General features: G+C 51.0%; 1 protein-coding gene across 22 annotated transcripts; it reads left to right on the forward strand.

The window, feature by feature from the left end:
- The first annotated feature begins 2,157 nt into the window (after positions 1–2,157).
- Positions 2,158–34,665, forward strand: vps28 (VPS28 subunit of ESCRT-I). Of its 22 annotated transcripts, XM_078207284.1 has the most exons (13): positions 2,229–2,447; positions 5,503–5,963; positions 6,163–6,227; positions 8,473–8,731; positions 12,647–12,724; positions 20,088–20,116; positions 22,219–22,256; positions 24,353–24,442; positions 27,034–27,139; positions 27,406–27,507; positions 27,620–27,673; positions 31,354–31,445; positions 34,306–34,665. In XM_078207284.1, the coding sequence occupies exons 5-13, from the start codon at positions 12,688–12,690 to the stop codon at positions 34,424–34,426; spliced, it is 669 nt and encodes a 222-aa protein (XP_078063410.1). In that variant the 5' UTR covers positions 2,229–2,447; positions 5,503–5,963; positions 6,163–6,227; positions 8,473–8,731; positions 12,647–12,687; the 3' UTR covers positions 34,427–34,665. The 22 variants fall into 22 exon arrangements, with proteins under 22 accessions (XP_078063402.1, XP_078063405.1, XP_078063407.1 ...); XM_078207293.1 differs by having other exon boundaries at positions 2,225–2,513; positions 5,503–6,238; positions 8,546–9,373; XM_078207286.1 differs by lacking the exon at positions 8,473–8,731 and having other exon boundaries at positions 6,163–6,322.
- The last annotated feature ends 28,199 nt before the right edge of the window (positions 34,666–62,864 follow it).

The following is a 62,864-nucleotide window of genomic DNA, read 5'->3' on the forward strand; positions in this document are numbered from 1 at the left end:
GGAGATGGGGGAGGGGGGGGGATTGGGAGATGGGGGGAGGGGGGGATTGGAGATGGGGGGGGGGATTGGGAGATGGGGGGAGGGGGGATTGGGAGATGGCAGGGGGGATTGGGAGATGGGGGGGGATTGGGAGATGGGGGGAGGGGGGATTGGGAGATCGGGGATTGGGAGATGGGGGAGGGGGGGATTGGGAGATGGGGGGATTGGGAGATGGGGAGGGGGAATTGGGAGATGGGGGATTGGGAGATGGGGAAGGGGGGATTGGGAGATGGGGGGAGGGGGGGATTGGGAGATGGGGAGGGGGGATGAGGGGGGTGGGAGATGGGGGATTGGGAGATGGGGGGAGGGGGGGATTGGGAGATGGGGGGAGGGGGGGATTGGGAGATGGGGAGGGGGATTGGAGATGGGGGCTTGGGAGATGGGGGTAGGGGGGGATTGGGAGATGGGGGAGGGGGGGATTGGGAGATGGGGGATGGAGATGGGAGGTGATTGGAGATGGGGGAGGGGGGATTGGGAGATGGGGGAAGGGGGGATTGGGAGATGGGGAGGGGGGATTGGGAGATGGGGGGAGGGGGGATTGGGAGATGGGGGGAGGGGGGATGGGAGATGGGGGAATTGGGAGATGGGGGATTGGGAGATGGGGGGAGGGGGGGATTGGGAGATGGGGGGATTGGGAGATGGGGGAGGGGGGATTGGGAGATGGGGGAGGGGGGATTGGGAGATGGGGGAGGGGGGGATTGGGAGATGGGGGGAGGGGGGGATTGGGAGATGGGGGGATGGGAGATGGGGGAGGGGGGATTGGGGGAGGGGGGATTGGGGGAGGGGGGATTGGAGATTGGGAGATGGGGGGATTGGGAGATGGGGGAGGGGGGGATTGGGGGGGAGGGGGGGATTGGGAGATGGGGGGAGGGGGGATTGGGAGATGGGGGATGGGAGGGGGGATTGGGAGATGGGGGGAGGGGGGATTGGGAGATGGGGGATTGGGAAATGGGGGGAGGGGGGGATTGGAGATGGGGGGAGGGGGGATTGGGAGATGGGGGGAGGGGGGGATTGGGAGATGGGGGGAGGGGGGGATTGGGAGATGGGGGGAGGGGGGGATTGGGAGATGGGGGAGGGGGGGATTGGGAGATGGGGGGAGGGGGGATTGGGAGATGGGGGGAGGGGGGGATTGGGAGATGGGGGAGGGGGGATTGGGAGATGGGGGGAGGGGGGGATTGGGAGATGGGGGAGGGGGGGATTGGGAGATGGGGGGAGGGGGGGATTGGGAGATGGGGGGGGGGGATTGGGAGATGGGGGGATTGGGAGATGGGGATGGGAGGGGGGAATTGGGAGATGGGATTGGGAGATGGGGGGAGGGGGGGATTGGGAAATGGGGGGAGGGGGGATTGGGAGATGGGGGGGGATTGGGGGGGATTGGGGAGGGGGGATTGGGGGAGGGAGGGGATTGGGGGAGATAGGGGGTTGGGGGGAGATCAGGGGTGGGGGAGATCAGGGGTGGGGCAGGGGTGGGGCGGAGGTGGGGGGGAGGGGTTGGGGGGAGGGGGGGTGGGGGGGGGGAGAGGGGGGGTGGGGGGGGAGGGGGGAGGGGGGGGGAGGGGGAGGTGGGGGGGGAGGGGGGGAGAGATCGGGGGTGGGGGGCGGGGGGGAGATGGGGGCGGGGGGAGATGGGGGGTGGGGGGAGAGGGAGATGGTGGGGAGATCGGGGTGGGGGGCGGGGGGAGATCGGGGCGGGGGGGAGATCGGGGTGGGGGGCGGGGGGAGATCGGGGTGGGGGCGGGGGGGGAGATCGGGGTGGGGGGCGGGGGGAGATGGGGGGTGGAGGGGGGAGATGGGGGGTGGAGGGGGGAGATGGGGGGTGGAGGGGGGAGATGGGGGGTGGAGGGGGGAGATGGGGGGTGGAGGGGGGAGATGGGGGGTGGAGGGGGGAGATGGGGGGTGGGAGGGGGAGATGGGGGGTGGAGGGGGGAGATGGGGGTGGAGGGGGGAGATGGGGGGTGGAGGGGGGAGATGGGGGGTGGAGGGGGAGATGGGGGGTGGAGGGGGAGATGGGGGGTGGAGGGGAGGGTGGGATTGGGGGCGGGGGGGGATTGGGGGGAGGGGCACTGACGCACTCAGGGCGATTGGGGCTGTTCGCGCGGGAGGCGGTTGCGCTGCTGCATTGTGGGATTGCGGTGCTGTGAGACACCGGCCGCGCGGGGGCGCTGTACCGGGAGGAGCGGAGAGCGGGTGAGACACGGAGAGCGGGGACGGGGAGCCGGAGAGGGCGAGTTGGGGGAGAGTCCGCTGGGAGTCCGCGGCCGAGCGCCTCCTGTGATCCAGCCTCTGCTTTTACAGTTTTGCTGCGGCCGGAGAGCGCGGATTTAGGCCCAGAGTCACCGGGAGACACAGAGGGAGCCCGCACTGTCAGAGGGTCAGTACTGAGGGAGTGCCGCACTGTCAGAGGGTCAGTGCTGAGGGAGTGTCGCACTGTCAGAGGGTCAGTGCTGAGGGAGTGCCGCACTGTCAGAGGGTCAGTACTGAGGGAGCCCCGCACTGTCACAGGGTCAGTACTGAGGGAGTGTCGCACTGTCAGAGGGTCAGTGCTGAGGGAGTGCCGCACTGTCAGAGAGTCAGTGCTGAGGGAGTGCCGCACTGTCAGAGGGTCAGTGCTGAGGGAGCCCCGCACTGTCAGAGGGTCAGTACTGAGGGAGTGCCGCACTGTCAGAGGGTCAGTGCTGAGGGAGTGCCGCACTGTCAGAGGGTCAGTACTGAGGGAGCCCCGCACTGTCACAGGGTCAGTACTGAGGGAGTGTCGCACTGTCAGAGGGTCAGTACTGAGGGAGTGCTGCACTGTCAGTGGGTCAGTGCTGAGGGGGTGCCGCACTGTCAGAGGGTCAGTACTGAGGGAGTGCCGCACTGTCAGAGAGTCAGTGCTGAGGGAGTGCCGCACTGTCAGAGGGTCAGTGCTGAGGGAGTGCCGCACTGTCAGAGGGTCAGTACTGAGGGAGTGCCGCACTGTCAGAGGGTCAGTGCTGAGGGAGTGCCGCACTGTCAGAGAGTCAGTGCTGAGGGAGTGCCGCACTGTCAGAGGGTCAGTGCTGAGGGAGTGCCGCACTGTCAGAGGGTCAGTGCTGAGGGAGTGCCGCACTGTCAGAGGGTCAGTGCTGAGGGAGTGCCGCACTGTCAGAGGGTCAGTACTGAGGGAGTGCCGCACTGTCAGAGGGTCAGTACTGAGGGAGTGTCGCACTGTCAGAGGGTCAGTACTGAGGGAGTGCTGCACTGTCAGTGGGTCAGTGCTGAGGGGGTGCCGCACTGTCAGAGGGTCAGTACTGAGGGAGTGTCGCACTGTCAGAGGGTCAGTGCTGAGGGAGTGCCGCACTGTCAGAGGGTCAGTGCTGAGGGAGTGCCGCACTGTCAGAGGGTCAGTACTGAGGGAGTGCTGCAGTGTCAGAGGGTCAGTACTGAGGGAGTGCCGCACTGTCAGTGGGTCAGTGCTGAGGGAGTGCCGCACTGTCAGTGGGTCAGTGCTGAGGGAGTGCCGCACTGTCAGAGGGTCAGTACTGAGGGAGTGCCGCACTGTCAGAGGGTCAGTACTGAGGGAGTGCCGCACTGTCACAGGGTCAGTACTGAGGGAGTGCCGCACTGTCACAGGGTCAGTACTGAGGGAGTGCCGCACTGTCACAGGGTCAGTACTGAGGGAGTGCCGCACTGTCAGAGGGTCAGTACTGAGGGAGTGCTGCACTGTCAGAGGGTCAGTGCTGAGGGAGGGTCAGTACTGAGGGAGTGCTGCACTGTCACAGGGTCAGTACTGAGGGAGTGCCGCACTGTCACAGGGTCAGTACTGAGGGAGTGCCGCACTGTCACAGGGTCAGTACTGAGGGAGTGCCGCACTGTCAGAGGGTCAGTACTGAGGGAGTGCTGCACTGTCAGAGGGTCAGTGCTGAGGGAGGGTCAGTACTGAGGGAGTGCTGCACTGTCACAGGGTCAGTACTGAGGGAGTGCCGCACTGTCACAGGGTCAGTACTGAGGGAGTGCCGCACTGTCAGAGGGTCAGTACTGAGGGAGTGCCGCACTGTCAGAGGGTCAGTACTGAGGGAGTGCTGCACTGTCACAGGGTCAGTACTGAGGGAGTGCCGCACTGTCACAGGGTCAGTACTGAGGGAGTGCCGCACTGTCAGAGGGTCAGTACTGAGGGAGTGCCGCACTGTCACAGGGTCAGTACTGAGGGAGTGCCGCACTGTCACAGGGTCAGTACTGAGGGAGTGCCGCACTGTCAGAGGGTCAGTACTGAGGGAGTGCTGCACTGTCAGAGGGTCAGTACTGAGGGAGTGCTGCACTGTCAGAGGGTCAGTGCTGAGGGAGTGCCGCACTGTCAGAGGGTCAGTGCTGAGGGAGTGCTGCACTGTCAGAGGGTCAGTGCTGAGGGAGTGCTGCACTGTCAGAGGGTCAGTGCTGAGGGAGGGTCAGTACTGAGGGAGTGCTGCACTGTCAGAGGGTCAGTACTGAGGGAGTGCCGCACTGTCAGAGGGTCAGTACTGAGGGAGTGCCGCACTGTCAGAGGGTCAGTACTGAGGGAGTGCCGCACTGTCAGAGGGTCAGTACTGAGGGAGTGCCGCACTGTCAGAGGGTCAGTGCTGAGGGAGTGTCGCACTGTCAGAGGGTGAGTGCTGAGGGAGTGCCGCACTGTCAGAGGGTCAGTGCTGAGGGAGTGCCGCACTGTCAGAGGGTCAGCGCTGAGGGAATGCCGCACTGTCAGAGGGTCAGTACTGAGGGAGTGCTGCACTGTCAGAGGGTCAGTACTGAGGGAGTGTCGCACTGTCAGAGGGTCAGTACTGAGGGAGTGCCGCACTGTCAGAGGGTCAGTACTGAGGGAGTGCTGCACTGTCAGAGGGTCAGTGCTGAGGGAGTGCTGCACTGTCAGAGGGTCAGTGCTGAGGGAGTGCCGCACTGTCAGAGGGTCAGTACTGAGGGAGTGCCACACTGTCAGAGGGTCAGTACTGAGGGAGTACCACACTGTCAGAGGGTCAGTACTGAGGGAGTGCCACACTGTCAGAGGGTCAGTGCTGAGGGAGTGCCGCACTGTCAGAGGGTCAGTGCTGAGGGAGTGCCACACTGTCAGAGGGTCAGTGCTGAGGGAGTGTCGCACTGTCAGAGGGTGAGTGCTGAGGGAGTGCCGCACTGTCAGAGGGTCAGTACTGAGGGAGTGCCACACTTTCAGAGGGTCAGTACTGAGGGAGTGCCGCACTGTCAGAGGGTCAGTGCTGAGGGAGTGTCGCACTGTCAGAGGGTGAGTGCTGAGGGAGTGCCGCACTGTCAGAGGGTCAGTACTGAGGGAGTGCCGCACTTTCAGAGGGTCAGTACTGAGGGAGTGCCGCACTGTCAGAGGGTCAGTGCTGAGGGAGTGTCGCACTGTCAGAGGGTCAGTGCTGAGGGAGTGTCGCACTGTCAGAGGGTGAGTGCTGAGGGAGTGCTGCACTGTCAGAGGGTCAGTACTGAGGGAGCCCCGCACTGTCAGAGGGTCAGTACTGAGGGAGTGCCGCACTGTCAGAGGGTCAGTACTGAGGGAGTGCCGCACTGTCAGAGGGTCAGTACTGAGGGAGTGCCGCACTGTCAGAGGGTCAGTACTGAGGGAGTGCCGCACTGTCAGAGGGTCAGTACTGAGGGAGTGCCACACTGTCAGAGGGTCAGTACTGAGGGAGTGCCGCACTGTCAGAGGGTCAGTGCTGAGGGAGTGCCGCACTGTCAGAGGGTCAGTACTGAGGGAGTGCCGCACTGTCAGAGGGTCAGTACTGAGGGAGTGCCACACTGTCAGAGGGTCAGTACTGAGGGAGTGTCGCACTGTCAGAGGGTCAGTACTGAGGGAGTGTCGCACTGTCAGAGGGTCAGTACTGAGGGAGTGCCACACTGTCAGAGGGTCAGTGCTGAGGGAGTGTCGCACTGTCAGAGGGTGAGTGCTGAGGGAGTGCCGCACTGTCAGAGGGTCAGTACTGAGGGAGTGCCACACTGTCAGAGGGTCAGTGCTGAGGGAGTGTCGCACTGTCAGAGGGTGAGTGCTGAGGGAGTGCTGCACTGTCAGAGGGACAGTGCTGAGGGAGTGCCGCACTGTCAGAGGGACAGTGCTGAGGGAGTGCCTCACTGGCAGAGGGTCAGTGCTGAGGGAGTGCCTCACTGGCAGAGGGTCAGTACTGAGGGAGTGCCGCACTGTCAGAGGGACAGTGCTGAGGGAGTGCCGCACTGTCAGAGGGTCAGTGCTGAGGGAGTGCCGCACTGTCAGAGGGTCAGCGCTGAGGGAATGCCGCACTGTCAGAGGGTCAGTACTGAGGGAGTGCCGCACTGTCAGAGGGTCAGTGCTGAGGGAGTGCTGCACTGTCAGAGGGTCAGTGCTGAGGGAGTGCCGCACTGTCAGAGGGTCAGTACTGAGGGAGTGCCGCACTGTCAGAGGGTCAGTGCTGAGGGAGTGCCACACTGTCAGAGGGTCAGTGCTGAGGGAGTGTCGCACTGTCAGAGGGTGAGTGCTGAGGGAGTGCCGCACTGTCAGAGGGTCAGTGCTGAGGGAGTGTCGCACTGTCAGAGGGTCAGTGCTGAGGGAGTGCCGCACTGTCAGAGGGTCAGTGCTGAGGGAGTGCCGCACTGTCAGAGGGTCAGTACTGAGGGAGTGCTGCACTGTCAGAGGGTCAGTACTGAGGGAGTGCTGCACTGTCAGAGGGTCAGTACTGAGGGAGTGCTGCACTGTCAGAGGGTCAGTGCTGAGGGAGTGCCGCACTGTCAGAGGGTCAGTGCTGAGGGAGTGCCGCACTGTCAGAGGGTCAGTGCTGAGGGAGTGCCACACTGTCAGAGGGTCAGTGCTGAGGGAGTGTCGCACTGTCAGAGGGTCAGTACTGAGGGAGTGCCGCACTGTCAGAGGGTCAGTGCTGAGGGAGTGCCGCACTGTCAGAGGGTCAGTGCTGAGGGAGTGCCACACTGTCAGAGGGTCAGTGCTGAGGGAGTGTCGCACTGTCAGAGGGTGAGTGCTGAGGGAGTGCCGCACTGTCAGAGGGTCAGTACTGAGGGAGTGCCACACTTTCAGAGGGTCAGTACTGAGGGAGTGCCGCACTGTCAGAGGGTCAGTGCTGAGGGAGTGTCGCACTGTCAGAGGGTGAGTGCTGAGGGAGTGCCGCACTGTCAGAGGGTCAGTGCTGAGGGAGTGCCGCACTGTCAGAGGGTCAGCGCTGAGGGAATGCCGCACTGTCAGAGCGTCAGTACTGAGGGAGTGCTGCACTGTCAGAGGGTCAGTACTGAGGGAGTGTCGCACTGTCAGAGGGTCAGTACTGAGGGAGTGCCGCACTGTCAGAGGGTCAGTACTGAGGGAGTGCTGCACTGTCAGAGGGTCAGTGCTGAGGGAGTGCTGCACTGTCAGAGGGTCAGTGCTGAGGGAGTGCCGCACTGTCAGAGGGTCAGTACTGAGGGAGTGCCACACTGTCAGAGGGTCAGTACTGAGGGAGTGCCACACTGTCAGAGGGTCAGTGCTGAGGGAGTGCCACACTGTCAGAGGGTCAGTGCTGAGGGAGTGCCGCACTGTCAGAGGGTCAGTGCTGAGAGAGTGCCACACTGTCAGAGGGTCAGTGCTGAGGGAGTGTCGCACTGTCAGAGGGTGAGTGCTGAGGGAGTGCCGCACTGTCAGAGGGTCAGTACTGAGGGAGTGCCACACTTTCAGAGGGTCAGTACTGAGGGAGTGCCGCACTGTCAGAGGGTCAGTGCTGAGGGAGTGTCGCACTGTCAGAGGGTGAGTGCTGAGGGAGTGCCGCACTGTCAGAGGGTCAGTACTGAGGGAGTGCCACACTTTCAGAGGGTCAGTACTGAGGGAGTGCCGCACTGTCAGAGGGTCAGTGCTGAGGGAGTGTCGCACTGTCAGAGGGTCAGTGCTGAGGGAGTGTCGCACTGTCAGAGGGTGAGTGCTGAGGGAGTGCTGCACTGTCAGAGGGTCAGTACTGAGGGAGCCCCGCACTGTCAGAGGGTCAGTACTGAGGGAGTGCCGCACTGTCAGAGGGTCAGTACTGAGGGAGTGCCGCACTGTCAGAGGGTCAGTACTGAGGGAGTGCCGCACTGTCAGAGGGTCAGTACTGAGGGAGTGCCGCACTGTCAGAGGGTCAGTACTGAGGGAGTGCCACACTGTCAGAGGGTCAGTACTGAGGGAGTGCCGCACTGTCAGAGGGTCAGTGCTGAGGGAGTGCCGCACTGTCAGAGGGTCAGTACTGAGGGAGTGCCACACTGTCAGAGGGTCAGTGCTGAGGGAGTGTCGCACTGTCAGAGGGTCAGTGCTGAGGGAGTGTCGCACTGTCAGAGGGTGAGTGCTGAGGGAGTGCTGCACTGTCAGAGGGACAGTGCTGAGGGAGTGCCGCACTGTCAGAGGGACAGTGCTGAGGGAGTGCCTCACTGGCAGAGGGTCAGTGCTGAGGGAGTGCCTCACTGGCAGAGGGTCAGTACTGAGGGAGTGCCGCACTGTCAGAGGGACAGTGCTGAGGGAGTGCCGCACTGTCAGAGGGTCAGTGCTGAGGGAGTGCCGCACTGTCAGAGGGTCAGCGCTGAGGGAATGCCGCACTGTCAGAGGGTCAGTACTGAGGGAGTGCCGCACTGTCAGAGGGTCAGTGCTGAGGGAGTGCCGCACTGTCAGAGGGTCAGTGCTGAGGGAGCGCCGCACTGTCAGAGGGTCAGTACTGAGGGAGTGCCGCACTGTCAGAGGGACAGTGCTGAGGGAGTGCCGCACTGTCAGAGGGTCAGTACTGAGGGAGTGCCGCACTGTCAGAGGGTCAGTGCTGAGGGAGTGCCGCACTGTCAGAGGGTCAGTGCTGAGGGAGTGCCGCACTGTCAGAGGGTCAGCGCTGAGGGAATGCCGCACTGTCAGAGGGTCAGTACTGAGGGAGTGCCGCACTGTCAGAGGGTCAGTGCTGAGGGAGTGCCGCACTGTCAGAGGGTCAGTGCTGAGGGAGTGCCGCACTGTCAGAGGGTCAGTACTGAGGGAGTGCCGCACTGTCAGAGGGTCAGTGCTGAGGGAGTGCCGCACTGTCAGAGGGTCAGTGCTGAGGGAGTGCCGCACTGTCAGAGGGTCAGCACTGGAATAAAGGAAATCCAAAGATGTTTTTCAAATATATAACAAACAAGAGAATCACTGGGGAAAGAGTAGTTCCAATCAGGAATAGGTCATGTGTGTGTCGACCTGGAAGAGGTGTGTGCGGTCCTCAATGAATACTTTGTGTCAGTCTTCACAATGGAAAAGGACAATGCAGGTGTAGACCTCCGGGTGGGGGACATTGAAATATTAGAGGAAATTAACACAGGGAGAGGAGGTACTCGGAGGTTTTATAGTCTTAAATCTGGATAATGCCCAGGCGAGATCTATCCCAGGCTGTTGAGGGAGGTAGAAATCATAGAAATCATAGAAACCCTACAGTGCAGAAGGAGGCCATTCGGCCCATCGAGTCTGCACCGACCACAATCCCACCCAGGCCCTACCCCCACATATTTACCCGCCATTCCCACTAACCTATGCATCACAGGACTCTAAGGGGCAATTTTTAACCTGGCCAATCAACCTAACCCGCACATCTTTAGACTGTGGGAGGAAACCGGAGCACCCGGAGGAAACCCACGCAGACACGAGGAGAATGTGCAAACTCCACACAGACAGTGACCCGAGCCGGGAATCGAACCCGGGACCCTGGAGCTGTGAAGCAGCAGTGCTAACCACTGTGCTACCGTGCCGCCCCAAAAGAAGGAGATATCAGGGGCATTGGGTGTAATTTTCACAGCCTCACTGGCCACCCTGGAGGACAGCTAATATTGACCCATTATTGAAATAGGGAGGTAAGGATAGACCAGAAAATTATAGGCCAGTCAGTCTCACCTCAATGATGGGAAGTTACTGGAAAGGATTCTGAGGGACACAATATATCTGCACTTGGATAGACATGGATTAATAAGAGACAGTTGGCATGGATTTGTTCAGGGAAGGTTGTATTTGGCAAATTTAATCAAATGTTTTGAGGAGGTAACCAGGAGTGTTGATTAGGGTAATACATTTGATGTGGTCTATTTGGATTTTAGCAACACTTTTGATAAGGTCCCTCATGGCAGACTGGTCAAGAAAGTAAGGGCCCATGGGATCCAAGGCAAAGTGCACATTGCTTCCTGCCTCTCAGCCAATTTTGGATCTAGAGGGTGATAGTAGAGGGATGTTGCAGTAACTGTAAGTCTATTTTCAATGGGGTTCCACAGGGGCGGCACGGTAGCACAGTGATTAGCACTGCTGCTTCACAGCTCCAGGGACCTGGGTTCGATTCCCGGCTTGGGTCTCTGTGTGGAGTTTGCACATTCTCCTCGTGTCTGCATGGGTTTCCTCCGGGTGCTCCGGTTTCTTCCCACAGTCCAAAGATGTGCGGGTTAGGTTGATTGGCCATGCTGAAAAATTGCCCCTTAGTGTCCTGAGATGCATAGGTTAGAGGGATTAGTGGGTAAAATATGTAGGGATATGGGGATAGGGCCTGGGTGGGAATGTGGTTGGTGCAGACCTGATGGGCCGAATGGCCTCTTTCTATACTGTAGCATTTCTATGGTTCGGTACTGGGGTCCTTGCTATATGCTGGTGTACATTAATGTAAAGTGAGGAGGATAGCCATAGACTGCAGGATTTTATTTTATTTATTATTGTCACATGTATTAACATACAGTGAAAAGTATTGTTTCTTGCGCGGCATTCAGACAAAACATTTACCTGAAGGAAGAAGGTGGAAGAGAGAATGTCTGGGGTGCATGGGGTCCTTAATTATGCTGGCTGCTTTGCCAAGGCAGCAAGAAGTGTAGACAGAGTCAATGGATGGGAGTCTCGTTTGCGTGATGGACTGGGCTATGTTCACGACCTTTTGTAATTCCTTGTGGTCTTGGGCAGAACAGGAGCCATACCAAGCTGTGATACAACCAGAAAGAATGCTTTCTATGGTGCATCTGTAAAAGTTGGTGAGAGTCGTAGCTGACATGTCAAATTTCCTTAGTCTTCTGAGAAAGTAGAGGCATTGGTGGGCTTTCTTAACTGTAGTGTTGGCATGGGGGACCAGGACAGGTTGTTGGTGATCTGGACACCTAAAAACTTGAAGCTCTCGACCCTTTCTACTACATCCCCATCAATGGACTTTTGGTTAGGTGGGCAAAGCAGTGACAAATAGAATTCAACCTGGGAAAGTGAGGGAGGGCTACCAAGGCAATGAATGGTAGGACCCTGGATAGTACTGAAGATCATAAGGACCTTGGAGTGCATATCCACAGATCCCTGAAGGTGGCAGAGCAGATAGATAAGGTGCTTAAGAAGGCATATGGGATACTTGCTTTTATTATCCAAGATATAGAATACAAGAGCAGTGAGGTCATCCTGGAGCTGGGTAAGCCAGCTAGAACTGTGCAGGTCTGGTCACCACATTAGCAAGGATGTGATTGTTCTGGAGAGATTGCAGAGGAGATTTACCAGGATGCTGCCTGGGATGGAGGGTTTGAGCAATGAGGAAAGACTGAATAGGCTAAGACTGTTTTTCTTAGAGCAGTGAAGGTTGAGAGGGGGCCTGATAGAGGTGTATAAGATTATGAGAGCATACATTGGTAGATAGGAAGGAACTTTCTCCATTAGTAAAGGGGTCATTAATCCGGAGCTGTAGATTTAATGTAAGTGGGCGGCACGGTGGCACAGTGGTTAGCACTGCTACCTCACATCGCCAGGGACCCGGGGCAGCACGGTGGCACAGTGGTTAGCACTGCTACCTCACATCGCCAGGGACCCGGGGCAGCACGGTGGCACAGTGGTTAGCACTGCTACCTCACATCGCTAGGGACCCGGGGCAGCACGGTGGCACAGTGGTTAGCACTGCTACCTCACACCGCCAGGGACCCGGGGCAGCACGGTGGCACAGCGGTTAGCACTGCTACCTCACACCGCCAGGGACCCGGGGCAGCACGGTGGCACAGCGGTTAGCACTGCTACCTCACACCGCCAGGGACCCGGGGCAGCACGGTGGCACAGCGGTTAGCACTGCTACCTCACACCGCCAGGGACCCGGGGCAGCACGGTGGCACAGTGGTTAGCACTGCTACCTCACACTGCTAGGGACCCTGTCCGATTCCCGGCTTGGGTGACTGTGGAGTTTGCACATTCTCCCCGTGTCTGTGTGGGTTTCCTCCGGGTGCTCCGATTTCCTCCCACAGTCCAAAGATGTGCGGGTTAGGGGGAATGGCCATGCTAAATGTGCAGGGTTACAGGGATAGGGTGGGGGATTGGGTCAGATGCTCTTTCTGAGAGTCGGTGCAGACTCGATGGGCTGAATGTCCTCTTTCTGCACTGTAAGGATTCTATGGAGGGGAGTTGAGGAGAAATCTCTTCACCCAGATGGTGGTGGGTGTCTGGAACTCTCTGCGTGAAAGGCAGTTGAGTCAGAAATTCTCATAATGTTTCAGAAATATTTAGATATTCACTTGCACTGCTGTAACCTGCAAGGCTATGGGCCCAGCGCTGGTAAATGGGATTCATGTAGTCAGATGTATGTTAGCCAGTGTTGACACAATGGGCCGAATGTCCTGTTTGTAAACATCTATGAATCAAAGGTGGGTAGGGTTTTATCTGTGGGCTCTGATATTTGCCTTTCTGTTGCAGGTTAACAGTGTTTCACAGGCAGACAATATTCTTCAATCAAAATGTTTCAAGGCATTGCAGCAATTCCTGCTGTTGGGGGTGAGGCTTCAAACCAATCATTGTTGTGTCTCTGGGATATGGTCAGCAACAGAAACTCTTCACTAGGACCAGCTGTGTTTAAAAAGTTACCTCTATATGGGCACAAATGGAGGGAAGACAACATGGTTTTTAATTCATTCACCCGAGATGAGTATCACTGGCTCGGTCAGCCTTTATTGAGCATCCCTAATTGCCCCTTCAAAAGGTGCTGGTGAGCTGCTGCCTTGAGCCACTGCAATCCCTGAGGTGTAGGTACACCCACAGTGCGGTTAGGGAGGGAGTTCCAGGATTTTGACCCAGTGACAGTGAAGGAACGGCAGATATATTTCCAAGTCAGGATAGTGAGTGACTCGGAGGGGAATCTCCAGGTGGGGGTGTTCCCAGGTATCTGCTGCTCTTGTCCTTCTAGATGGAAGTGGTCGTGAGTTTGGAAGGTGCTGCCTAAGGAGCCTTGGTGAGTTGCTGCTGTGCATCTTGTAGATGGTACACACGGCTGTCACTTGTGTCGGTGGTGGAGGGAGTGGATGTTTGTGGATGGTGGATGAGGTAACAATCAAATAGACGACTATGTTATGACACCTCTTGAATGTTGGAGCTGCAGCCATCCAGGCAAGGGGGGACTATTCCATCACACTGCTGACTTGTGCCTTGTAGATGGTGGACAGGATTTGAGGAGTCAGGAGGTGAGTTACTCACTGCAGGATTCCCAGTTTCTGACCTGCTTTAGTAGTCACAGTGTTTATATAGCTGGTCCAGTTCAGTTTCTGACGAATGCTAAACCCCAGGATATTGATAATGGGGACTCAGTGATGGGAATGCCATTGAATGTCAAGGAACGATGGTTAGCTCCTCTCTTGTTGAGATGGCCATTGCCTGGCATTTATGTGGTCATAGAGGTTTACAGCATGCAAACAGGCCCTTCAGCCCAACTTGTCCATGCCACCCCTTTTTTTTAAAACCCCTAAACTAATCCCAATTGCCTGCATTTGGCCCATATCCCTCTATACCCATCGTACCCATGTAACTATCTAAATGCTTTTTAAAAGATAAAATTGTACCCGCCTCTACTACTACCTCTGGCAGCTCGTTCCAAACACTCACCACCCTCTGTGTGAAAAAATTACCCCTCTGGACACTTTTGTATCTCTCCCCTCTCACCTTAAACCTATGCCCTCTAGTTTTAGACTCCTCTACCTTTGGGAAAAGATGTTGACTATCTACCTTGTCTATGCCCCTCATTATTTTATAGACCTCTATAAGGTCACCCCTCAGCCTCCAACGCTCCAGAGAAAAAAGTCCCAGTCTATTCAGCCTCTGTGGTAAGCTAATGGTAAGATACTTGGTGGTGTGGATGAACAGAGATCTCGATGTCCATGTGCATAGATCCCTGAAAGTTGGCACCCAGGTTGATAGGGTTGTTAAGAAGGTGTACGGAGTGTTAGCTTTTATTGGTAGAGGGATTGAGTTTCGGAGCCAGGTGGTCATGTTGCAGCTGTACAAAACTCTGGTGCGGCCGCACTTGGAGTACTGTGTACAGTTCTGGTCACCGCATTATAGGAAGGATGTGGAAGCATTGGAAAGGGTGCAGAGGAGATTTACCAGGATATTGCCTGGTATGGTGGGAAGGTCTTATGAGGAAAGTTCCACTGGAGCAAGCTGAGAGGGAGTGATTGGAGGCAGCAGTGCTGGTGAGAGATTAATTGAATTGTTTATTTATTTAATTAGTCAGCTAGTGTGTGGTTTTTTTTGCCTTTACTTTTGCAGTAGAATTTTAAGTTTAAAGTGAAAACTGGAAGTGGGCTGCTAAGGAGTCTGGGAAGGGTTTTTTAAGCGCGTGAAGTATAAAAGGTAGGCTGCAGTACACAGCGGGCAGCGTCGGGAGCGGGCTGTGGAGTGAGATAAGGCTTTGGCTCACAGGGCTTAGGCAGAAAGGGCGAGCAGAGATGAGTTTAAATTCATTTCTGCACTTTCTACCTGGTACTGGCAAGGTATCTAGAGGGGATGGGTGTGCAGGCAGTGCTATGTTCCTCTTGCACTATGTTTGAGGTGAGGGACAATGACAGTGTCCCTGCTGATTACACCTGTGGGAAGTGCACCCATCTGCAGCTCCTCCAGAACCGTGTTAGGGAACTGGAGCTGGAGTTGGATGAACTTAGGATCATTAGGGACGCAGAGGTGGCCATAGACAGAAGCTTTAGAACATAGAAAGCCACAGCACAAACAGGCCCTTCGGCCCACAAGTTGCGCCGATCACATCCCCACCTCTAGGCCTATCTATAGCCCTCAATCCCATTAAATCCCATGTACTCATCCAGAAGTCTCTTAAAAGACCCCAACGAGTTTGCCTCCACCACCACCGACGTCAGCCGATTCCACTCACCCACCACCCTCTGAGTGAAAAACTTACCCCTGACATCTCCTCTGTACCTACCCCCCAGCACCTTAAACCTGTGTCCTCTCGTAGCAACCATTTCAGCCCTTGGAAATAGCCTCTGAGAGTCTACCCTATCCAGACCTCTCAACATCTTGTAAACCTCTATCAGGTCACCTCTCATCCTTCGTCTCTCCAGGGAGAAGAGACCAAGCTCCCTCAACCTATCCTCATAAGGCATGCCCCCCAATCCAGGCAACATCCTTGTAAATCTCCTCTGCACCCTTTCAATGGCTTCAACATCTTTCCTGTAATGAGGTGACCAGAACTGCGCGCAGTACTCCAAGTGGGGTCTAACCAGGGTCCTATAAAGCTGCAGCATTATCTCCCGACTCCTAAACTCAATCCCTCGATTAATGAAGGCCAGTACGCCGTACGCCTTCTTGACCGCATCCTCCACCTGCGAGGCCGATTTAAGAGTAACTGTATTTAGGAATACAGTTACTCCGAGGAATGAAAACAGATGGGTGATGGTGAGAGGGGCTGGGAGGAAGCAGTCCGTGCAGGGATCCCCGGTGGTCGTTCCCCTTAGCAACAATTATTCCGCTTTGGATACGGTTGAGGGGGATGACATACCAGTGGTGAGCCGCAGTGAGAGGATCTCCAGCACTGTGTCCGTCTCTGTGGCTCGGGAGGGTAAGGGGCAGAGCGGGAGGGAAATAGTTATTGGGGACTCGTTAGTTAGAGGGATAGATAGGAGGTTCTGTGGCAGCAAAAGAGACTCACGGATGGTATGTTGCCTACCGGATGCCAAGGTCCGCGACGTCTCAGACCGTGTTTTCCGGATTCTGAAGGGGGAGGGGAAACAGTCACAAGTCGTGGTACACATTGGTACCAATGACATAGGTAAGCGAAGGGACGGGGATTTAAAGCAGGAATTTCTGGAGCTGGGAGCTGAGAGCCAAGACAAAACATGTGGTCATCTCTGGTACGTTGCCGGTGCCACGTGATAGCGAGTTGAGGAACAGGGAGAGAGTGCAGTTAAACATGTGGTTGCAGGGATGGTGTAGGAGGGAGGGTTTCAGATACGTGGATAATTGGAACACATTCTGGGGAAGGTGGGACCTGTACAAACAGGACGGGGTGCACCTGAACCAGAGGGGCACCAATATCCTGGGGGGGAAATTTGTTACGGCTCTTCAGGGGGGTTTAAACTAATTTGTCAGGGGAGTGGGAAAAGGAGTTGTAGTCCAGAAGTCAGTGAGGGTGGTGAGGTATTGGGGAAGGAATCAGGGTCAAGGGTGGGTACCGGTAGACAGGAAGGTGGGTTGAAGTGTGCCTACTTCAATGCAAGGAGCATCCGGAACAAGATAGATGAACTTGGGGCATGGATTGGTACTTGGGACTACGATGTTGTGGCCATTACGGAGACGTGGGTAGAACAAGGACAGGAATGGTTGTTGGACGTTCCGGGGTATAGATGTTTCACTAAGTGTAGGGAAGCTGGTAAAAGAGGTGGAGGAGTGGCATTGTTAATCAAGGATAGTTTAACGGCTGCGGAAAGGCACTTCGAGGGGGATCTGCACACTGAGGTAATATGGGCTCAGGTTAGAAATAGGAAAGGAGCGGTCACGTTGTTAGGAGTTTTCTATAGGCCCCCAAATAGTAATAGAGATGTGGAGGAAGAAATTGCTAAGCAGATTATGGATATGTGTGGGGGTCACAGGGTAGTTGTCATGGGGGACTTTAACCTTCCAAATATTAATTGGAGCCTTTGTAGGTCAAATAGTTCGGATGGGGCAGTTTTTGTGCAGTGTGTGCAGGAGGGTTTCCTGACACAATATGTGGATAGGCCGACAAGAGGTGAGGCCACATTGGATTTGGTACTGGGAAATGAACCGGGCCAAGTGTTAGATTTGGTTGTGGGAGAGCACTTTGGAGATAGTGACCACAATTCGGTGTCTTTTGTTATTGCAATGGAGAGGGATAGGACCGTACGGCAGGGCAAGGTTTACAATTGGGGGAGAGGTAATTATGATGCGATTAGGCAAGAATTAGGGGGCATAAGTTGGGAACAGAAACTGTCAGAGAAAGGAACTAATGAAAAGTGGAACTTTTTCAAGGAACAAATACTGGATGTCCTTCATAGGTATGTCCCTGTCAGGCAGGGAGGAAATGGCCGAGTGAGGGAACCATGGTTCACGAAAGAGGTGGAATGTCTTGTGAAAAGGAAGAGGGAAGCTTATGTAGGGATGAGGAAACAAGGTTCAGATGGCTCGATTGAGGGTTACAAGTTAGCAAGGAATGAGCTGAAAAAGGGGCTTAGGAGAGCTAGGAGGGGACACGAGAAGTCCTTGGCGGGTCGGATCAAGGAAAACCCCAAGGCTTTTTACTCTTATGTGAGGAATAAAAGAATGACCAGGGTGAGGTTAGGGCCGGTCAAGGACAGTAGTGGGAACTTGTGTATGGAGTCAGTAAAGATAGGCGAGGTGATGAATGAATACTTTTCTTCAGTGTTCACCAAGGAGAGGGGCCATGTTTTTGAGGAAGAGGTGTTACAGGCTAATAGGCTGGAGGAAATAGATGTTCGGAGGGAGGATGTCCTGGCAGTTTTGAATAAACGGAAGGTCGATAAGTCCCCTGGGCCTGATGAAATGTATCCTAGGATTCTTTGGGAGGCAAGGGATGAGATTGCAGAGCCTTTGGCTTTGATCTTTGGGTCCTCGCTGTCCACGGGGATGGTGCCAGAGGACTGGAGAATGGTGAATGTTGTTCCTCTGTTTAAGAAAGGGAATAGAAATGACCCTGGTAATTATAGACCGGTTAGTCTTACTTCGGTGGTTGGTAAATTGATGGAAAAGGTCCTTAGAGATGGGATTTACGACCATTTAGAAAGATGCGGATTAATCCGGGATAGTCAGCACGGATTCATGAAGGGCAAGTCGTGCCTCACAAATTTGTTAGAATTTTTTGAGGAGGTAACTAAGTGTGTTGATGAAGATAGGGCAGTTGACGTCATATACATGGATTTTAGTAAGGCGTTTGATAAGGTCCCCCATGGTCGGCTTATGATGAAAGTGAGGAGGTGTGGGATAGAGGGAAAGTTGGCCGATTGGATAGGTAACTGGCTCTCTGATCGAAGACAGAGGGTGGTGGTCGATGGAAAATGTTCGGATTGGAGGCAGGTTGCTAGCGGAGTGCCGCAGGGATCAGTGCTTGGTCCTCTGCTCTTTGTGATTTTTATTAATGACTTAGAGGAGGGGGCTGAAGGGTGGATCAGTAAATTTGCTGATGACACCAAGATTGGTGGAGTAGTGGATGAGGTGGAGGGCTGTTGTAGGCAGCAAAGAGACATAGATAGGATGCAAAGCTGGGCTGAAAAATGGCAAATGGAGTTTAACCCTGATAAATGTGAGGTGATTCATTTTGGTAGGACTAATTTAAATGTGGATTACAGGGTCAAAGGTAGGGTTCTGAAGACTGTGGAGGAACAGAGAGATCTTGGGGTTCATATCCACAGATCTCTAAAGGTTGCCACTCAAGTGGATAGAGCTGTGAAGAAGGCCTATAGTGTGTTAGCTTTTATTAACAGGGGGTTGGAGTTTAAGAGCCGTGGGGTTATGCTGCAACTGTACAGGACCTTGGTGAGACCACATTTGGAATATTGTGTGCAGTTCTGTTCACCTCACTATAAGAAGGATGTGGAAGCGCTGGAAAGAGTGCAGAGGAGATTTACCAGGATGCTGCCTGGTTTGGAGGGTAGGTCTTATGAGGAAAGGTTGAGGGAGCTAGGGCTGTTCTCTCTGGAGCGGAGGAGGCTGAGGGGAGACTTAATAGAGGTTTATAAAATGATGAAGGGGATAGATCGAGTGAACGTTCAAAGACTATTTCCTCGGGTGGATGGAGCTATTACAAGGGGGCATAACTATAGGGTTCGTGGTGGGAGATACAGGAAGGATATCAGAGGTAGGTTCTTTACGCAGAGAGTGGTTGGGGTGTGGAATGGACTGCCTGCAGTGATAGTGGAGTCAGACACTTTAGGAACATTTAAGCAGTTATTGGATAGGCACATGGAGCACACCAGGATGATAGGGAGTGGGATAGCTTGATCTTGGTTTCAGATAAAGCTCGGCACAACATCGTGGGCCGAAGGGCCTGTTCTGTGCTGTACTGTTCCATGTTCTATGTTCTATGAAAGGCTGAGGGACGTGAGCTTGTTTTCGTTACAGAGAAGAAGGTTAAGAGGTGACTTAATAGAGGGATACAAGATGATCAGAGGATTAGATAGGGTGGATAGTGAGAGCCTTTTTCCTCGGATGGTGATAGCTAGCACGAGGGGACATAGCTTTAAACTGAGGGGTAATAGATATAGGACAGATGTCCGAGGTAGGTTCTTCACTCAGAGAGTAGTAAGGGCGTGGAATGCCCTGCCTGCAGCAGTAGTGGACTCGCCAACATTAAGGGCATTTAAATGGTTATTGGATAAACATATGGATGATATTGGAATAGTGTAGGTTAGATGGGCTTTAGATTGGTTTCACTGGTCGGCGCAACATCGAGGGCTGAAGGGCCTGCGCTGTAATGTTCTATGTTCTCCTTATAACTCAATCCCTCAAGTCCCGGTAGCATCCTAGTAAAACTTTTCTGTACTCTTTCTAGTTTAATAATATCCTTTCTATAATAGGGTGACCAGAATTGCACACAGTATTCCAAGTGATGCCTTACCAATGTCTTGTACAACTTCAACAAGACGTCCCAACTCCTGTATTCAGTGTGGTGTGAATGTTATTTGCCATTTGTCAGCCCAAGCCTGGATATTGTCCAGATCTTGCTGCATTTGGACACGGGTTGCTTCAGTATGTGAAGCGATTGAATGTTGTGTAATGATCAGCTTTTCCCTTTGAGGATGTGCTGTTGATCACTCGTTCCCAGAGATCTCTCCAGCAGCTAGTTGAGAATTTAATCTCCGGTTCTGTTCTTGTGTAATTCCAGGTCAAGGGAACAAACCGGAACTGTACGAGGTGAGAAATCATTGCCAGGGCTGTGACTGAGAAGCATCTTGATCTGGTGGGAGGGATGGATATTGGTTGTAGGGGAGGGTAGAGTGTCTGCATGTGGGGGAGGGGGCACGGTGATGGGGGAGGGGGTGCGGGGAGGGGCACGGCATCAGGGGAGGGGGCATGGGGAGGGGGCATGTGGAGGAGGCGCGGTATTGGGGGAGGGGGCGTGGCATCGGGACGGGGTGGCAGGGTCAGGATGTTGGATAGGAGCAGATCGGAGCAAAGATGTTGTCTGGGGGTTACAAGGAGAATGGAGCTGGTGGGGTGGGGCGGGGCTAACAAGCGGACGAATGCTGCTGGGGGAGAGGGGTGAGGGGCAGTCTCTGTTAGGAGGGTGAAGTGTTGTGCTAATGGAGCATGAAGCATGCTGAGGGGCTTCTGTCTCTGCCCCGCGCCCCGATTGACCCCACGCCCGGATTGGCTCCGATTGGCCCCGCGCTCCGATTGGCCCTGATTGACCCCGCGCTCCGATTGGCCCTGCGCTCCGATTGGCCCCGCGCTCCGATTGGCCCCGCGCTCCGATTGGCCCCGCGCTCCGATTGGCCCCGCGCTCCGATTGGCCCCGCGCTCCGATTGGCCCCGCGCTCCGATTGGCCCCGCGCTCCGATTGGCCCCGCGCTCCGATTGGCCCCGCGCTCCGATTGGCCCCGCGCTCCGATTGGCCCCGCGCTCCGATTGGCCCCGCGCTCCGATTGGCCCCGCGCTCCGATTGGCCCCGCGCTCCGATTGGCCCCGCGCTCCGATTGGCCCCGCGCTCCGATTGGCCCCGCGCTCCGATTGGCCCCGCGCTCCGATTGGCCCCGCGCTCCGATTGGCCCCGCGCTCCGATTGGCCCCGCGCTCCGATTGGCCCCGCGCTCCGATTGGCCCCGCGCTCCGATTGGCCCCGCGCTCCGATTGGCCCCGCGCTCCGATTGGCCCCGCGCTCCGATTGGCCCCGCGCTCCGATTGGCCCCGCGCTCCGATTGGCCCCGCGCTCCGATTGGCCCCGCGCTCCGATTGGCCCCGCGCTCCGATTGGCCCCGCGCTCCGATTGGCCCCGCGCTCCGATTGGCCCCGCGCTCCGATTGGCCCCGCGCTCCGATTGGCCCCGCGCTCCGATTGGCCCCGCGCTCCGATTGGCCCCGCGCTCCGATTGGCCCCGCGCTCCGATTGGCCCCGCGCTCCGATTGGCCCCGCGCTCCGATTGGCCCCGCGCTCCGATTGGCCCCGCGCTCCGATTGGCCCCGCGCTCCGATTGGCCCCGCGCTCCGATTGGCCCCGCGCTCCGATTGGCCCCGCGCTCCGATTGGCCCCGCGCTCCGATTGGCCCCGCGCTCCGATTGGCCCCGCGCTCCGATTGGCCCCGCGCTCCGATTGGCCCCGCGCTCCGATTGGCCCCGCGCTCCGATTGGCCCCGCGCTCCGATTGGCCCCGCGCTCCGATTGGCCCCGCGCTCCGATTGGCCCCGCGCTCCGATTGGCCCCGCGCTCCGATTGGCCCCGCGCTCCGATTGGCCCCGCGCTCCGATTGGCCCCGCGCTCCGATTGGCCCCGCGCTCCGATTGGCCCCGCGCTCCGATTGGCCCCGCGCTCCGATTGGCCCCGCGCTCCGATTGGCCCCGCGCTCCGATTGGCCCCGCGCTCCGATTGGCCCCGCGCTCCGATTGGCCCCGCGCTCCGATTGGCCCCGCGCTCCGATTGGCCCCGCGCTCCGATTGGCCCCGCGCTCCGATTGGCCCCGCGCTCCGATTGGCCCTGATTGACCCCGCGCTCTGATTGGCCCCATGCTCCGATTGGCCCCATGCTCCGATTGGCCCCATGCTCCGATTGACCCTGATTGACCCCGCGCTCCGATTGGCCCCGCGCTCCGATTGGCCCCGTGCTCCGATTGACCCCATGCTCCGCTTGGCTCCGATTGGCCCCGCGCTCCGATTGACCCTATGCTCTGCTTGGCTCTGATTGGCCCCGTGCCTCGATTGGCCCCACAGCCCAATTGGCCCCGCACCCTGATTGGCTCCGCGCCCGCGTCGGTTTCGGTGTTCGTCGATTCATCCAGATTGAATTCTAATTCTATTTATTTCAGGAAGTGAAGTTATACAAAAACGCCAGGGAAAGGGAAAAGTGAGTAATGTTGTTTTTGACATGGTTGATGATTACACAGGGCAACCGCACAGAGCAGGGTAAGTGGAAAGTGAGGTGGGTGCTAAAGGGAAGAGGGCAAAGTGTGCTAAATAGAGTGATGAAATCCTACTCTAATTATATGGGGCATTGCTGAGAGCACACCTGGATAGTTTAGAGTGAACACAGTAAGAGTTTTAACAACACCATGTTAAAGTCCAACAGGTTTATTTGGTAGCAAACACCATTAGCTTACAGAGCGCTGCTCCTTCGTCAGATGGAGTGGAAATAGTTTAGAGTGAAACAGAGACAATTCTCAGAGGAGTGTTCAGAACTGATACTGAGAAGCTGGAGAATCCAGAGCTCAGGGTCATAGGTGAGGGAGGGACAATGTGTCAGAAAGTCACCCACCAGAGAAGGGAGCAGGGTTAACCTTGTCTTTCACTTCCATTTCCTAGTCAGAGTCTCCTGCAGACAACAACAGGATCAACTCCACAGAGAATGAACAGAATGTGCAAAATCACATACACATGTGATTGTGGGCGGCACGGTAGCACAGTGGTTAGCACTGCTGCTTCACAGCTCCAGGGACCTGGATTCGATTCCCGGCTTGGGTCACTGTGTGTGCGGTGTTTGCACATTCTCCTCGTGTCTGCGTGGGTTTCCTCCGGGTTACTCCAGTTTCCTCCCACAGTCCAAAGGTGTGCGGGTTAGGTGGATTGGCCATGCTAAAATTGCCCCTTAGTGTCCTGAGAAGCGTAGGTTAGAGGGGTTAGCGGGTAATATGTGTAGGGATATGGGAGTAGGGCCTGGGTCGGATTGTGGTTGGTGCAGACTTGATGGGCCGAATGGCCTCTTTCTGCACTGTAGGGTTTCTATGATATTTCTATGACATGCTAGTCAGGATCACATATACAGGATGGGCGTGTACCAGACAGGATCATAGAAACATAGCAAATGGAAGCAGCAGAAAGCCATTCGGCCCTTCGAGCCTGCTCCGACATTCAATCAGATCATGGCTGATCTCTCCCTGGTCACAAATCCACCTCCCCACCTGTTCCCCATATCCTCTTATCCCTTTTTTTTTATCAGAAATATATCTGTCTCCTTCCTGAAACCATTCAATGATTCAGACTCCACCGCGCGATGGGGCAGCGAGTTCCACAAATTCACCCCCCTCTGCGAGAAGTAGTTCCTCCTCATCTCAGTGTTAAATCTACCGCCTCTCAGCCTATACCCTGTGACCTCTTGTTGCAGATTGTCCCACAAGGGGAAACATTGGGTCGACATTTACTTTATCAATCCCTTTTAAAATGTTATATCCCTCGATCAGACCCTCTCTCATCCTTCTAAACTCCAGCGAGTATAAACCCAAACTGTTTAATCTCTCCTCATACGTCAACCCTTTCACCCCCGGAATCAATCTGGTGAAACTCCTCTGAGCTGCCTCCAATGCCACCGCATCCTCCCTCAAATAAGGAGACCAAAACTGGACACAATCCTCCAGATGTGGTCTCACCAACATCCTATACCATTGCAACAGCAATTCTATACTTTTATACTCCAGTCCCTTTGCAATAAATGCCAACATTTATTAATTCCACAGATTCACCACCCTCTGGGTGAAGAAATTTCTCCTCACCTCAGTCCTAAAAGGTTTACCCCTTATCCTCAGACTATGACCCCTAGCTCTGGACTCCCCCCACCATTGGGAACATTCTTTCTGAATCACATGTAAAGGATGGGTGTATGCCATAGAGACAGGGTCACATATATAGGATAGGTGTATACCAGACAGCATCACATACAGAATAGGTGTATACCAGACAGGCTAACCTACTGAGTATGTAACAGATTGACCCATACATACAGATGTGTGTATACCAGAGATGGTCACATATACAAGATGGGTGTGTACCATTGAGGCAGGGTCACGTATGCAGAATGGGTGTGTATCATTGAGACAGGGTCACATATACAGGATGGGTGTGTACCATTGAGACAGGGTCACATATACAGGATGGGTGTGTACCATTGAGACAGGGTCACATATACAGGATGGGTGTGTACCCTGTGTTAACACTGTGCATCTATCCTAGATTTGATAACATGGCTGAGCTGTTTGCGGTGGTGAAGACACTTCAGGCGCTGGAGAAAACCTACATAAAGGATTGTGTCACTCCCACTGAGTGAGTATCACACTGTTGTACACTGTGGGGAAGGGGGATCCGGCCCATGGGAGAACATAGAACAGTACAGCACAGAACAGGCCCTTCGGCCCACGATGTTGTGCCGACCTTCATCTGAAACCAAGATCAAGCTATCCCACTCCCTACCATCCTGGTGTGCTCCATGTGCCTATCCAATAACCGCTTAAATGTTCCTAAAGTGTCTGACTCCACTATCACTGCAGGCAGTCCATTCCACATCCCAACCACTCTCTGCGTGAAGAACCTACCTCTGATATCCTTCCTATATCTCCCACCATGAACCCTATAGTTATGCCCCCTTGTAATAGCTCCATCCACCCGAGGAAATAGTCTTTGAACGTTCACTCGATCTATCCCCTTCATCATTTTATAAACCTCTATTAAGTCTCCCCTCAATCTCCTCCGCTCCAGAGAGAACAGCCCCAGCTCCCTCAACCTTTCCTCATAAGACCGACACTCCAAACCAGGCAGCATCCTGGTAAATCTCCTCTGCACTCTCTCCAGCGCTTCCACATCCTTCTTATAGTGAGGTGACCAGAACTGCACGCAATATTCCAAATGCGGTCTCACCAAGGTCCTGTACAGTTGCAGCATAACCCCACGGCTCTTAAACTCCAACCCCCTGTTAATAAAAGCTAACACACTATATGCCTTCTTCACAGCTCTATCCACTTGAGTGGCAACCTTTAGAGATCTGTGGATATGGACCCCAAGATCTCTCTGTTCCTCCACAGTCTTCAGAACCCTACCTTTGACCCTGTAATCCACATTTAAATTTGTCCTACCAAAATGAATCACCTCACATTTATCAGGGTTAAACTCCATTTGCCATTTTTCAGCCCAGCTTTGCATCCTATCTATGTCTCTTTGCAGCCTACAACAGCCCTCCACCTCATCCACTACTCCACCAATCTTGGTGTCATCAGCAAATTTACTGATCCACCCTTCAGCCCCCTCCTCTAAGTCATTAATAAAAATCACAAAGAGCAGAGGACCAAGCACCGATCCCTGCGGCACTCCGCTAGCAACCTGCCTCCAGTCCGAAAATTTTCCATCCACCACCACCCTCTGTCTTCGATCAGATAGCCAGTTACCTATCCAATCGGCCAACTTTCCCTCTATCCCACACCTCCTCACTTTCATCATAAGCCGACCATGGGGGACCTTATCAAACGCCTTACTAAAATCCATGTATATGACATCAACCGCCCTACCTTCATCAACACACTTAGTTACCTCCTCAAAAAATTCTATCAAATTTGTGAGGCACGATTTGCCCTTCACAAATCTGTGCTATCCCGGATTAATCCGCATCTTTCTAAATGGTCGTAAATCCCATCCCTAAGGACCTTTTCCATCAATTTACCAACCACCGAAGTCAGACTAACCGGTCTATAATTACCAGGGTCATTTCTATTCCCTTTCTTAAACAGAGGAACAACATTCACCATTCTCCAGTCCTCTGGCACCATCCCCGTGGACAGTGAGGACCCAAAGATCAAAGCCAAAGGCTCTGCAATCTCATCCCTCGCCTCCCAAAGAATCCTAGGATACATTTCATCAGGCCCAGGGGACTTATCGACCTTCAGTTTATTCAAAACTGCCAATACATCCTCCCTCCGAACATCTATTTCCTCCAGCCTATTAGCCTGTAACACCTACTCTTCCTGAAAAACATGGCCCCTCTCCTTGGTGAACACTGAAGAAAAGTATTCATTCATCACCTCGCCTATCTCTACTGATTCCATACACAAGTTCCCACCACTGTCCTTGACCGGCCCTGACCTCACCCTGGTCATTCTTTTATTCCTCACATCAGAGTAAAAAGCCTTGGGGTTTTCCTTGATCCGACCCGCCAAGGACTTCTCATGTCCCCTCCTAGCTCTCCTCAGCCCCTTTTTCAGCTCATTCCTTGCTAACTTGTAACCCTCAATCGAGCCATCTGAACCTTGTTTCCTCATCCCTACATAAGCTTCCCTCTTCCTTTTCGCAAGACATTCCACCTCTTTTGTGAACCACGGTTCCCTCACTCGGCCATTTCCTCCCTGCCTGACAGGGACATACCTATCAAGGACACCCAGTATTTGTTCCTTGAAAAAGTTCCACTTTTCATCAGTGCCTTTCCCTGACAGTTTCTGTTCCCATCTTATGCCCCCTAATTCTTGCCTAATCGCATCATAATTACCTCTCCCCCAATTGTAAGCCTTGCCCTGCCGTCCGGCCCTATCCCTCTCCATTGCAATAACAAAAGACACCGAATTGTGGTCACTATCTCCAAAGTTCTCTCCCACAACCAAATCTAGAAGGGTGGCGGGAGGCTGGGGCAGGCAAAGTCAATTGGGAGCGGGGAAGAGATTGGCGTTTGGGAGTTTGGCTGAGCTGGGGTAATGCAGGTATTGTCTGCTCGAAGTCGATTGGTTACAAGTCAAACAGAACTGAATGTGATGGGAAGCGTTTCTCAACAATTGTAGAGTGAGTGGGAGCAGAGAGGAGGCACAAAGAGAACTGGAGTGAGAGGGAGAAAGGGCTGAGGGTGTTCTGAACTCTCCTAACTGACTTTTCCATTCCAGGTACACGGCTGCTTGCTCCCGCCTGCTAGTTCAATACAAAGCAGCATTTAAACAGGTTCAGGGGTCAGATATCACCACCATCGATGAGTTCTGTAGAAAGTACAGGGTAAGTAACAGTGTGAGGAGAGAATGTCGGAGCGGGGCCGAGCAGGGGTGGGGGGGGGGAGCGCGGCCGGGCGGGAGGGGGGGGGCAGGGCTGAGGGGGAGCGGGGCCGGAGGGGGAAGGGTGGGGCCGGGCGAGAGTAGCGGAACAAGAGGCTGGATTAGCAGACTGCGAGCGACTGCTCCTGATTGGCAGATGGGGTTTGGCTGGGTGGATTCTGTGCATCGAGGGTCAAGGTCCGGTTTAAATTTTTTGATCATCTTTTCCAGCTGGATTGTCCATTGGCAATGGAGAGGATTAAGGAGGATCGTCCAATCACAATCAAGGATGACAAGGGCAATCTGAATCGCTGTATTGCAGATATTGTGTCGGTGAGGCTGACCAGGGCCAGAGGTCATTCCAGCACAGAGCTGACCATTAACTCACTGTCCACCGCGCGCTCTCTGTCTCTCTGACTCTGTGCTTTTCTCTCTCTCTCCATAGCTTTTCATTACTGTCATGGATAAACTGCGTCTGGAAATCCGAGCCATGGATGAGGTAAGGAGATGTTGTTGCTGAACAAGGTATGCTGGGAGATTAGTGGATGTGTTCTGAACAAATATTCATGAGGAAATGAAGCCAGGACGCCAGCGACATGTATTTTCTTTTTCCTGCCAGAGCACGGATGACTGCTGCAGTCTTGTTTCTGTGTCACACGTTCTGACACATTCAGCACAAGTCCACCCACCAAGTTTTGCAGCTGGCTTTTTATCCCAGATACTTCTGTATTCATGGGAGGGGGAAACCCATGAAACACAGCTGGGGTATAACTTAGAGGATATAATTCCTGCTGAGATGAAAATCGGCTTCCATTATCTCCACAGGGGATGGCAGTTAACTTTTGCATGGATTCTTCCTTTGAAATGTCAGTCTGAGAAAGGGTGTGACATTCCATTGTCTCTTTCTTAGTGTCACCCATACTGGAACCTCTCAGACAGTCGCTGAATTTATATTCTCCCAATTTACATCCTCAGCTATCTTTGGCTTGTACATCTTATTTAAAAGTTCAACATTTCCATGCATAATTTGGGGTTTTGCTCCATAATCGTGACAATAGGTAATAATGAAACCAAATGAGAGCAGTCCCAGCCAGCCAACAGCAGGGTGACAGGACGAGAATACATGATCATCTGTGGAGAATCACCTCAGCTGAATAAAGCTGTAAGAACCTGATGGAATCTTGTGTTTTACATAAGTGTGGAATGTAAAAGTGGGGAGATAATAGTGACTATATAAACCTTCAGTTTGAAGACTCTGAAGTATTGCACTTCATATGTGGGAAGGGTGTTAGAGTCATAGAGGTTTACAGCATGGAAACAGGCCCTTCGGCCCAACTTGTCCATGCCGCCCTTTTTTTTTAAACCCCTAAGCTAGTCCCAATTGCCCCCATTTGGTCCATATCCCTCTATACCCATCGTACCCATGTAACTATCTAAATGCTTTTTAAAAGATAAAATTGTACCCGCCTCTACTACTACCTCTGGCAACTTGTTCCAGGCACTCACCACCCTCTGTGTGAAAAAATTGCCCCTCTGGACCCTTTTGTATCTCTCCCTTCTCACTTTAAACCTATGCCCTCTAGTTTTAGACTCCCCTACCTTTGGGAAAAGATATTGACTATCTACCTTGTCTATGCCCCTCATTATTTTATGAACCTCTATAAGGTCACCCCTCAGCCTCCTACGCTCCAGAGAAAGAAGTCCCAGTCTATTCAGCCTCTCCTTATAACTCAATCCATCAAGTCCCGGTAGCATCCTAGTAAATCTTTTCTGCACTCTTTCTAGTTTAATAATATCCTTTCTATAATAGGGTGACCAGAACTGTGCATAGTATTCCAAGTGTGGCCTTACCAATGTCTTGTACAACTTCAGCAAGACGTTCCAACTCCTGTATTCAATGTTCTGATGTTGAGTCAGCAGAGAGAATTCGGTACAATACGTTCATAAGAAATAAGTTTTAAGTTTATTTATTAGTGTCACAAGTAGGCTTACATTAACACTGCAATGAAGTCACTGTGAAAATTCGCTAGTCGCCACACTCCGGTGTCTGGGTACACTGAGGGAGAATTTAGCATGGCTAATTCACCTAACCAGCACGTCTTTCAGACTGTGGGAGAAAACCCACAGACACGGGGAGAATGTGCAAACTCTGCACTGTCGGTGACCCAAGCCAGGAATCGAACCTGGGTCCCTGGCACTGTGAGGCAGCAGTGCTAACCACTATGTCACCGTGCCCCCGGGAATCAAACCCGGGTCCCTGGCACTGTGAGGCAGCAGTGCTAACCACTATGTCACCGTGCCCCCGGGAATCAAACCTGGGTCCCTGGCACTGTGAGGCAGCAGTGCTAACCACTATGTCACCGTGCCCCCGGGAATCGAACCTGGGTCCCTGGCACTGTGAGGCAGCAGTGCTAACCACTATGTCACCGTGCCCCCGGGAATCGAACCTGGGTCCCTGGCACTGTGAGGCAGCAGTGCTAACCACTATGTCACTGTGCCGCCCGGCTCCCTGGCACTGAGGCAGCAGTGCTAACCACTATGTCACTGTGCCGCCCGGCTCCCTGGCACTGTGAGGCAGCAGTGCTAACCACTATGTCACTGTGCCGCCCGGCTCCCTGGCACTGTGAGGCAGCAGTGCTAACCACTATGTCACTGTGCCGCCCGGCTCCCTGGCACTGTGAGGCAGCAGTGCTAACCACTATGTCACTGTGCCGCCTCGGTGGAACAGGATTTATGATAGATTTCCAAATAGGGGGGAGGAAATGGAAGAGAGCTTTTGTAGGCAAATTGTGGAAACTTGCCAGACAAATAGGGTTGTGATAGTTGGGGATTTCAATTACCCGAGACTGGGAAAAGCTTCGACTGTGGGGCATGGAAGGGGGAAACTTCCTGCAGTGTCTGCTGGAGAACTTTCTGGAACAGTACATTTCCAGTCGTACCAGGGAGGAAACTGCTGGATCTCAGGCAGGCCAAGTGGCGAACGCCAGAGTGGGGGGAGCAGTTGAGAAATAGTGATCATAATATAATAAGGTTCAATATTAAGTTGAAAACATTACATTGAACTTCCATTCCTGTTCCTCTTGAAGTCGTGTTTTTGTAATAACTGTGATATCAAGTTGCCAATTTCTGTCTGTGCCCTCAGCTTATCTGCTTTATTTGTTTTACTCTCTCCCTGGAAGAGATTCCCTTGCCCACTGCCAAACAGGTTTTTTTCTAACCTTTGTTTCCTCAGACTCATCCAATAATTTTCTGTCTTCCATTTTCGTTTCTGATTTTATCCCAACTGAATCTACCCTTGGGTCCCCATCACCCTGCCAAGTTATTTTAAACCCTCCCCACCAGCACAAACAAAAGGTCCCGCAAGGAACTCAGTCCTGGCTCTGCTTCTCCATCTGAACCTTGTAACTAAAATCCCTCATCCCTGGAACCATTCTGGTCAATCTCCTCCGCACCCTCTCAATGTCCCTCACGTCCTTTCGAATGTGTGGTGACCAGAACTCTAGTTGAGGCCTAACCAGAACTTTATAAAGATTCATAAAATTTCCTATAGATTCATGGTCACTATTACTGAGACTAGCTTTTGATTCCAGTTTATTGAATTTAAGTTCCACCAGCTGCCATGATGGGATTTGAACCCATGACCCAAGAGCATTAGCCAGGGTCCCTGGATTACCAGTAACATTACCGCTGCCACCCCTAGTGGAGCTCCCGTGCATTGATGGTAACACGAATAACCCCATGCTGAAATGAGGCTGTGTTCTCTGAAGGCCACAAGATCCGACCGTTATCAAACAATTAATGCTTCAAGTGGGTCAGAGTGGCATTACAGTTTGGCCTGGGAATTTTACACACTAAGTGGCACGTTTAGGCTATGACTTTTCAGACAGGTTTTTAACTTTAATGGAATGGTAGACTGTGTGGACGGGCCGGTGAATGTTCCCTTTGTGTGTTTGTGCTGCTGCTCCATGTGACTGACTGTCACCGCATGGTGATTGTCAAATAAGGAGAGAGTAATTCCGAATCATGGCCATGCAATGGAATAGCGGATTTCACGTGTCTCCATGTGATAGGACAGCAACAATGAGTTGAGAAGATGTAATCCTGATTCCATTCACTGCTCACTCTTTGCCTGACCTGTGACCAGCACAGCATTCTTCCTAAACTGTACTACTTCCTCAGATCCAGCCTGATCTGCGGGAACTGATGGAGACGATGAATCGGATGAGTAATCTGCCAGTGGACTTTGAAGGAAAGGACAGAGTGGATCAGTGGTGAGTTTTCATGGAGTGAATTGCTGGTTAGTGATCGTTAATTCCAATGCCTCACTGAGAGACTGAGGAGGGAGATGGGGTGAAAGGGATAGACTCAGGATAGGAACAGCGCATGCTTTAGCAAAAGGAGTAAGTGAGACAGAGATTATTGTAGGAATTTAAATAATTGAAGTAGAAGAAGATGCAGGGGAGAGAGCGGGGCAGTGGGATTAGTTTGGGGATTGATACAGGGCTATGGGGAGAGAGCGGGGCAGTGGGATGAGTTCGGGATTGATACAGGGCTATGGGGAGAGAGCGGGGCAGTGGGATTAGTTTGGGGATTGACACAGGGCTATGGGGAGAGAGCGGGGCAGTGGGATTAGTTTGGGATCGATACAGGGCTATGGGGAGAGAGTGGAGCAGTGGGATTAGTTTGGGGATTGACACAGGGCTATGGGGAGAGAGCGGGGCAGTGGGATTAGTTTGGGGATTGATACAGGGCTATGGGGAGAGCGCGGGGCAGTGGGATTAGTTTGGGATTGACACAGGGCTATGGGGAGAGAGCGGGGCAGTGGGATTAGTTTGGGGATTGACACAGGGCTATGGGGAGAGAGCGGGGCTGTGGGATTAGTTTGGGATTGATACAGGGCTATGGGGAGAGTGGAGCAGTGGAATTAGTCTGGAATTGATACAGGGCTATGGGGAGAGAGCGGGGCAGTGGGATTAGTTTGGGATTGATACAGGGCTAAGGGGAGAGAGTGGGGCAGTGGGATTAGTTTGGGGATTGATACAGGGCTATGGGGAGAGAGCGGGGCAGTGGGATTAGTTTGGGGATTGACACAGGGCTATGGGGAGAGAGCGGGGCAGTGGGATTAGTTTGGGATTGATACAGGGCTATGGGGAGAGAGTGGAGCAGTGGGATTAGTTTGGGTTTTGACACAGGGCTATGGGGAGAGAGCGGGGCAGTGGGATTAGTTTGGGGATTGATACAGGGCTATGGGGAGAGAGCGGGGCAGTGGGATTAGTTTGGGATTGATACAGGGCTACGGTGAGAGAGCGGGGCAGTGGGATTAGTTTGGGGATTGACACAGGGCTATGGGGAGAGAGCGGGGCAGTGGGATTAGTTTGGGATTGATACAGGGCTATGGGGAGAGAGCGGGGCAGAGGGATTAGTTTGGGGATTGATACAGGGCTATGGGGAGAGAGTGGAGCAGTGGGATTAGTTTGGGGATTGACACAGGGCTATGGGGAGAGAGCGGGGCAGTGGGATTAGTTTGGGGATTGATACAGGGCTATGGGGAGAGAGCGGGGCAGTGGGATTAGTTTGGGATTGATACAGGGCTATGGGGAGAGAGCGGGGCAGTGGGATTAGTTTGGGGATTGACACAGGGCTATGGGGAGAGAGCGGGGCAGTGGGATTAGTTTGGGATTGATACAGGGCTATGGGGAGAGAGCGGAGCAGTGGGATTAGTTTGGGATTGACACAGGGCTATGGGGAGAGAGCGGGGCAGTGGGATTAGTTTGGGGATTGACACAGGGCTATGGGGAGAGTGGAGCAGTGGAATTAGTCTGGAATTGATACAGGGCTATGGGGAGAGAGCGGGGCAGTGGGATTAGTTTGGGATTGATACAGGGTTAAGGGGAGAGAGTGGGGCAGTGGGATTAGTTTGGGGATTGATGCAGGGCTAAGGGGAGAGAGCAGGGCAGTGGGATTAGTTTGGGATTGATACAGGGCTATGGGGAGAGAGCGGGGCAGTGGGATTAGTTTGGAATTGATACAGGGCTAAGGGGAGAGAGTGGGGCCGTGGGATTAGTTTGGGGTTGATACAGGGCTATGGGGAGAGAGCGGGGCAGTGGGATTAGTTTGGGGATTGATACAGGGCTATGGGGAGAGAGCGGGGCAGTGGGATTAGTTTGGGGATTGATACTGGGCTATGGGGAGAGAGCGGGGCAGTGGGATTAGTTTGGGATTGATACAGGGCTAAGGGGAGAGAGCGGGGCAGTGGGATTAGTTTGGGATTGATACAGGGCTAAGGGGAGAGAGCGGGACAGTGGGATTAGTTTGGGGATTGATACAGGGCTATGGGGAGAGAGCGGGGCAGTGGGATTAGTTTGGGGATTGATACAGGGCTATGGGGAGAGAGCGGGGCAGTGGGATTAGTTTGGGATTGATACAGGGCTAAGGGGAGAGAGCGGGGCAGTGGGATTAGTTTGGGATTGATACAGGGCTATGGGGAGAGAGCGGGGCAGTGGGATTAGTTTGGGGATTGATCCAGGGCTATGGGGAGAGAGCGGGGCCGTGGGATTAGTTTAGGGGATTGATACAGGGCTATGGGGAGAGAGCGGGGCAGTGGGATTAGTTTGGGGATTGATACAGGGCTATGGGGAGAGAGCGGGGCAGTGGGATTAGTTTGGGATTGATACAGGGCTCTGGGGAGAGAGTGGAGCAGTGGGATTAGTTTGGGATTGATCCAGGGCTCTGGGGAGAGAGTGGAGCAGTGGGATTAGTTTGGGATTGATACAGGGCTCTGGGGAGAGAGTGGAGCAGTGGGATTAGTTTGGGATTAATACAGGGCTGTGGGGAGAGAGCGGGGCAGTGGGATTAGTTTAGGATTGATACAGGGCTATGGGGAGAAAGCGGGGCAGTGGGATTAGTTTGGGGATTGATACAGGGCTATGGGGAGAGCGGGGCAGTGGGATTAGTTTGGGGATTGATACAGGACTGGGGCAGAGCAGGATTGTGAGGGTGGAGTGAGCTGTATGGTGGGGAACCCTTAGTTTGAATGAGCCCTGACTCACTCATTATAGAGAGACAAAGACGTGATTTCCCTGTGTTTGGATGCAATGACCTGGTTTATCCCAGTGTTGTGATGTTTTGCAGGTTGCAGAAGCTCAGTGGAATGTCAGCCTCAGATGAATTGGATGATAACCAAGTGCGTCAGATGCTGTTTGACTTGGAGTCTGCCTATAACTCGTTCAACAGGTTTCTGCACTCCTCGTAGAGGCCTTCTCGTGTGGTACAGTCCTGGTGATGGTCTCAGTGGGTTCCTCCTTCACTCTGACAGTTTCCACGAATCCTCCAGCCATGTGATGGTCTTTTTGAACTGTTGAATGGATTTCCCCCACAAACTCTTCCTTCTGTCTGTGTTCCCTATCTTTTGTGGGGAATGCAAATGTCCCAGTTCCTGTATCTGTGTCGATATAGTGTCTGCTGTCTGAATAAAATGTTAGCTAAATGTCATTGTGTATTTTCAGTTTTGCCCCACACGCTGAAAGCAGCTGCTGTTTAGTAAATGTCTGTGTGGTGTATTTACTGTCAGGTGATCCAACTGAAATTAGTCTGTGGTTGAATGACGTTGCAATGACAACATCTTTGGCTATTGTTGCTTAAGCACTCTGAGTTGCTGAATAAATTGTGCAGGATATTTAAAAATTCCATCCGGGATATCTCTGCAATGCCTCAGGACAATTAAGACAAGCGGAATTGTGTTTAAAGTTTATTCCACCCAATATATGTGAATAACTGTGAACGGGGAAACCTCGCCTTCTGATTTCAGCCAGGTCATGTCCAAGTCATTCCCAGTGGAAGTCTCTCTTGCCCAAAGAGGGCAATGGCCTTGTGTCTGATCATTTCCCAGGGCCTTAGTGTCTGTTTTTCGTTCGTTCATGCTGAGCTGCCTTCTTGAGCTGCTGCAGTCCCTGAGGTGTAGGTACACCCACAGTGCTGTTAGGGAGGGAGTTCCAGGATTTTGTCACAGCGACACTGAAAGAATAGTGATATGATAGGTTCTTTACTCAGAGAGTAGTAAGGGCGTGGAATGCCCTGCCTGCAGCAGTAGTGGACTTGTCAACATTAAGAGCATTTAAATGGTTATTGGATAAACGTATGGATGATATTGGAATAGTGTAGATTAGATGGGCTTTAGATTGGTTCCACTGGTCGGCGCAACATCGAGGGCCGAAGGGCCTGTACTGCACTGTAATGTTCTATGTTCTATGTTTCCAAGTCAGGATGGTGAGTAGTTTGTAAGAGAACTTGCAGGTGACGGCATTTCCATGTCTCTGCTGCTCTTGTCACTCCAGATAGTCACGGTCACTGGTTTGAAGGATCATGTGAAGGAGCCTTGGTGAGTTAGAACATCGAAAAAATACAGCACAAACAGGCCCTTCAGCCCACAAGTTGTACCGGTCATGTCTCTACCTACCTAGGCTTATATATAGGCTTACCTATAACCCTCAATCCTATTAAGTCCCATGTAGTCATCCAGGAGTCTCTTAAAAGACCCTATTGAGTTTGCCTCCACCACCACTGACGGCAGCCGATTCTGCCTCCACCACCCTCGGAGTGAAAAACTTACCCCTGACATCTCCTCTGTACCTACCCCCCAGCACCTTAAACCTGTGTCCTCTCGTAGCAGCCGTTTCAGCCCTGGGAAAAAGCCTCCGAGAATCCACCCGATCTATACCTCTCAACATCTTGTACACCTCCATCAGGTCACCTCATCCTTCGTCTCTCCAAGGAGAAAAGACCGAGCTCCCTCAGTCTATCCTCATAAGGCATGCCAACCAATCCAAGCAACATCCTTGTAAATCTTCTCTGCACCCTTTCAATCATTTCCACATCCCTCCTGTAATGAGGCGACCAGAACTGAGCACAGTACTCCAAGTGGGGTCTGACGAGGGTCTTGTATAGCTGCATCATTATCTCCCAACTCCTAAACTCAATCCCTCGATTGATGAAGGCCAGCACACCATACGCCTTCTTAACCACCTCTTCTACCTGCGAGGCCGATTTAAGAGTCCTATGGACCCGGACCCCAAGGTCCTTCTGATCCTCTACACTGCTAAGAGTCTTACCCTTGATATTATACTCGTTCATCCCATTTGACCTGCCAAAATGGATCACTATGCATTTATCCGGGTTGAAGTCCATCTGCCACTTCCCCGCCCAGTCTTGCATCCTATCTATGTCACGCTGCAGCTTCTGACATCCCTCCAACCTATCCACAACACCACCAACCTTCATGTCGTCGGCAAACATACCAACCCATCCCTCCACTTCCTCATCCAGGTCATTTATGAAAATGACAAACAGCAAGGGTCCCAGAACAGATCCCTGGGGCACTACATTCAGAAAAAGACCCATCTACAACCACTCTCTGCCTTCTGCAGGCAAGCCAGTTCTGAATCCACAAGGCTACAGCCCCTTGGATCCCATGCCCTCTCACTTTCTCGAGAAGTCTTGCATGGGGGACCTTATCGAACACCTTGCTGAAGTCCATGTAAACCACATCTACCGCTTTTCCTTCGTCAATGTGTTTAGTCACATTTTCAAAGAACTCCACCAGGCTCGTAAGGCACGATCTGCCTTTGACAAAGCCGTGCTGACTACTTTTGAGCAGACTTAACTTCTCTAAATGTTGATAAATGCTGTCCCTCAGGATCTTCTCCATCAATTTACCAACCACTGAGGTTAGACTCACCGGTCGGTAATTTCCTGGGCTATCCCTATTCCCTTTCTTGAATATAGGAACCACATCCGCAATCCTCCAATCCTCCGGAACCTCTCCCGTCTCCATCAACGATGCAAAGATCATCGCCAGAGGCTCTGCAATCTCTTCCCTCGCCTCCCACAGTAACCTGGGGTACATCCCATCCGGTCCCGGCGACTTATCTATCTTGATGCTATTCAAAATTTCCAACACATCCTCTTTCTTAATGTCCACATACTCAATCTTTTCAGTCCGCCTCAATCCTGTAGTACACCACCCAGGTATTTTTCCACCGTGAATACCGAGGTAAAATATTCATTAAGCACCTCTGCTATTTCTCCCGGTTCTGTACAGACTTTCTCACCTTCACCTTTTATAGGTCCTATTCCTTCACATCTCATCCTTTTACTCTTCACATATTTATAGAACGCCTTAGGGTTCTCCTTAATCTTACCTGCCAAGGCGTTCTCGTGACCCCTTCTGGCTCTCCTAATTTCTTAAGTCCCTTCCTACAAGCCGTATACTCATCTGGATCCCTATCATCGCCTAGCTTTCTGAACCTTTTGTACGCTTTCCTTTTCTTTTTGACTAGGTTCAGTGCAGCTTTCATGCACCACGGTTCCCGTAACCGACCAACACCTCCCTGTCTCATCGGAATGTTGTCATGCAGAACTCCAGACAAATATTCCTTGAAAATCTGCCACCTTATTTCAGTACTTTTCCTCGAGAATGCCTCCTTCCAATTTACGCCTCTAATCGCCTGCCTGATGGCTTCATATTTCCCCTTACTCCAGATAAACACTTTCCTAGCTTGCCTGATCCTATCTCTTTCCAATGCTAGCGTAAAGGAGAAAGAGTTATGATCACTATCCCCAAGATGCTCCCCCACTGAGAGATCCGACACCTGTCCAGGCTCATTAGCCAGTACCAGATCGAGTACAGCCTCTCCTCTTGTAGGCTTATCCACATGCTGTGTCAGGAAACCCTCCTGAACACATCTAACAAACTCCTCCCCGTCCAAACCCCTTACCCTAGGGATATTCCAATCGATGTCTTTTAAGGAACAGTTGTTAGGGCTGCAGGATAGGCATGCGTACGGTGCAGAGGGAGGACAATTCAGAGGGGTCGCATAACGAGTCACTGTGGGTGGAGCTCAGAAACAGGAAGGGCGCAGTCACTATGTTGGGGGTATACTACAGGCCCCCCAACAGCCCAAGGGAAGTGGAAGAATGGATATGTCAGGAGATAATGGATAGGTGCAGGAAAAATGGAGTTGTTGTAATGGGAGACTTCAATTTCCCTGGTATAGACTGGAAATCGCGTAGGGCTGGGAGTCTGAATGGGGAGGAATTTGTAAAATGCGTACAGGAAGGTTCGTGGAACAATATGTAGATAGCCCGACGAGAGAGGGGCTATACTGGACCTAGTACTGGGGAATGAGTCCGGTCAGGTCTTCAAAGTTTTGGTAGGGGAACATGTGGCAAATAGTGACCACAATTCTGTTAGCTTTAGGATAGTGATGGAAAAGGATGAGTGGTGTCCCAAGGGTAAGGTGTTGAATTGGGGGAAGGCTAACTTTAGTGGGATTAGGCAGAAATTGGCAACTGTTGATTGGGAGAGGCTGTTTGAGGGTAAATCCACATCTGGCATGTGGGAGTCTTTTAAGGAACAGTTAGGGCTGCAGGATAGGCATATGCCTGTAAAAAAGGTTAGGAAGGGTAGGATTTGAGAACCGTGGATAACCAGGGAAATTGAGGGATTGGTCAAAAAGGAAAGAGAGGCGTACGTTAGGTCCAGGCAGCTAAAAACGGAGGGAGCTCTGGAGGAGTACAAAGAAAGTAGGAAAGAACTCAAATGAGGAATTAGAAGGGCAAAAAGGGGTCATGAAATGTCCTTGGCAGACAGGATTAAGGAGAATCCCAAGGCATTTTATTCATACGTTAGCAACAAAAGGATTGTCAGGGAAAGAATCGGACCTCTCAGGGACAAAAGTGGGGAATTATGCTTAGAGCCCAAAGAAGTAGGGGAGATCCTAAATGAATACTTTGCGTTGGTATTCACAAAGGAGGGGGATGTGCTGACTGGGAGTGTCTCGGAGGGGAGTGTTGACCCGTTGGAGAAAATCTCCATTACAAGGGAAGAAGTGTTAGGTTTTTTAGGGAATATAAAGACTGACAAATCCCCAGGGGCTGATGGAATCTATCCAAGGTTGCTCAGGGAGACGAGAGATGAAATCGCTGGGCCTCTGACGCAAATCTTTGTCTCGTCACTGGACACAGGTGAGGTCCCAGAGCATTGGAGGATAGCTAATGTGGTCCTGTTATTTAAGAAGGGTAGGAAGGATAACCCAGGTAATCATAGGCCGGTGAGCTTGACGTCCGTGGTCGGGAAGTTGTTGGAGAGGATTCTTAGAGAAAGGATGTATGCGCATTTAGAAAGGAATAAACTCATTAATGATAGTCAGCATGGTTTTGTGAGAGGGAGGTCATGCCTCACTAACCTGGTGGAGTTTTTTGAAGAAGTGACTAGAATGGTTGACGAGGGAAGGGCCGTGGATGTCGTCTATATGGACTTTAGTAAAGCGTTTGACAAAGTCCCTCATGGTAGGTTGGTGCAAAAGGTTGGATCTCATGGGATAAAGGGGGAGGTGGCTAGATGGGTGGAGAACTGGCTTGGTCATAGAAGACAGAGGGTGGTAGTGGAAGGGTCTTTTTCCGGCTGGATGCCTGTGACTCGTGGTGGTCCGCTGGGCTCTGTATTGGGACCTCTGCTGTTTGTGATTTATATAAACGATCTGGAAGAAGGTGTAACTGGGGTGATCAGTAAGTTTGCGGACGACACGAAAATGGCTGGACTTGCAGATAATGAGGAACATTGTCAGAGGCTACAGAAGGATATAGGTAGGCTGGAAATTTGGGCAAAGAAATGGCAGATGGAGTTCAATCCTGATAAATGCGAAGTGATGCATTTTGGTAGAACTAACATAGGGGGGAGCTATACAATAAATGGCAGAACCATAAAGGGTGTAGATACGCAGAGGGACCTGGGTGTGCAAGTCCACAGATCCTTGAAGGTGACGTCACAGGTGGAGAAGGTAGTGAATAAGGCATATGGCATGCTTGCCTTTATAGGACAGGGCATAGAGTATAAAAGTTGGGGTCTGATGTTGCAGTTGTATAGAACGTTGGTTCGGCCGCATTTGGAATACTGCGTCCAGTTCTGGTCGCCACACTACCAGAAGGACGTGGAGGCTTTAGAGAGAGTGCAGAGGAAGTTTACCAGGATGTTGCCTGGTATGGAGGGGCTTAGTTATGAGGAGAGATTGGGTAAACTGGGGTTGTTCTCACTGGAAAGATGGAGGATGAGGGGTGACCTAATAGAGGTGTATAAAATTATGAAAGGCATAGATAGGGTGAACGGTGGGAAGCTTTTTCCCAGATCGGTAGTGACGTTCACGAGGGGTCATAGGTTCAAGGTGAAGGGGGGGGAGGTTTAACACGGATATCAGAAGGACATATTTTACACAGAGGGTGCTGGGGGCCTGGAATGCGCTGCCGGGCAAGGTGGTGGAGGCGGACACACTGGGAACGTTTAAGACTTATCTAGATAGCTACATGAACGGAGTGGGAATGGAGGGATACGAAAGAATGGTCTAGTTTGGACCAGGGAGCGGCGCGGGCTTGGAGGGCCGAAGGGCCTGTTCCTGTGCTGTATTGTTCTTTGTTCAAAATTTATCAAAATTCGCTGGACTCTGGGGTAGTGCCGGCTGACTGGAAAACAGCTACTGTTACGCCGCTGTTTAAAAAAGGAAGTAGACAAAAGGCGGGTAACTACAGGCCGGTTAGCTTAACATCCGTAGTTGGGAAGATGCTAGAGTCCATTATTAAAGAGGAAATAACAGAGCACCTGAATAAGAATGGTTCGATCAAGCAGACGCAGCATGGATTCATGAAGGGAAAGTCGTGTTTGACGAATCTACTGGACTTTTATGAAGAAGTCATTAGTGCGGTTGACAGAGGGGAACCGGTGGATGTGGTGTTTTTAGATTTCCAGAAGGCGTTCGATAAGGTGCCTCACAAAAGGTTGCTGCAGAAGATTGGGGTACACGGAGTTAGGGGTAAGGTGTTGGCGTGGATTGGGGATTGGCTATCTAACAGGAAGCAGAGAGTTGGGATAAATGGGTGCTTTTCTGGTTGGCAGTTGGTGACCAGTGGCGTGCCGCAGGGATCGGTGCTGGAGCCCCAATTGTTTACCATTTACATAGATGATCTGGAGGAGGGGACTGAATGTCGGGTATTCAAGTTTGCTGGTGACACGAAGGTGAGTGGGAAAGCGAATTGCGTGGAGGACGCGGAAAGTCTGCAGAGAGATTTGGATCGGCTGAGCGAGTGGGCGAGGATCTGGCAGATGGAATATAACGTTAGCAAATGTGAGGTTATCCACTTTGGAAGAAATAATAGTAAATTGGAATATTATTTAAATGGAGAAAAATTACATCGTGCGACTGTGCAGAGGGACCTGGGGGTCCTTGTGCATGAATCGCAAAAACTCAGTCTGCAGGTGCAGCAGGTGATCAAGAAGGCGAATGGAATGTTGGCCTTTATCGCGAGGGGGATAGAATATAAAAGCAGGGAGGTCTTGCTGCAACTGTACAAGGCACTGGTGAGGCCGCAACTGGAGTACTGTGTGCAGTTTTGGTCCCCTTCTTTGCGAAAGGATATATTGGCCTTGGAGGGAGTGCAGAGAAGGTTCACCAGGTTGATACCGGAGATGAGGGGTGTAGCTTATGAGGAGAGATTAAACAGATTGGGTCTGTACTCGTTGGAGTTTAGAAGGATGAGGGGTGATCTTATAGAGACATATAAGATAATGAAGGGGCTGGATAGGGTAGAGGTGGAGAGATTCTTTCCACTTAGAAGGGAAACCAGAACTAGAGGGCACAGCCTCAAAATAAGGGGGGGCCGGTTCAGAACAGAGTTGAGGGGGAACTTCTTCTCTCAGAGGGTAGTGAATCTCTGGAATTCTCTGCCCATTGAAGTGGTGGAGGCTTCCTCGTTGAATATGTTTAAATCACGGGTAGATAGTTTTCTGATCGATAAGGGAATTAGGGGTTATGGGGAGCAGGCGGGTAAGTGGAACTGATTCGCTTCAGATCAGCCATGATCTTGTTGAATGGCGGGGCAGGCTCGAAGGGCCAGATGGCCTACTCCTGCTCCTATTTCTTATGTTCTTATGTTCTTTGTTCTTTGATGTTTGGGAAATTAAAGTCTCCCATCACAACAACCCTGTTATTCCTACATCTCGTGGTGTGGAGATGCCGGCGTTGGACTGGGGTGAACACAGTAAGAGTTTTAACAACACCAGGTTAAAGTCCAACAGGTTTATTTGGTAGCAAATACCATTCGCTTTCGGAGCGCGGCTCCTTCCTCAGATGGAGTGGAAATGTGCTCTCAAACAGGACACAGAGACACAAAATCAAGTGACAGAATACTGATTAGAATGCGAATCCCGAGAGCCAACCAGATCTCAAAGATACAGACAATGTGGGTGGAGGGAGCATTAAGCACAGGTTAAAGATATGTGTATTGTCTCCAGACAGGATAGCCCGCAAGTCCAGGAGGCAAGCTGTGGGGGTTACTGATAATGTGACACAAATCCAAAATCCCGGTTTAGGCCATCCTCATGTGTGCGGAACTTGGCTATCAGTTTCTGCTCAGCGACTGCGCTGTCGTGTGTCGTGAAGGCCGCCTTGGAGAACGCTTACCTGAAGATCAGAGGCTGAATGCCCGTGACTGCTGAAGTGCCCCCCCACAGGAAGAGAACAGTCTTGCCTGGTGATTGTCGAGCGGTGTTCATTCATCCGTTGTCGTAGCGTCTGCATGGTTTCCCCAATGTACCATGCCTCGGGACATCCTTTCCTGCAGCGTATCAGGTAGACAACGTTGGCCGAGTTGCAAGAGTAGGTACCGTTTACCTGGTCGATGGTGTTCTCACGTGAGATGATGGCATCCGTGTCGATGAGCCAGCACGTCTTGCAGAGGTTGCTGTGGCAGGGTTGTGTGGTGTCCTGTCTGGAGACAATACACATCTCTTTAACCTGTGCTAATGCTCCCTCCACTCACATTGTCTGTACCTGTAAGACTTGATTAGCTGTAAAGACTCGCATTCCAATCATTATTCATTATTCTGTAAATTGAGTTTGTTTCTTTATATGCCCTGTTTGCTGTGTATGAGCAGATCTCCCACTCACCTGACGAAGGAGCAGCGCTCCGAGAGCTAGTGGCGTTTGCTACCAAATAAACCTGTTGGAATTTAACCTGGTGTTGTTAGACACCTCACTGTGTTCTTCCATTGAGCCAGTGTCTAATCCAATTTACTACCTCTCCATGAATACCTAGCGACTGAACCTTCCTAACTAACCTCCCATGCGGGACCTTGTCAAAGACCCTACTGAAGCCCATGGAGACAACATCCACTGCCTTCCCTTCATCTACTTTCCTGGTAACCTCCTTGAAAAACTCTAATAGATTGGTTAAACATGACCTACCACGCACAAAGTCATGTTGACTCTCCCTAATAAGTCCCTGTCTATTCAAATATTTGTTGATCCTATCTCTTAGTACTCCTTCCAATAATTTACCTCCTACTGACGTCAAACGTACCGGCCTATAATTTCCCGCATTACTTTTTGAGCCTTTTTTAAACAATGGAACAACATGAGCTATCCTCCAATCATCCGGCACCTCACCCGTGGATACCGACATTTTAAATATATCTGCCAGGGCCCCTGCAATTTCAACACTCGTCTCCTTCAAGGTCCGTGGGAATACCCTGTCTGGTCCTGGGGATTTATCTACTCTGATTTGCCTCAAGACAGCAAGCACCTCCTCCCCTTTAATCTGTATAGGTTCCATGACCTCCCTACTTGTTTGCCTTATTTCCATAGACTCCGTGCCAGTTTCCTTAGTAAATACGGATGCAAAAAACCCATTTACGATCTCCCCCATTTTTTTGGTTCCATACATAGCCGACCACTCTGATCTTCAAGAGGACCAATTTTATTCCTTACTATCCTTTTGCTCTTAATATACCTGTAGAAGCTCTTAGGATTATCCTTCACCTTGTCTGCCAAAGCAACCTCATGTCTTCTTTTAGCCCTCCTGATTTCTTTCTTAAGTAGTTTCTTGCACTTTTTATACTCCTCAAGCATCTTATTTGCTCCCTGTTGCCTAAAGGAGCTGGAGGGGGAGGTAGAGGAACTCCGCATAATTCGGGAGGCGGAGGTGGAAGTTGATAGGAGTTATAGAGAAATAGTAACTCCTAGAAATGAGGCTTGGGTCAATGCCAGGAGGAGGGGTAAGAAGCAATCGGGAAGACAATCCCCTGGGGCGGTTCCCCTCCATAATAGGTTTTCGGTGCTGGAGGCTACAGTTGAGGAGGAATCAACTGAGCATAGAGAGCAGATCTCTGGGGGTGAGCCGAGTGAGAAAGCTCAGGTGGTTAGGGGCTGTAAAAGACTGGGCCTTGTGATTGGGGACTCCACAATTAAGGGGACAGATAGGAGGGTCGGAACTAAAGGTAGGGACTCAGGGTTGGTGTGTTGCCTACCAGGGGCTGGGGTCCGGGATGTGTCTGACAGGGTATTCAGGACTCTTAGGGGGGAGGGAGATAAACCACAAGTTATTGTACATGTGGGGACACACGACATAGGGAGGATAGGGGAAGGGGATATTAGGCAGGGATTTATGGAGTTGGGGTGGAAACTAAAGGCCAAGACTGACAGAGTGGTTATCTCTGGACTCTTGCCTGTACCACGGGATAGTTTAGAGAGGAATAGGGAGAGGGAAGGTTTGAATTCATGGCTGAGGGGATGGTGCAGGAGGGAGGGGTTCAGGTACTTAAGCAATTGGGGCTCGTACTGGGGAAGGTGTGACCTCTATGAGAAGGATGGTCTACACCTTAATCAGAAGGGGACCAATATCCTGGGGGGTAAATTTGCTAAGGCCATGCAGGGAGGTTTAAACTGATTCGGGGGGGGGGAGGGATCCTGAGTAGTGGGGCTGAAAGTGAGGGATGCATGGATGGGGACTGCAATGCACGGCATTGCAGAGGTGGGGTGGAGCAGGGTTTGAAATGTGTATACTTCAATGCCAGGAGTATTCGCAATAAAGTGGGTGAACTTGCAGCGTGGATCAGTACCTGGGACTTCGATGTTGTGGCTATTTCAGAGACATGGATAGAGCAGGGGCAGGAATGGATGCTGCAGGTCCCGGGGTTCAAATGTTTTAGTCGAAGTAGGGAAGGAGGTAGAAGAGGGGGAGGGGTAGCATTATTGGTCAGAGATTGTATCACAGTGTCAGAGAGGAGGTTTGATGAGGACTTATCTGTTGAGGTAGTATGGGCGGAGATTAGAAATAGGAGAGGAGAGGTCACCCTGTTGGGAGTCTTTTATAGACCTCCTAAAAGTTCTAGAGAGGTTGAGGAAAGGATTGCGGAGTCAATCCTGCTTAGGAGTGAAAGTAATAGGGCAATTGTTATGGGGGATTTTAACTTGACTAATATTGACTGGAATTGTTATAGCTCTAGCTCGTTAGAGGGGTCAGTTTTTGTTCAAAGCGTGCAGGAAGGTTTTTTGACTCAGTATGTAGACAGGCCAACTAGAGGTGAGGCTATATTGGATCTGGTGCTGGGAAATGAGCCAGACCAGGTGCTAGACTTGGAAGTTGGTGTGCATTTTGGTGATAGTGACCACAATTCGGTTACGTTCACCTTAGTGATGGAAAGGGATAGGCATGAACCTCGGGCCAGTGGTTTTAGCTGGGGGAAGGGTAATTATGAGGCTATTAGGAGAGAATTAGGAAACATAGGTTGGACTAGGAGATTACAGGGACTGGGAACGTCCGACATGTGGAGTTTTTTCAAGGAGCAGCTACTGCGAGTCTGTGATAGGTATGTCCCTGTCAGGCAAGGAGGAATTGGTAGGGCTAGGGAACCGTGGTGCACCAAAAAAGTTTCTTTGTTGGTTAAAAAGAAAAAGGAGGCTTATGTTCGGATGAGACGTGAGCACTCGGGTAGTGCACTAGAAAGCTTTAGATTGGCTAAGAGGGAGTTGAAGAGCGAGCTTAGAAGGGCTAAAAGGGGACATGAGAAGACTTTGGCGGATAGGGTTAAAGAGAATCCTAAGGCGTTCTATAGGTATGTCAAGAACAGAAGGTTGGTTAGGGCAAGTTTAGGGCCAGTTATAGATGGCAGAGGGAAGTTATGTGTGGAACCGGAGGAGATTGGTGAAGCATTGAACCAATATTTCTCTTCGGTGTTCACGCAAGGGGACATGAATATAGCTGAGGAGGACACTGGGTTGCAGGGGAGTAGAATAGACAGTATTACAGTTGATAAGGAGGATGTGCAGGATATTCTGGAGGGTCTGAAAATAGATAAATCCCCTGGTCTGGATGGGATTTATCCAAGGATTCTCTGGGAGGCAAGAGAAGTGATTGCAGAGCCTCTGGCTCTGATCTTCAGGTCGTCGTTGGCCTCTGGTATAGTACCAGAAGATTGGAGGTTAGCGAATGTTGTCCCATTGTTTAAGAAGGGGAACAGAGACTTCCCCGGGAATTATAGACCGGTGAGTCTCACTTCTGTTGTCGGCAAGATGTTGGAAAAAATTATAAGGGATAGGATTTATAGTTATTTGGAGAGTAATGAATTGATAGGTGATAGTCAGCATGGTTTTGTGGCAGGTAGGTCGTGCCTTACTAACCTTATTGAGTTTTTTGAGAAAGTGACCAAGGAGGTGGATGGGGGCAAGGCAGTGGACGTGGTATATATGGATTTTAGTAAGGCGTTTGATAAGGTTCACCATGGTAGGCTTCTGCAGAAAATGCAGATGTATGGGATTGGGGGTGATCTAGGAAATTGGATCAGGAATTGGCTAGCGGATAGGAAACAGAGGGTGGTGGTTGATAGTAAATATTCATCATGGAGTGCGGTTACAAGTGGTGTACCTCAGGGATCTGTTTTGGGGCCACTGCTGTTTGTAATATTTATTAATGATCTGGATGAGGGTATAGTTGGGTGGATTAGCAAATTTGCTGATGACACCAAAGTCGGTGGTGTGGTAGACAGTGAGGAAGGGTGTCGTAGTTTGCAGGAAGACTTAGACAGGTTGCAAAGTTGGGCCGAGAGGTGGCGGATGGAGTTTAATGCGGAGAAGTGTGAGGTAATTCACTTTGGTAGGAATAACAGATGTGTTGAGTATAGGGCTAACGGGAGGACTTTGAATAGTGTGGAGGAGCAGAGGGATCTAGGTGTATGTGTGCATAGATCCCTGAAAGTTGGGAATCAAGTAGATAAGGTTGTTAAGAAGGCATATGGTGTCTTGGCGTTTATTGGTAGGGGGATTGAATTTAGGAGTCGTAGCGTTATGTTGCAACTGTACACAACTCTGGTGCGGCCGCACTTGGAGTACTGTGTGCAGTTCTGGTCCCCACATTACAGGAAGGATGTGGAGGCTTTGGAGAGGGTGCAGAGGAGGTTTACCAGGATGTTGCCTGGTATGGAGGGGAGATCCTATGAGGAGAGGCTGAGGGATTTGGGATTGTTTTCGCTGGAAAGGCGGCGGCTAAGAGGGGATCTTATTGAAACATATAAGATGATTAGAGGTTTAGATAGGGTGGATAGTGATAGCCTTTTTCCTCTGATGGAGAAATCCAGCACGAGGGGGCATGGCTTTAAATTGAGGGGGGGTAGTTATAGAACCGATGTCAGGGGTAGGTTCTTTACCCAGAGGGTGGTGAGGGATTGGAATGCCCTGCCAGCATCAGTAGTAAATGCGCCTAGTTTGGGGGCGTTTAAGAGATCCGTAGATAGGTTCATGGACGAAAAGAAATTGGTTTAGGTTGGAGGGTCACAGTTTTTTTTTAACTGGTCGGTGCAACATCGTGGGCCGAAGGGCCTGTTCTGCGCTGTAATGTTCTATGTTCTATACATGTCACACATCTCTCTCCTCTTCTTTATCAGAGTTCCAATATCCCTCAAGAACCAAGGTTCCTTATTCTTATTCACTTTGCCTTTAATCCTGTTAGGAACATACAAACTCTGCACTCTCAAAATTTCTCCTTTGAAGGCCTCCCACTTACCAATCAAATCCTTGTCAGAGAACAGCCTGTCCCAATCCACGCTTTTTAGATCCTTTCTCATTTCTTCAAATTTGGCCTTTTTCCAGTTTAGAACCTCAACCCGAGGACCAGATCTGTCTTTATCCATGATCAAGTAGAAACTAATGGCGTTATGATCACTGGAACCAAAGTGTTCCCCTACACACACTTCCCTCACTTGTCCTAACTCGTTTCCTAATAGAAGATCTAATATTGCACCCTGTCTAGTTGGTACCTCTATATATTGATTTAGAAAATTTTCCTGAACACATTTTACAAACTCTAACCCGTCTAGACCTTTAACAGTCTGGGAGTCCCAATCTATATGTGGAAAATTAAAATCCCCAACTATCACAACTTCATGTTTCCTGCAGTTAGAACATAGAACATTACAGTGCAGCACAGGCCCTTCGGCCCTCGATGTTGCGCCGACGAGTGGTACCAATCTAAAGCCCCTCTCATCTACACTATTCCAATAACATCCATATGTTTATCCAACAACCATTGGAACGCTCTCAATGTTGACGAGTCCACCACTGCTGCAGGCAGGGCATTCCACGCCCTTACTACTCTCTGAGTAAAGAACCTACCTCTACCATCTGTCCTATATCTCTCACCCCTCAATTTAAAGCTATGTCCCCTCGTGCTAGCCAACACCATCCGAGGAAAAAGGCTCTCACTATCCACCCTATCTAATCCTCTGATCATTTTGTATGCCTCTATTAAGTCACCTCTTAACCTTCTTCTCTCTAACGAAAACAACCTCAAGCCCCTCAGCCTTTCCTCATACGATTTTCCCACCATACCAGGCAACATCCTGGTAAATCTCCTCTGCAGCCTTTCCAACACTTCCACATCTTTCCTATAATGCGGCGACCAGAACTGTACACAATACTTCAAATGCGGCCGCACCAGAGTTTTGTACAGTTGCAGCATGACCTCCTGGCTCCGAAACTCAATCCCTCTACCAATAAAAGCTAACACACCGTACACCTTCTTAACAACCCTATCAACCTGGGTGCCAACTTTCAGGGATCTATGCACATGGACACCCAGATCCCTCTGTTCATCCACACTACCAAGTATCTTACCATTAGCCCATTCCTGTTACCCCTTCCAAAGTGAATCACCTCACTTTTCTGCATTAAACTCCATTTGCCACCTCTCAGCCCAGCTCTGCAGCTTATCTATGTCCCTCTGTAACCTGCTACTTCCCTCCGCACTGTCTACAACTCCACCGACTTTAGTGTCATCCGCAAATTTACTAATCCATCCTTCCACGCCCTCATCCAAGTCATTAATAAAAATGACAAACAGCAGTGGCCCCAAAACAGATCGTTGCAGTACACCACTAGTAACTGAACTCCAGGATGAATATTTCCCATCAACCACCACCCTTTGTTTTCTTACAGCTATCCAATTCCTGATCCAAACCACGAAATCACCCTCAATCCCATGTGTCCGTATTTTCTGTAAAAGCTTACCATGGGGAACCTTATCAAACGCTTTGTTGAAATCCATATACACCACATCAACCGCTTTACCCTCATCCACCTCTTTGGTCACCTTCTCAAAGAACTCAAGAAGGTTTGTGAGGCACGACCTACCCTTCACAAAACCGTGCTGACTATCCCTAATCAAATTATTCCTTTCTAGGTGATTATAAATCCTGTCTCTTATAATCCTTTCCAAAACTTTGTCCACAACAGTAGTAAGGCTCACTGGTCGATAATTACCAGGGTTGTCCCTACTCCCCTTCTTGAACAAGGGGACAACATTTGCTATCCTCCAGTCTTCTGGCACTGTTCCTGTAGACAATGACGACACAAAGATCAAAGCCAAAGGCTCTGCAATCTCCTCTCGAGCCTCCCAGAGAATCCTAGGATAAATCCCATCCGGCCCAGGGGACTTATCTATTTTTACCCTTTCCAGAATTGCTAACACCTCCTCCTGATGAACATCAATCCCATCCAGTCCAACAGCCTGCATCTCAGTACTCCCCTCGACAACACTGTCCCTCTCCAGTGTGAATAGCGACGAAAAATATTCATTTAGTGCCTCTCCTATCTCTTCAGACTCCACGCACAACTTCCCACTCCTGTCCTTGACTGCCCCTAATCTTACCCGAGTCATTCTTTTACTCCTGACATACCTATAGAAAGCTTTAGGGTTTTCCTTGATCCTACCTGCCAAAGACTTCTCATGTCCCCTCCTGGCTCTTCTTAACTCTTTCTTTAGGTCCTTCCTGGCTAACTTGTAGCTTACACTATTATACCGATACTTTGCATCGGTATTCACGAAGGAGAGGGGTGTGTTAACCGGGAGTGTCTCGGAGGGAGGTGTTGACCCGTTAGAGAAAATCTCCATTACAAGAGAGGAAGTGTTAGGTTTTTTAGGGAACATTAAAACTGACAAAGCCCCAGGGCCTGATGGCATTTATCCTCGACTGCTCAGGGAGACGAGAGATGAAATTGCTGGGCCTCTGACAGAAATCTTTGTCGCTTCTTTGGACACGGGTGAGGTCCCTGAGGATTGGAGGATAGCGAATGTGGTCCCGTTGTTTAAGAAGGGTAGCAGGGATAACCCAGGAAATTACAGGCCGGTGAGCTTGACGTCGCGGTAGGGAAGTTGTTGGAGAGGATTCTTAGAGACAGGATGTATGTGCATTTAGAATGGAACAATCTCATTAGTGACAGACAGCATGGTTTTGTAAGAGGGAGGTCGTGCCTTACAAATTTGGTGGAGTTTTTTGAGGAAGTGACAAAAACGGTTGATGAAGGAAGGGCCGTGGATGTCGTCTATATGGATTTCAGTAAGGCATTTGACAAAGTCCCACATGGCAGGTTGGTTAAGAAGGTTAAGGCTCATGGGATACAAGGAGAAGTGGCTAGATGGGTGGAGAACTGGCTTGGCCATAGGAGACAGAGGGTAGTGGTCAAAGGGTCTTTTTCCAGCTGGAGGTCTGTGACCAGTGGTGTTCCGCAGGGCTCTGTACTGGGACCTCTGCTATTTGTGATATATATAAATGATTTGGAAGAAGGTGTAACTGGTGTAATCAGCAAGTTTGCGGATGACACGAAGATGGCTGGACTTGCAGATAGCGAAGAGAATTGTCGGGCAATACAGCAGGATATAGATAGGCTGGAAAACTGGGCGGAGAGGTGGCAGATGGAGTTTAATCTGGATAAATGCGAAGTGATGCATTTTGGAAGAAATAATGTAGGGAGGAGTTATACAATAAATGGCAGAGTCATCAGGAGTATAGAAACACAGAGGGACCTAGGTGTGCAAGTCCACAAATCCTTGAAGTTGGCAACACAGGTGGAGAAGGTGGTGAAGAAGGCATATGGTATGCTTGCCTTTATAGGTCGGGGTATAGAGTATAAAAGCTGGAGTCTGATGATGCAGCTGTATAGAACGCTGGTTAGGCCACATTTGGAGTACTGCGTCCAGTTCTGGTCGCCGCACTACCAGAAGGACGTGGAGGCGTTAGAGAGAGTGCAGAGAAGGTTTACCAGGATGTTGCCTGGTATGGAGGGTCTTAGCTATGAGGAGAGATTGGGTAAACTGGGGTTGTTCTCCCTGGAAAGATGGAGAATGAGGGGAGATCTAATAGAGGTGTACAAGATTATGAAGGGGATAGATAGGGTGAACGGTGGGAAGCTTCTTCCCAGATCAGAAGTGACGTTCACGAGGGGTCACGGGCTCAAGGTGAGAGGGGTGAAGTATAACTCAGATATTAGAGGGATGTTTTTTACACAGAGGGTGGTGGGGGCCTGGAATGCGCTGCCAAGTAGGGTGGTGGAGGCAGACACGCTGACATCGTTTAAGACTGACCTGGATAGTCACATGATCAGCCTGGGAATGGAGGGATACAAACGATTGGTCTAGTTGGACCAAGGAGCGGCACAGGCTTGGAGGGCCGAAGGGCCTGTTTCCTGTGCTGTACTGTTTAATTTGTTCTTTGTTCTTTGTAATCAAGTCTTAAAGTACAGACAATGTGAGTGGAGAGAGCGTTAAGCACAGGTTAAAGAGATGTGTATTGTCTCCAGACAGGACAGTTAGTGTGATTTTGCAAGCCCAAGCAAGTTGTGGGGGTTACAGATAGTGTGACATGAGCCCAAGATCCCAGTTGAGGCCGTCCTCAAGTGTGCGGAACTTGGCTATCAGTCTCTGCTCAGCGATTCTGCGTTGTCGTGTGTTGTGAAGGCCGCCTTGGAGAACGCTTACCCGAATATCACATTTGTTCAGCTTGTTCCAGACATTCACCACCCTCTGTGTGAAAAAATTGCCCCTCTTGACACTTTTGTATCTCTCCCATCTCACCTTCAACCTATGCCCTCTCGTTTTAGACTCCCCTATTTTTGGGAAAAGATATTGACTATCTAGCTGATCTGTGCCCCTCATTATTTTATAGACCTCTATTAGGTCACCCCTCAGCCTCCTACGCTCCAGAGAAAAAAGTCCCAGTCTATCCAGCCTCTCCTTATAACTCAATCCATCAAGTCCCGGTAGCATCCTAGTAAATCCTTTCTGCACTTTTTCTAGATGAATAATATCCTTTCTATAATAGGGTGACCAGAATTGCACACAGTATTCCAAGTGTGGCCTTACCAATGTCCTGTACAACTTCAACAAGACATCCCAACTCCTGTATTCAATGTTCTGACCGATGAAACCAAGCATGCCGAATGCCTTCTTCACCACTCTGTCCACCTGTGACTCCACTTTCAAGGAGCTATGAACATGCACCCCCAGATCTCCTTGTTCTGTAACTCTCTCCAACGCCCTACCATTAACTGAGTAAGTCCTGCCCTGGTTCAATCTACCAAAATGCATTACCTCACGTTTGTCTAAATTAAACTCCATCTGCCATTTGTCAGCCCACTGGCCCAATTGATCAAGATCCCGTTGCATTCTAAGATAACCATGTAAGGGACTGAGGAAAATTTGTGGGGAAGACAGTTACCAGTGTTCTTTATCCCTGGTGGGCTTCAGTGTCCTGTTTGCAGGGTGGGTGCTGTGAACAGGATGCTGTTGGTTGAGTGATGTGGGCTGGGCCAATGGGATTGCACTGGGGGCGGGAGAAAAAAAAGGCGCCAGGAAGTGAAGAGGAAGAGAGCTGGAGGGAGAGGCAGAGCTGGAGAGGAAGAGAGCTGGAGAGAGAGGCAGAGCTGGAGAGGAAGAGAGCTGGAGAGAGAGGCAGAGCTGGAGAGGAAGAGAGCTGGAGAGAGAGGCAGAGCTGGAGAGGAAGAGAGCTGGAGAGAGAGGCAGAGCTGGAGAGGAAGAGAGCTGGAGGGAGAGGCAGAGCTGGAGAGGAAGAGAGCTGGAGAGAGAGGCAGAGCTGGAGAGGAAGAGAGCTGGAGGGAGAGGCAGGCTGGAGAGGAAGAGAGCTGGAGGGAGAGGCAGAGCTGGAGAGGAAGAGAGCTGGAGGGAGAGGCAGGCTGGAGAGGAAGAGTGCAGAGAGAGAGAGAGAGGCAGAGAGCTGGAGGGAGAGGCAGAGCTGGAGAGGTAGAGTGCAGAGAGAGGGAGAGGCAGAGAGCTGGAGAGAGAGGCAGAGCTGGAGAGGAAGAGAGCTGGAGGGAGAGGCAGGCTGGAGATGAAGAGTGCAGAGAGAGAGAGAGAGGCAGAGAGCTGGAGGGAGAGGCAGAGCTGGAGAGGTAGAGTGCAGAGAGAGGGAGAGGCAGAGAGCTGGAGAGAGAGGCAGAGCTGGAGAGGGAGGGTGCAGAGAGAGAGAGCTTTTTCCAGGCAGAGGGAGAGAGAGGCAGAGCTCACTGTTTCATGTCTGTTAATGATATGTGTTATTAAATTTATTTTTGATATTCCGACTTACAGCGCTGACATTTATGGGTAAACAGGGAATTAGCCAAATCAACATCAACCGCTAGGAATTCGGGATCCTGTTGATTGAATATTTAAATAGTAGCCCCCATATACTGGTCAGCAGGGGGTTACAACTATATTTAAGAAAGCCCACCAACGCCTCTATAAAAGCAAATTACTGCAGATGCTGGAATCTGAAACCAAAAGAGAGAATGCTGGAAAATCTCAGCAGGTCTGGCTTTGTCAAATTTGACAAAGGGTCATCTGGACTCGAAACGTCAGCTCTTTTCTCTCCTTACAGATGCTGCCAGACCTGCTGAGATTTTCCAGTATTTTCTTTTGGTACCATCAACGCCTCTACTTTCTCAGAAGACGAAGGAAATTTGGCATGTCAACTACGACTCTCATCAACTTTTACAGATGCACCATAGAAAGCATTCTTTCTGGTTGTAGCACAGCTTGGTATGGCTCCTGCTCTGCCTAAAACCGCAAGGAACGACAAAAGGTCGTGAATGTAGCCCAGTCCATCACGCAAACCCACTGATTCTGTCTACACTGCCCGCTGCCTCGGCAAAGCAGCCAGCATAATTAAGGACCTCACGCACCCCAGACATTCTCTCTTCCACCTTCTTCCTTCGGGAAAAAGATACAAAAGTCTGAGGTCACGTCCCAACCGACTCAAGAACAGCTTCTTCCCTGCTGCTGTCAGACTTTTGAATGGACCTATCTCGCATTAAGTTGATCTTTCTCTACACCCTAGCTATGATTGTAACACTACATTCTGCACTCTCTCGTTTCCTTCTCTATGAACGGTATGCTTTGTATGGCACGCAAGAAACAATACTTTTCACTGTGTGTTAATACATGTGACAATAATAAATCAAATCAAATCAAATCAAAATCCTGCCAACCCCTATCAACTGCTTGCCTGTCAAAAATCTATTTTCTTCAGCCTTAACATATCCTGTTTCAACCACTTTGTTCCAAAGACTCAGGTCCCCACTCAGTCAGTCAGTCACTGGCAGGCAGTGACTAGTAAGGTTCCTGATGCGCGATTAATTCACTCGGGAGGCTGGATCGTACCCGGGAAATAAAGGCTTTTATTAGTAACAAGAATGGAGCACACTGCTTAACAATACAATCCCAGACTAAAGGGTCACTAGGAAGTGCAGTGACCTTTATACTCCTATAGGAAGGCGGAGCCAACCGGAGTGTACCACAGAACAATACCAACAGGTGGAACACCCCAACCCTAACCCCAACAGTAACAAGAGTAACATATGTACAAGTACCCATAGTGATAACCATCTATGGTTCAGTACCCATAGTGATAACCATCTATGGTTCAGTACCCATAGTGATAACCATCTATGGTTCAGTACCCATAGTGGTAACCATCTATGGTTCACCACAGTTCCGCAGGGATCTGTGTTAGGACTCCAACTGTTCACATTATATATTAATGATTTGGAAGAGGGAACTGAATGTATTACCTCCAAATTTGCAGATGATATAAAGTTGGGTGGGAGAGTGAGCTGTGAGGAGGATGTAGAGATGCTTCAATGTGATTTGGACAGGCTGAGTGTGTGGGCATCTGCATGGCAGATGCAGTATAATGTGGATAAATGTGAAGTTATCCACTTTCGCAGCAATAACAGGAAGACAGATTATTACTTGAATGGGTATAAAATGAGAGAGGTGGATACTCAACAAAACCTTGGAGTCCTCGTGCATCAGTCGCTGAAAGTAAGCGCGCAGGTGCAGCAGGCAGGAAAGAAGGCAAATGGTATGTTGGCCTTCATAGCGAGAGGATTTGAGTATAGGGATAGGGATGTGTTGTTGCAATTATATAGGGCGTTGGTGAGGCCACACCGAGAGTATTGTGTGCAGTTTTGGTGTCCTTATCTGAGGAAGGATGTCCTTGCTATAGAGGGAGTACAGCGAAGGTTTACCAGGCTGATTCCTGGGATGGCAGGTCTGTCATATGAGGAGAGACTAAGCCGGTTAGGATTATATTCACTGGAGTTTAGAAGAGTGAGAGGGGATCTCATAGAAACTTATAAAATTCTAACAGGGTTAGACAGGGTCGATTCAGAAAGAATGTTCCCAATGGTGGGGGAGTCCAGAATTCGGGGTCATAGTTTGAGGATAAGAGATAAACCTTTTTGGAACTGAGGTGAGGAGAAATCTTTTCACCCAGAGGGCGGTGAATGTGTGGAATTCACTGCCACACAATGTAGTTGAGGTGATGGGGGGTAGTATAGAATTCTTAGTGTGAGGCCCTTCATTTTAGCTTCACTATAATAAGTAGACTGGGTTAAGGTAATTATAAAGTGCCTTATATATATAGTGAGAATTCACAATGTGCCTGGAACAAAATATGCAAAGGTATTATAAACTGTTTAAAGACAAACTAACCAGGAAATTAGATGTAGCTCTTAGGGATCTGGGAGGAAGGGGGTGGGGGGTTGATGATCAGCCATGATCAAAATGAATGGTGGAGCAGGATCAAAGGGCTGAATGGCCTCCTCCTGCTTCCAGTTTCTATGACCCTGTGAGAGAAGATTTTCTCCTCCCTCTGTCCCTTATTTTTAAACAGTGAGCTCTAGTTCCAGATTCTCCCTCAAGTGGAAACATCCTCTCCACATCCACCCTCAGGATCCTTTATGTTTCAATCAAATTACCTCTTTCTCTCCTAAACTCCAGTGGATAGAAGCCTCGCCTCACAAGACAACCTACCCGTTCCTGGTACTAGTCTGGCAAACCTCTGAGCTGTTTCAACTGTATTTACATCTTTCCTTTCATAAGGAGATCAATTCTGATGTGGTCTCCAGATGTGGTGACACCAGTGTCCTGTACAACTGAAGCATAACCTCTCGACTTGTATAATCAATTTCCCTCACAATAAACAACACCATTCTATTAGCTTTCCAAATTACTTGCTGTACCTGTAAACTAGCCTTTTGTGATTCATGCACCAGGACACCCAGATCCCTCTGCATCTCAGGGATCTACAATCTCTCACCATTTAAATAAGTTTTTTTATTCTTCCTGCCAAAATGGACAATTTCCCATTCCCCACATTATATCCCTTACGTCCACTTCATGAGTTACTTTCCTACCTATCTTTGTGTCATCAGCAATTTAGTAACCGTACCTTCTATCTCTTCATCCAAATCATTTGTATATATTATAAAATGTTTATTCCCCAGAACCTTCGAAAACACCTCCAAGTGGATAAGAAATTCTGCCCTATTCTCTTCCAGGAGTGTCACTCCTGACAGGATTTCCATTTGTCTCTCTCCATCCTATTTCCAATTGTCTTCAGCTCTGATGAAGGGTCATCCATTCTCTCTCCAACAGATGCTGTCAGACCTGCTGAGCTTTTCCAGCATTTTTTGCTTTTGTGTAAGAAATTCTGCCATTTGGTTTGGCAACCAGCTTTCTGATCTCTGCGATTATACATCCTGCTATTTTATCACTACCTCAGAAACTCTCGCTTTACACCTCATGTTTTTCTCTTTAATCATTTCCAGGCCTTTCATCAGCTATTTCCTTCTATTTGTGACTGTCATTTGCATGATCTGGACTTTGCTCTCATCACTTTCTTTAATCTTTAAACTGCTTTGATTTCTGCCTGAGCACTCGCTCCCTTTATTGGTCTAATCTTACCAGGTAGCATCTCGCATGGTCAAAGGTCAAACCATATCCTTAACTAAATGTGTGTGTACACAGACTGGCAACCGGGCAGACTGGCAACTTGGCAAATTAGGCACAGGGGTAGGCCACTTGGCCCGTCAATGCTGCTCCGCCATTCAATAAGATCGTGAATGATCTGATTGTAACCTTAACCCCACATTCCTGCCGACCCCCGATAACCTTTCACCCCCTTGCTCATCAACAATCGATGTAACTTTGCCCTGAAGCATCCAAATGCTGCTTCTACTACCTTTCTCCACGTCTTATAGAAACACAGAAACATAGGAAATAGGAGCAGGAGGAGGCCATTCGGCCCTTCGAGCCTGCTCTGCCATTCTATATGATCATGGCTGATCATGCACTTTCAGTATCCCACTCCCATTTTCTCTCCATCCCCCTTGATCCCTTTAGCCACATGGGCCACATCCAGCTCCCTCTTCAACATATTTAATAAACTGACCCCAACAGCTTTCTGTGGGAGAGAATTCCACAGGTTCACAACTCTCTGAGTGAAGAAGTTCTTCCTCATCTCAGTCCTGAATGGCTTACCCCTTATTCTTAGACTGTGATTCCTAGCTCTGGACTTCCGCAACATCGGGACCATTCTTCCCGCATCCAGCCTGTCCAGTCCCATCAGGATTTTATATGTTTCTATAAGATTCCCTCTCATTCTTCTCAATTCCAAATTGGAGTTGGAACATTTGAACTCAGAGAAAGGTCTGGATAATTTATTAAACTTCATGGATAAGATCTACCAAAAGGATGACTTATTGAGTGTGTATGAAGCCTGGTCAGACTTTGATAGATTTCAGAAATCAGAAGATATTTCTATTGAAGAATATGTGATGGAATTTAGTAGACTATATAAAAGGCTGCAAAAACACTGCCAGGAAATTCCACTATCTGTGTTGGCATTTAAGTTACTGGACTGTACTAAAATGACCAATATGGATAGGCTCCTGGTTTTGACAGGAGTTAAGTTTGCAGATAAAAATACTTTATTCGATCAAGTGACAGAGGCCTTAAAATTTTTTCAGGGAAATGTTCTATCCCTATTTGACACAAATGGGTCAGTCAGTGATTAAGACAGAATGTGGAAGATACACTGTTAACTGGATGGCGAGATCATACAGACACAAGCCGGCTACGAGAGTATGGCAGAAGAAATTATGAGGACAGAAATCCTTTTAATACCTATAGCAGGAGGAAGGATATGGAGAATGGTAAAAGGAAAATGAACCCCAGAAGTGCCCAGGGTATGATAAATTGGTGTTTTGGTGTGACTCTAAATTTCATCATGCTTTCAACTGTCCAAAATGAATAAATAGAGTGAAGCTGCACATGACATGGAAGAATCAGAAAAGGAAAGGGATAGTGACCAAAAAGAAGGCACAGTGGTTAGCACTGCTGCTTCACAGCGCCAGGGATCTGGGTTCGATTCCCGGCAAGGTTACTGTCTGTGTGGAGTCTGCACATTCTCCCCGTGTTTGCGTGGGTTTCCTCCGGGTGCTCTGGTTTCCTCCCACAGTCCAAAGGTGTGCAGGTTAGGTGGATTGGCCATCCTAAGTTGCCCCTTAGCGTCAGGGGGACTAGCTAAGGTAAACGCATGGAGTTATGGGGATAGGGCCTGAGTGGGATTGTTGTGGGTGCAGGCTTGATGGGCCGAATGGCCTCCTTCTGCACTGTAGGATTCTATGATTCTATAAGGCATTGTCTTATTAACAAGAAGCTTTACTCCTGTATTGAGAGTTTTGGTTGCAGGGGGATATGGGCCAAATGCTTAGTGGTAAAAACTGGGTGGCATGGACAAGTTGGGTCGATGCAAATCTTTTCATGCTGTAAACCTCTATGACTTTATGTCAGCTACAACTCTCACCAATGTTTACAGATGCCCCATAGAAAGCATTCTTCCTGGTTGTATCGCAGCTTGGTATGGCTCCTTTTTTTATTCACTCGAGGGTCATGGGCATCGCTGACTGGTCAGCATTTATTGCCCATCCCTAGTTCTCTCTGGAAGGCAGGTGAGAGTCATCCACATTGCCGTGGGTCTGGAGTCACATGTAGGCCAGACCAGGTAAGGACGATAGATTTCCTTTCCTAAAGGACATTAGTCATGGGTTTTTCCAACAATGGTTTCATGGTCATCGGTAGATTCTTAATTCCGGATACTTTTTATTGAATTCAAATTCCACCATCTGCCGTGGCGGGATTTGAACCCGGGTCCCCAGAACATTAGCTGAGTTTCTAGATTAATAGTCTAGCAATAAACCACCAGGCCATCGCCTTCCCGTCACCCTGTCGAAGACTGCAAGGAACTACAAAAGATCGTGAATGTAGCCCAGTCCATCACTCAAACCAGCCTCCCATCCATTGACTCTGTCTACACTTCCCGCTGCCTCGGCAAAGCAGCCAGCATAATTAAGCACCCCACGCACCCCAGACATTCTCTCTTCCACCTTCTTCCTTCGGGAAAAAGATACAAAAGTCTGAGGTCACGTACCAACCGACTCAAGAACAGCTTCTTCCCTGCTGCTATCAGACTTGAATGGACTTACCTTGCATTAAGTTGATCTTTCTCTACACCCTAGCTATGACTGTAACACTACATTCTGCACTCTCTTGTTTCCTTCTCTGTGAACGGTATGTTTTGTCTGTATAACACGGAAGAAACAATACTTTTCACTGTATGCTAATAGTCAGCCAAGGCCGGTACGCCACTCCCACAAGGGACATCTTGCCTTTAGCAGTTCTCAAATTGCTTCTGGGTTTTTGCTTTCCCGAAGTGAGTTCAGCCCCTGTATTGTGCTAATGATGATATTAATTAACAGAACAATTACTCCATCTTTCCCGCATTTACCATCCGTCCGAGCAGTCACAGCAAATAGCCATTAAGACACAGTTACAACAAATATAGACTTAACATCTGCTCCGTCCCCACAGATACAATGGGCAGAATGGCCAGAGAGACAGCACGGGGCAATGGGCGGAATGGCCAGAGAAACAGCACGGGGCAATGGGCGGAATGGCCAGAGGGACAGCACGGGGCAATGGGCAGAATGGCCAGAGGGACAGCACGGGGCAATGGGCGGAATGGCCAGAGGGACAGCACGGGGCAATGGGCGGAATGGCCAGAGGGACAGCACGGGGCAATGGGCGGAATGGCCAGAGGGACAGCACGGGGCAATGGGCGGAATGGCCAGAGGGACAGCACGGGGCAATGGGCGGAATGGCCAGAGGGACAGCACGGGGCAATGGGCGGAATGGCCAGAGGGACAGCACGGGGCAATGGGCGGAATGGCCAGAGGGACAGCACGGGGCAATGGGCGGAATGGCCAGAGGGACAGCACGGGGCAATGGGCGGAATGGCCAGAGGGACAGCACGGGGCAATGGGCGGAATGGCCAGAGGGACAGCACGGGGCAATGGGCGGAATGGCCAGAGGGACAGCACGGGGCAATGGGCGGAATGGCCAGAGGGACAGCACGGGGCAATGGGCGGAATGGCCAGAGGGACAGCACGGGGCAATGGGCGGAATGGCCAGAGGGACAGCACGGGGCAATGGGCGGAATGGCCAGAGGGACAGCACGGGGCAATGGGCGGAATGGCCAGAGGGACAGCACGGGGCAATGGGCGGAATGGCCAGAGGGACAGCACGGGGCAATGGGCGGAATGGCCAGAGGGACAGCACGGGGCAATGGGCGGAATGGCCAGAGGGACAGCACGGGGCAATGGGCGGAATGGCCAGAGGGACAGCACGGGGCAATGGGCGGAATGGCCAGAGGGACAGCACGGGGCAATGGGCGGAATGGCCGCTCAGGGGACGGTCACATGACGCTGCGCTGTGGGCGGGACTGACCTTTCACTACACGTCAGTGCGCATGCGCGGGACTCCGGCCTGCGCCGTTACCAAGACAACCGGAGCCGCGAGGGAGGCAGAAACCCTGACACAGACCCTGACACAGACCGTGCCGGACAGTGAGACAGAGGCGGGGTCACCATGAGCGAGGCGGAGGTGGATCAACACATCAGCCACCAATACCAACTCCACAGGAGGCTGGGGAAAGGGGTAAGAGAGAGAGAGAGAGAGAAAGGGGTAAGAGAGAGAGAGAGAAAGGGGTAAGAGAGAGAGAGAGAGGGAAAGGGGTAAGAGAGAGAGAGAGAATGGGGTAAGAGAGAGAGGGAAAGGGGTAAGAGAGAGAGAGAGAGGGAAATGGGTAAGAGAGAGAGAGGGAAATGGGTAAGAGAGAGAGAGAGAGGGAAATGGGTAAGAGAGAGAGAGAGAGAGGGAAATGGGTAAGAGAGAGAGAGAGAGGGAAATGGGTAAGAGAGAGAGAGAGAGGGAAATGGGTAAGAGAGAGAGAGAGAGGGAAATGGGTAAGAGAGAGAGAGAGGGAAAGGGGTAAGAGAGAGAGGGGGAAAGGGGTAAGAGAGAGAGAGGGGGAAAGGGGTAAGAGAGAGAGAGAGAAAGGGGTAAGAGAGAGAGAGAGAGGGAAAGGGGTAAGAGAGAGAGAGGGAAAGGGGTAAGAGAGAGAGAGAGAGGGAAATGGGTAAGAGAGAGAGAGGGAAAGGGGTAAGAGAGAGAGGGGAAAGGGGTAAGAGAGAGAGAGGGGGAAAGGGGTAAGAGAGAGAGAGAGAAAGGGGTAAGAGAGAGAGAGAGGAAAGGGGTAAGAGAGAGAGAGAGAGAGGGAAAGGGGTAAGAGAGAGAGGGAAAGGGGTAAGAAGAGAGAGAGGGAAAGGGGTAAGAGAGAGAGGGAAAGGGGTAAGAGAGAGAGAGAGGGAAAGGGGTAAGAGAGAGAGAGGGAATGGGGTAAGAGAGAGAGGGAAAGGGGTAAGAGAGAGAGAGAGAGGGAAAGGGGTAAGAGAGAGAGAGAGAGGGAAATGGGGTAAGAGAGAGAGAGAGAGGGAAAGGGGTAAGAGAGAGAGAGAGAGGAAAGGGGTAAGAGAGAGAGGGGGAAAGGGGTAAGAGAGAGAGAGGGGAAAGGGGTAAGAGAGAGAGGAGAAAGGGGTAAGAGAGAGAGAGGGAAAGGGGTAAGAGAGAGAGGGAAAGGGGTAAGAGAGAGGAAAGGGGTAAGAGAGAGAGGGAAAGGGGTAAGAGAGAGAGGGGAAAGGGTAAGGGAGAGAGAGGGAAAGGGTAAGAGAGAGAGGGAAAGGGGTAAGAGAGAGAGGGAAAGGGTAAGAGAGAGAGGGAAAGGGGTAAGAGAGAGAGGAAAGGGGTAAGAGAGAGAGGGAAAGGGTAAGAGAGAGAGGGAAAGGGGTAAGAGAGAGCCAGGG

The sequence above is a fragment of the Mustelus asterias genome, unplaced genomic scaffold (genome assembly GCF_964213995.1).
Source record: "Mustelus asterias unplaced genomic scaffold, sMusAst1.hap1.1 HAP1_SCAFFOLD_2183, whole genome shotgun sequence".
Taxonomy (NCBI): Eukaryota; Metazoa; Chordata; class Chondrichthyes; order Carcharhiniformes; family Triakidae; genus Mustelus; species Mustelus asterias.

Bases quoted from the DNA above. Each gene is read 5' to 3' on its own strand.
- vps28 (XM_078207275.1), top strand. From the start codon at position 6,272: ATGCCGCACTGTCAGAGGGTCAGTACTGAGGGAGTGCCGCACTGTCAG. The intron at 6,323-12,646 runs GTCAGTGCTGAG...TTTCTGTTGCAG, and splicing joins GAGTGCCGCACTGTCAGAGG to GTTAACAGTGTTTCACAGGC. The intron at 31,446-34,305 runs GTGAGTTTTCAT...GATGTTTTGCAG, and splicing joins AAGGACAGAGTGGATCAGTG to GTTGCAGAAGCTCAGTGGAA.